Source organism: Ranitomeya imitator, chromosome 1, assembly GCF_032444005.1.
Source record: "Ranitomeya imitator isolate aRanImi1 chromosome 1, aRanImi1.pri, whole genome shotgun sequence".
Classification (NCBI taxonomy): domain Eukaryota; kingdom Metazoa; phylum Chordata; class Amphibia; order Anura; family Dendrobatidae; genus Ranitomeya; species Ranitomeya imitator.
This window is the reverse complement of record NC_091282.1, coordinates 116,849,642-116,910,589: the sequence shown is the minus strand read 5'-3', so window position 1 is coordinate 116,910,589 and position 60,948 is coordinate 116,849,642. Positions and strand designations below refer to the sequence as shown.

At 46.9% G+C, this 60,948-nt stretch overlaps 1 protein-coding gene and 1 non-coding gene across 5 annotated transcripts; both read right to left on the bottom strand.

Moving 5' to 3' along the window:
- Window positions 1-1,072: 1,072 nt before the first annotated feature.
- Window positions 1,073-18,158, bottom strand: SDHAF1 (succinate dehydrogenase complex assembly factor 1). Of its 4 annotated transcripts, none has more exons than XR_011318225.1 (3): window positions 18,102-18,158; window positions 7,582-7,912; window positions 1,073-2,227 (listed from the first exon to the last, which is right to left on the bottom strand). XR_011318225.1 is itself a non-coding variant. In XM_069750023.1 (2 exons), the coding sequence occupies exon 2, from the start codon at window positions 7,898-7,900 to the stop codon at window positions 7,652-7,654; it is 249 nt and encodes an 82-aa protein (XP_069606124.1). In that variant the 5' UTR covers window positions 7,901-7,912; window positions 18,102-18,158; the 3' UTR covers window positions 7,426-7,651. The 4 variants fall into 4 exon arrangements, 1 of the variants encoding a protein (XP_069606124.1); XR_011318227.1 differs by having other exon boundaries at window positions 18,109-18,154; XR_011318226.1 differs by lacking the exon at window positions 18,102-18,158 and adding an exon at window positions 17,935-18,095.
- LOC138660532 (small nucleolar RNA SNORA47) lies at window positions 14,460-14,580 on the bottom strand. The gene has a single exon (XR_011317919.1). It is a non-coding gene; the product is annotated as a small nucleolar RNA SNORA47 (small nucleolar RNA).
- Window positions 18,159-60,948: the final 42,790 nt, after the last annotated feature.

Genomic DNA, 60,948 nt, shown 5'->3' with positions numbered 1-60,948 from the left:
GAAAGGCACACACCTGTCTATATAAGACCTCACAGCTCACGGTGCATGTCAGACCAAACGAGACCCATGAGGCCAAAGGAACTGGCCAAGGAACTCAGAGACAGAATTGTGGCAAGGGACAGATCCGGCCAAGTTTACAATAGAATTTCTGCAGTACTCAAGGTGGAAGAAGTTTCCGACCACCAGAAGTCTTCCTAGACCTGGCCGTCCAGCCAAACTGTGCAATCATGGGAGAAGAGCCTTGGTGTGAGAGGTAAAGAAGAACCCCAAGATCACTGTGGCTGAGCTCCACAAATGCAGTAGGGAGATGGTAGAACGTTCCACAAAGTCAACTATCACTGCAGTCCACCACCAGTCGGGCATTTATGGCAGAGTGGCCCGACGGAAGCCTCTCCTCAGTGCCAGACATATGAAAGCCCACATAGTTTGCTTAAAAAAAAAAACACATGAAAGACTCCCAGACTATGAGAAATAAGATTCGCTGGTCTGATGAGATGACGATAGAACTTTTTGGTGATAATTCTAAGTGGTATGTGTAGAGAAAACCAGGCACTGCTCATCACCTGCCCAATACAATCCCAACAGTGAAACATGGTGGCAGCATCATGCTATGGGGGTGTTTTTCAGCTGCAGGGACAGGACAACCGGTTGCAATTGAAGGAAACATGAATGCGGCCAAGTACAGAGATATCCTGGATGAAAACCTCTTCCAGAGTGCTCTGGACCTCAGACTTGGCCGAAGGTTCACCTTCCAATAAGACAATGACCCTAAGCACACAGCTAAAATAACACAGGGGTGGCTTCAGAACAACTCTGTGACCATTCTTGACTGGCCCAGCCAGAGCCCTGACCTAAATCTGCAAGGAAGAATAGCAGATGATCCCCAAATCCAGGTGTGAAAAACTTGTTGCATCATTCTCGGCTTATGCGAGCTTAGGTAGGAATGTTCTGCTAGCAGCAATCACCAGGGCTTAGTCCTGCTCAGGGAGTTCTTCTGTTTCTTTCTTTTTTGGATGTTCCATGGTCTCCTGTGTCCCCCAATGAAGCGACAGGAAAAGAGTATTTTGGATACTTATAAATAAATAATAATCTTTATTTTTATATAGCGCTAACATATTCCGCAGCGCTTTACAGGTTGCACACATTATCATCGCTGTCCCCATTGGGGCTCACAATCTAAATTCCCTATCAGTATGTCTTTGGAATGTGGGAGGAAACTGGAGAACCCGGAGGAAACCCACGCAAACTTAGAGAGAACATACAAACTCTTTGCAGTTGTCGTCCTTGGTGGGGTTTGAACCCAGGACTCCAGCGCTGCAAGGCTGCAGTGCTATCCAGTGCGCCACCGTGCTGCCCATACTTATAAAATCTTTCTTGAAGCCTTCATTGGGGGGCACAGTTCCCACACTTGTTGTACCCATGTTGGGCTTATTCATGTTTTCTGTTGCTTCTCCTACTGCTTTCTAACAGACAAGTTTTGTGCCAGTTGGTGGTTTTACCCTGCTGAGGAGGAGCCAACTTGTTTTGCCTCGTGAAAGAAGCATACACCCATGGTCTCCTGTGTCCCCCAATGAAGTAAGTAACCAAAATCATCTTATTAGTAAATGACTCAATCATGTCTAACATATTTGGTAAACTGGTCACCCCTTGTAAAGAAAAAATGTCAAGTTCTTTCAAATTACAATTGCTGGTTGAGATCAGTTTGCAGAGAAATACATGCTCTTATCTCCCCCTAGCGGAGGCATGAATTATTCCATACTTCTCACTGCACCAAAGCCTGGGAAGTTTCCTAAAAGAAGTAGTCACACTTCAGGCTTCTGATTTATCAGATATCTTTATACCACAAATTTATCTTACGCCGTTTTTTTCCAGTAGATTGTGCAAATACTTTTCGGTGGCATCATACGACTTAAATACTTTGCGCTTCCTCTCTTGGGATTACACACAAAATCCAATTCAAAGGAAATATAAAATAGTTCTATATTAGGTTTTGTAGACAGATACAAAATATATATATACAGGTATAGTTGATTTATACTTCATTTTTTAGTTCACACGAGGTCCCCATGTTACATCCTACATCCATTTCTGCAGTGTCCATCCACGGCGCAGAGGCTGTATCTCCACAATCCCTCTGGATTCATAGTAAACGTGGCACAGAGTACAGAAACTCAGGATGTGCTTCTGATAACGGACGGTTACAGGCCCAGCATCTCACCGCAGCGTCCTGAGGATAGAGGACATAGACCAGTTACAGTTTCCATATGACTGAATCATTAAAGGGATCCTGTCAGCAGGATTGTGCACAGTAACCTACAGACAGTGTCAGGTCGGCACCGTTATACTGATGAAAATGATACCTTGGTTGATGAAATCAGTCTTGTGGTTGTTGTTTAATCTTTATTTTCAGTTTTATGTTAATGAGATTCTCGTGCCCTAAGGTGGGGTTGGTGTATGTGTGTTCCGATTAAAAAAAAAAAAAAACCCTTCTACAGGAAGATGCCAGCCGTGGCACCTGCTCTACAGCAAAATTGCATGTTTTGTGTGCCAATAATACTTTTTTTTCAGGTTGTTCAGCTAGAGGAAAAAAAAATCAATTTGAAAATGGCGCTCGCTGTGCCTGCGCAGAAGCTGCTATTGGTGTGTGCTGCTGTGATCCGATAGCTGCTACTGCACATGTGCTGGCGGTGCCATGTTACTGTAGAAGAGAAAAGTTCCTCCTCCAAGATGGCGCCGCCCGTGCCTACACAGTACAGCTCTTGGAGATATATATGGAAAGAGGGGTATGATGTTATCTGGGGTCCATGACTCCCATCATTGTGGTGTGAATGCACATGTGCACAGCTCTCTGCAAAACTGTAGACCTGCACAAGGCTGGGAGGGCACGCAGGCACGCAGCTTGGTGAAAAAGCAATAACCATTAGCACAATTATTAGAAAATGGAAGAAACACAAGATGACTGTAAATTTTTCCTCGGTCTGGGGCTCCATGCAAGATCTCGCCTCGTGGGGTAAAGATTCGCTGATTTCTGAGCCAGAAGTGGCAGGCACTTATGTGTTACACATACTCCCGGCCAGAGCCTGTCCAGTGGGCACGGCATAGCTCCATACACTTGTATGGAGCGAGGCTGTACCCTCTAGTGGACCACCCACACTGGACAGCAACGTCTCTAGTCGTGTGTGGCCTCACTTAATACAAGTGTATAGAGCAAGGTTGCGCCCACTAGTCGGGCTCTGGCCAGGAGTATGTATAACTAATATGTACCCTCCAGTCCCGACTCAGAGAACGGCGAATCTCTGCAGCGCACAGTGACAAGCCCATTAAGTTTTATAGAACGTAGTTTGGAAATTTGAACTATTATTGCAATATGCCGGTCATTTCCCATAGTCACAAATGAGATATAACCCGTAGGAAGCAGTACAGGGGACTGCTCCACCTTCTCATGCCTCCAGTCGCAGCATTAACAAATAGCACCTTAAATAAACACTGGTTATATGGTCAGCAAAAAATATTGCTACTACTAATATGTCTTCACTAGATGGTGGCCCGATTCTAACGCATTGGGTATTCTAGAATATGTATTTATGTATATAGCAGCCACATAGTATATAGCACAGGCCACGTAGTATATAGGAGTACTACGTGGCCTGTGGTATATACCATGTGGCTGCTATATACATATTGTAGAATACCCGATGCGTTAATATAGGCCACGCAGTAAATAACAGCCCACATAGTATGTAACACTGGCCAAGTAATATATAACACAGCCCACATAGTATCTAACAGTGGCCACGTAGTATATAGCAGCCATGTAGTATATAACACTAGCCACGTAATATATAACACAGCCCACGCAGTATCTAACAGTGGCCAGGTAGTATATAGCAGCCACGCGGTATCTAACACAGCCCACGTAGTATTTAGCAGTGTGGGCACCATATCCCTGTTTAAAAAAATTATTAAAATAAAAAATAGTTATATACTCGCCCTCCGGCGGGATCCAGCGAACCTTTGGCGATGCGCGTGGTTGCCGCCATCTTACGTTCCCAGGATGCATTGCAAAGCTACCCAGATCACTTAGCGGTCTCGCGAGACCGCTAAGTCTTCTGGGTAATTTCGCAATGCATCTCTGGGACCGGAAGATGACGGCAGGCGCGAGCGCATCGTCGGACTACCGAAGGTGAGAATAGCAGGTTTTTTGTTTTTTTATTATTTTTAACATTAGATCTTTTTACTATTGATGCTGCATGGGCAGCATCAATAGTAAAAACTTGGTCACACAGGGTTAATAGCGGCAGTAATGGAGTGAGTTACCCGCGGCATAACGCGGTCCGTTACCGCTGGCATTAACCCTGTGTGAGCGGTGACCGGAGGGGAGTATGGAGCAGGCGCTGACTGCGGGGAGTATGGAGCGGGCGGCAGGCACTGACTGCAGGGGAGTAGGGAGGGACTAATCGGACTGTGGCCGTCGCTGATTGGTCGCGGCAGCCATGACAGGCAACTGGCATGACCAATCAGCGACTTGGATTTCCATCACAGACAGAGGCCGCGACCAATGAATATCCCGGACAGACAGACGGAAGTGACCCTTAGACAATTATATAGTAGATTACTATTTATGCTGTATTTTAGGCTAAAGCCACGCATCACTCAGACACTTCTAAGTCGTCACCATAACGTTTTGTTACTCAAACTGATCGCTGTAGTGTAAAGCCCTTTAGCCAATAAGCTTCTATCCATTACCGGCGGCACCATTCTGTAGGCAAGCTGCTTTACCAGGAAACCATGCAGCCAGTATGAAAGCCCCGCCACACAGCACACAGAGGCAGTTTTCTTGCATTGTGGCCACCCAGCATGACAATGCTGTTAATGATATTGGATTCTGCAGCATTTTCAGATATAAATAGCAGATCCCAGCTTTGTCATTAGTACAGCAAGTTCAATACTTAATGCATCTCTGCTCATTAACCCTTTTCTCTCATTGTACATACTATTCCGTCCATGTGGGGTGGGCCTTAATTCCCACGGACGGAATAGTACGTCCAGCCTATCGCAGCTGACATCCGGCACTATGTGCCAGGAGCGGTCACGGACCGCTCCCTGCACATTAACCCCCGGGCACACCGCGATCAAACATGATCGCGGTGTGTCGGCGGTGCAGAGAAGCATCGCGCAGGGAGGGGGCTCCCTGCGTGCTTCCCTGAGACCCCCGCAGCAACGCGATGTGATCGCTCCCTGCAGCAAGGCCCGGATCCAAAATGGCCGCGGCACCCGGGTCCTGCAGGGAGGGAGGATGCTTACCAAGTGCCTGCTCAGAGCAGGCGCTTGGTAAGCCTGCAGCGCTGCAAGTCAGATCGCTGATCTGACAGAGTGCTGTGCAAACTGTCAGATCAGCGATTTGTGATGTCCCCCCCCGGGACAAAGTAAAAAAAAAAAAAAAAAGTCAAAAACAAAATTTACACATGTGTAAAAATAAATAAATAAATAATTCCTAAATAAAGAAAAAAAAATTATTATTCCCATAAATACATTTCTTTATCTAAATAAAAAAAACAACAAAAAAAGTACACATATTTAGTATCGCCGCGTCCGTAACGACCCAACCTATAAAACTGTCCCACTAGTTAACCCCTTCAGTAAACACCGTAAGAAAAAAAAAAAAAGAGGCAAAAAACAACGCTTTATTATCATACCGCCAAACAAAAAGTGGAATAACACGTGATCAAAAAGACAGATATAAATAACCATGGTACCGCTGAAAACGGCATCTTGTCCCGCAAAAAACGAGCCGCCATACAGCATCATCAGCAAAAAAATAAAGAAGTTAAAGTCCTCAGAATAAAGCGATGCAAAAATAATTATTTTTTCTATAAAATAGTTTTTATCGTATAAAAGCGCCAAAACATAAAAAATGATATAAATGAGGTATCGCTGTAATCGTACTGACCCGAAGAATAAAACTGCTGTATCCATTTTACCAAACGCGGAACGGTATAAACGCCTCCCCCAAAAGAAATTCATGAATAGCTGTTTTTTTGTCATTCTGCCTCACAAAAATCGGAATAAAAAGCGATCAAAAAATGTCACGTGCCCGAAAATGTTACCAATAAAAACGTCAACTCGTCCCCCAAAAAACAAGACCTCACATGACTCTGTGGACCAAAATATGGAAAAATTATAGCTCTCAAAATGTGGTAACACAAAAAATATTTTTTGCAATAAAAAGCGTCTTTCAGTGTGTGACGGCTGCCAATCATAAAAATCCACTAAAAAACCCGCTATAAAAGTAAATCAAACCCCCCTTCGTCATCCCCTTAGTTAGGGAAAAATTAAAAAAATATATTTATTTCCATTTTCCCATTAGGGTTAGGGCTAGGGTTGGAGCTAGGGTTAAAGCTACAGTTAGGGTTGGGGCTAAAGTTAGGGTTTGGATTACATCTACGGTTGGGAATAGGGTTGGGATTAAAGATGTGTCTGGGTTAGAGGTGTGGTTAGGGTTACCGTTGAAATTAGGGTTCGGGGTGTGTTTGGATTAGGGTTTCAGTTATAATTGGGGGGTTTCCACTGTTTAGGCACATCAGGGGCTCTCCAAACAGGACATGGCGTCCGATCTCAATGCCAGCCAATTCTGCGCTGAAAAAGTAAAACAGTGCTCCTTCCCTTCCGAGCTCTCCCGTGTGCCCAAACAGGGGTTTACCCCAACATATGGGGTATCAGCGTACTCAGGACAAATTGTACAACAACTTTTGGGGTCCATTTTCTCCTGTTACCCTTGGTAAAATAAAACAAATTGGAGCTGAAGTAAATTTTTTGTGAAAAAAAGTAAAATGTTCATTTTTACTTAAACATTCCAAAACTTCCTGTGAAGCACCAGAAGGGTTAATAAACTTCTTGAATGTAGTTTTGAGCACCTTGAGGGTTGCAGTTTTTAGAATGGTGTCACACTTGGGTATTTTCTATCATATAGACCCCTCAAAATGACTTCAAATGAGATGTGGTCCCTAAAAAAAAAAAAATGGTGTTGTAAAAATGAGAAATTGCTGGTCAACTTTTAACCTTTATAACTCCCTAACAAAAAAAATTTTGGTTCCAAAATTGTGCTGATGTAAAGTAGACATGTGGGAAATGTTACTTATTAAGTATTTTGTGTGACATATCTCTGTGATTTAATTACATAAAAATTCAAAGTTGGAAAATGGCAAAATTTTCAAAATTTTCTCCAAATTTCTGTTTTTTCACAAATAAACGCAGGTAATATCAAAGAAATTTTACCACTATCATGAAGTACAATATGTCACGAGAAAACAATGTCAGAATCACTGGGATCCTTTGAAGCGTTCCAGAGTTATAACCTCATAAAGGGACAGTGGTCAGAATTGTAAAAATTGGCCTGGTCATTAACATGCAAACCACCCTTGGGGGTTAAGGGGATAAGATATGTTTATATATAAAATATGCCTTTGTACGGTTTGTTCCTGATCTGGGGTTTGCCAACTTAAGTTAAGAATCCGGTCAGAATTTACATAAAGCTTCCTCTTCAGAAGGTCTCGTCATAGTCTACAGAATCAAAAGACCCACCATAAATCTCCAGTGTTTCCAGGGCTCATCAGCAGGAGACTGGTCTTTCCCCTTATGTCGGGGGCACGTTTTAGGCATCGGTGGAGGTTTTGATGAAGGCTCCGAGCCGTTTTGTGTTGACATCTTTCAGTTGATCCAGCTGTCTCCGGCCACGACGCATGAGATATTCTATGTGCATGACATCGGTCCTGGGGATTTTGGCATTATTCCTGAATTCATGCTGGATTCGGGGCAAGAAACCTGGTTTGTCCTTTCCAGCTCGCAAGAACTGTTTGTATAGACTCAGGACTTGTTTCTGGAGGTTGCTGTGTCTTATCATTGTGTGTCATAGCTGCAGAGACAGAAGACACAGAGCCACTTGTTACATGAATATTGTAGGTCTCATAGTGGTGAAGAATGATTTATAATACAAACCTAATACCACCCCAGCAGCAAATCAGAATGCAGAATGGACACTGGCCGTCACACAAGTGGAGATTAGCGCTAGACTAATGTTAGAAGTCCAGTTTCAGCAAACAAAGTTTATTCAATACACAGTAAAATGTTACACAATTTTCTAACACTTTCTATAGCCGTTTCTCGCTTCTGAGATCTCTGCTATCGGTCAATGAGTGGAAAGGTTGTTTCCCTAGACCAGCGTTTCCCAAACTTCCAGTCCTCACAGGTTGTGTTTCCAGGATTCCCATAGTATTAGAGTTTGGTGGGAGAATTCCTGATGCCTTGATGATACTACTAAGAAAATCCTGAGAACATGACCTGTTGGGGACCATGAAGACTGCAGTTTGGGAAACGCTGCCCTAGGGGATGAAAATCTGTCTTGGTAGTGTGATGGAGAGAATGGTGGTAGTTATTGAAAGTCTCCATGAGCTGCAGACATTTCTTATTTCATGAATGCAAGCAGAGATCTGAGAAGCAAAGTAGATTATAAAATTGTATTAGTTCAATTATAGTAAGAATAAGCTTTGTGCCTGTTGTACTACAATGACAAAAAGACTGACTGGCACTTCCAAGCTAATGTGAACAGGTGCAAACTAAGAGCAGCTACCCCCATATACAATAAACAAAAATATCGTAGTTACTTACCGATAACGGTATTTCTCTGATCCCATGACGGCACTAACGAGAGAAAGGGATCCGCCCTCAGGGACAGGAAACCCACAGGTTAAAAAGGCGGGACCTCTCCTCCACCTCAGTTTGGTTTACAGAGCCTTGCAGGGAATTTCTGCTGTAACTTAATTGGTTATTTTACACAACAAAATATAACTATATACATATTTTCTATTATTATTATTATTTTTTTTTTTTTATGCACACCTCGTGACTTAAATTATTAGTAGTGTGGGCACCCATACGTGAAGGGAGGGAATATACAGGTGCCGTCATGGGATCAGAGAAATACCGTTATCGGTAAGTAACTACGATATTCTCTTACCCCATGACGGCACTAACGAGAGAATTTCAAAGATTGAAAGTTTAGGGTGGGACTACTGCCTCAAGAACTCTCTTACCAAAAGTTAAGTCTGAGGGAGAAGATAGATTAAGCTGATAGTGCTTGAAGAATGTAGAGGGGGAAGACCAAGTGGCTGCTCTACATATTTGATCTATTGATGCTCCACCACGTTCAGCCCAAGAGGTTGCCACCGACCTGGTTGAATGAGCCTTAATTGTGTCCGGAGCTTGTTCTCCGGAAGAGGTATATGACATCTTGATGGCATCTCTTACCCACCTTGCCAACGTGGCTTTCGATGCCTTGTGACCCTTATTTGGTCCCTGAAAGCAGACAAACAGAGCCCTCCCTTTCCTACACTCCCTTGTGGCTGATAGATAGTGTGTTAGACATCTCTTTACGTCTAGTGTGTGTAGAGCCTCCTCTTTTTTGTTTTTTGGATTGGGGCAAAAAGATGGTAACGCTATCTCTTGAGATCTGTGGAATTTTGACGCCACTTTGGGAAGGTAAGAAGGGTCAGTTTTAAGGATTACTCTGTCATCTAATATTTGGGTTAGAGGTGGGTAAGCTGATAAGGCCTGCAGATCACTAATCCTGCGAGCTGAGGTTAGGGCCACCAATAAACAGGTTTTCCAAGATATTATTTTCAGTGAAGCCTGAGATAAAGGTTCGAACGGTGCCTTAGTTAGTGCTGAAAGGACTAAGTTCAGATCCCAGGGAGGAGCGGTGAGATGTATAACTGGTCTGGACCTAGTAGATGCTCTAATAAATCTTTTTACCCAGTGATTCCCCGCCAAATCCTGGTTGTAAAGGGCACCCAATGCTGCAATCTGAACCTTCAGAGTGTTTGTTGCTAGGCCTTTCTCTAAACCTTTTTGAAGAAATTCTAAAATTTCCTGAATTGGCATCTGATTTGATAGGATAACCCCTGACGTGGAGAGGAACTTTTTCCAGACTTTGCCGTAGGCTCTGGTAGTTATAGGTTTTCTACTGGCCAGCAGGGTAGTAATTAGATTTGAAGAAAACCCCCTTTTTGTTAATAGTTTCCTTTCAAAAGCCAGGCCGTCATGTGCAAACTTTTTATTTGTGGGTGATTCACTGGCCCTTGATGCAGAAGGTCTGGGATATCTGGGAGTACCCATGGATCAGCTATGGACATTAGGCGTAGCCATGGGAACCATACTCTTTTCGGCCAGAACGGAGCTATCAGTATCACTTTGGCTCTGTCCTCCCTGATTTTCTTCAAGACTAAGGGAATTAGAGCTATCGGATGAAACACATAAGCTAGATGGAATTTCCATGGAATTAACAACGCGTCTATAGCCACTGGACTCCCCCGAGGATCTATCGAGCAGAAGGCCTCCGTTTTTCGATTTTGATTGTTTGCAAATAGATCTATATCCGGGGCCCCCCAAAGATCCACTATGCGTTTGAATAATTTTGTATTTAACTCCCATTCCCCCTGTTTTAATTGGGTTCTGCTTAGAAAATCTGCAGTTTGATTTTCTGACCCTTTTACGTGAAGGGCTGTCAGGGAGGACAAGTTGGCTTCTGCTTGCGACATGATGAAATTTGTCACTTTCATTAGGGATTGAGACCTCGTCCCTCCCTGATGATTTAAATATGCTACTACCACCTTGTTGTCCGTCAGTACTCTCACGTGGTGGGAACGGAGGGATGTTAAAAAATGATTGATGGCGTACTGAACTGCTAAAAGCTCTTTCATGTTCGAAGTAAGGTCTTTTTCTTCCCCTGACCAAGGACCTTGGGCAATTTGCCTGTTTAGGTGGGCCCCCCACCCCCAAGGACTTGCGTCTGTGGTCAGGATTATCGAGACCGGCCACACCCACGGAACCCCCCTCCTGAGATTGGACGGATTTGTCCACCAGCTTAAGGAAGTTTTTGTTCGAGAGGATATTTTTAATTGCGTCTCTAAATTTCCTCCTGCGTGGGATACTGCTTCTAGTATTTCCCACTGGAGATCTCTCGAGTGGCTCTGAGCCCACTGGACCGCTGGGATACAAAATGTCATTGACCCCAGTATGGACATGGCTTTCCTTAGAGTGATCAGAGGAGAAACACTCAACTGATTCACTAGATGTATCATATTGGATACTTTCTCTTCTGGTAGACGACACTCTTGCTTCGTTGAATCTATTACTATCCCTAAGTACAGCTGCACTTGAGACGGGATAAGCCTGGACTTTTCCAGGTTCAGAAACCATCCTAGATTCGATAGGGCTACCATCACTCTGTCTAGTTGCTGGCTGCAATGAAGAGAGGAACTGCCCATCACTAGTAGGTCGTCCAGATAAGGCACAATCAATATGTTTTGTTCCCTTATATGGGCCATTACTTCCGCCATTAATTTTGTAAATACCCTTGGGGCAATGGCTAGACCAAACGGAAGAGCTCTGTATTGGTAATGTTTTAATCTCCCTTGTATCATCACTGCCACTCTGAGGTACTTTCGGAACTCCGGATGTATTGGCACATGATAATACGCGTCTTTTAAGTCTATTACAGTCATGAAACAAGACGGGATAAGGGATCTGACACATGATTTTATTGTTTCCATTTTGAATTTCTCTATCACCAGGTATTTGTTTAGTTGTTTCAAATTTATTATCACCCTGAAAGTTCCGTCCGGCTTCGTTCGCAGAAAAAGTGGAGAATAAAATCCCCTCGTCTCTTCCTGTCGTGGAACTTCCTGTAAGACTTTCTTTTCCAGAAGACTGAGAACTTCCCTCTGGATACTCAGTTGCTCGATCTCCGATTTTCTTTGTGGTGTAACCACTAACTGACTGTGTGGCATTGTGTGAAAAGCTGGTTTTAGGCCCGTCTTTATGATGTTTAGAGTCCAGGCACTTCCAGAAATTTTTTCCCAGGTTTGAAGAAAGTGAGTCAGTCTCCCTCCTACCTGGGGCGCACCCTCATTGTGGCGTTTTTTTATTATCCGGTTTGTTAAACATAAACCCTCCTTTTTTGAATTTTCGGTCTTCCCACCCCTCCTTTTGGTTTTTTGGGGGGCGTCTTTGTGTGAACCTCCTCCCTCGAAAGGGCCGCCTGTAAGACTGATTTGGGAATCCTGGAAAGGCTTTCTTTTTATCCACCGCTTTTTCGAGGACATCGTCTAGGGTGGGACCGAACAAATATCCACCTTCATACGGTATGGAACACAACTTGGCTTTAGTTTGCAGATCCCCCGGCCAGCACTTCAGCCATAATGCTCTCCTAGCCGCATTTGAGAAAGAAGCTGATCTTGCCGTCAGCCTAACTGAGTCTATTGAGGCATCTGCTAGATACGCAGCGGCACCTCTCATTGCTGACACTGAGTCCAGTATAGACTCTCTCGGGGTTTTATTTTTTAAATTGAGTTTCTAAATGATCTAGCCAGACCATCAGAGCTCTCGCTGTACAAGTGGCAGCTATACCGGGTTTTAGCCCCCCGCTGGCGGCCTCCCAGGACCCCTTTAGAAAGACATCGGCCTTTTTATCCATAGGATCCTTGAGGGTCCCCATGTCCTCAAAAGGCAGAGCGAATTTTTTGGAGGCTTTCGCAATGGCGACGTCTAATTTTGGCGCCTTTCCCCATGATGCGCAGGCTGGGTCGTCAAATGGGTATTTCCTTTTGGGTGTCAACAGTACTTTTTTGTCTGGTCTTTTCCACTCCTTTTTTATAAGGGCTTGAATTTTTTCGTTTAATGGGAACACTCTGTACTTCTTTTGTTCCAGGCCACTAAACATAAGATCTTGTACAGATTTTTTGGAACGAGTGTCTGCCAGACCCATTGTCGCCCTAACCATTTTTACCAGCGCATCCGTTTCATCTATTGGGAAACAGTTGCGACCGCTTTCTGACGATGCGGAGGAGGATGCTGAAGCTGTAGAGCTATCTGAATCCTCACTCGAGCGATCTCCCTCGCTGGAGCTGTAATCTGGAGTTTTTTCTGTACGTTTTCTTTTACGGTTTTTTACACTTTTTAGTGCGTCTGCCACTTGGGTTTTAATTAAGTCTTTTAATTCAGATGTGAAACTCGGCGTCTCCTCATTAATGGTGTTCCTAATACATGACGCACAGAGTTTTTTAACCCATGAATCTGGCAAATCTGCTGAACAAAGCGGGCACACTTTATGTTTACTTTTCCCTTGGCATTTCTTTCCCTAGGAAACAATAAACCCCTATTAGGATATACACTTTCACGGAGGTCACTTACCCTCCTAATGTGAGGAAGATACCGGTTGTGGCTTTGAGGATGCCTCCTCCACTTGAACCACCGTCTCCCTCCTGGATCCACCAGAGCCTCTGCTGCGCTGGGATCCTGAGCTGCTGCGCTGCGTAGGTTTCCGTGACGAATGGCGCTCCTTCGGGTTCTTAGTCACAGGGGCCTGTGAAATTTCTTCCACCGACTGCTCTATTCCACTCATGGTGGTTTTCTGAGCAGCGGTATGCCCCTTCTCTTCCTGCTATATACCAATAGTGCGGCGCAAGGCGACTTCCGGATTACCCAGAGGTCCCCTGCGCCGCCCCGGAAGTGACCCCCGCGCCTGCGCAGTAAGACGCGCCAGCCTCGCGCGCGCTCCATTAGCCGCCGGCTTCACAGAAGGGACGGAGGGATCCCCGCAGCCGCCGCTGCCCATACCAGCGCCTCCTGTTGGTGACCGGCGTCACCTCCTTCTCTGAGCTCCGTTAGACCGGCGGTTTCCCAGGTAACCGCCGCTACCTATTACCGGCTGGTTTGTAGGAAAGGAGAAGAAGCAGACTTGTTCCTCTTCACTGCTTCTTCTCCACACATACCGACAGGGCCCGCCGACCCCGGAATGTGTCCTCAGGGAGAATATCCACCCGGAACCGCGGCAGGGCCCCCCGCTGCCTGAATTCGGTCCGATGGTCCCTGGAATCCCGCGACGAACGGTGAGCTGTGGGTTCCCCGTCAGGGACAGGAAACCGAACTGAGGTGGAGGAGAGGTCCCGCCTTTTTAACCTGTGGGTTTCCTGTCCCTGAGGGCGGATCCCTCTCTCTCGTTAGTGCCGTCATGGGGTAAGAGAAAAGCTGCACTCTGTACAGTGCTAAAGCATGTCAATATGAAAAACATGAATTTAGACACTAGACACGTTAGGACCGAGCAGTTTTGAGACCACCTTGTCGTTGCTTGCTGGGCATGCATGAACTGGCCAAATTATGTGCTAAGCGTGTCATTTTTTCCTAGTATCCAGAAGCAGTATTGCTATTCACATTTCATATTTACATGCTTTAGCACTACAGAGTGCAACTTTTTTTGTGGTACTACAATGACATTACACATCCTAAAAGGTGGGATAAGTAAAAGAATGATCTTGGGGCAGTTTTCTCTAGAAGTCAATAGATCACAGTCTTTAAAAAAAAAAATACTATAATGTTCTATACATAGAATTGCAAGTTGTTATTGCAAAATGCCGGTCATTCCCCACAACCACAGATGAGAAGGGAATGGGCAGAGGCAATGTTACTATAGGAGGATATAACCAGTAGAAGCAGTACAGGGGACTGCTCCACCTTCTCATGCCTCCTCTCAGGGTCTCACGTCACATCCTGTCTCTCAGGATTTACATAATAAAAAAACACAAAAATTGAGCTTTGATTAAAATGGTAGACATGCAGCACATAAACGCATGTTCACTTTTGCCAAAAAGCATAAAAAATACAAGAAACAAAATAATCAAAAAACTCTGCTGTAACTAAATAAGTAAAAAGCAAGTGCATCTAAATAACTCAGGGTTCTTAGTAATACTGTTTTTGATCAAAAATAGCAGAAAATCCATCCCACCGTCGTCAAGGTGCCCTGATCGGTACGGCCCTATTATGTAATATTTACATCATGTTTAGCAAACAGATCCCAACAGATGCGGCAGGAAAGGCTGGGGTGACAGGGCCGCTAGGCAAAGCCTCCGCCGAGGAGACAGGGCCGCTGGGCAAAGCCTCCGCCGGGAAGACAGGGCTGCTGGGCAAAGCCTCCGCCGGGAAGACAGGGCTGCTGGGCAAAGCCTCCGCCGGGAAGACAGGGCTGCTGGGCAAAGCCTCCGCCGGGAAGACAGGGCTGCTGGGCAAAGCCTCCGCCGGGAAGACAGGGCTGCTGGGCAAAGCCTCCGCCGGGAAGACAGGGCTGCTGGGCAAAGCCTCCGCCGGGAAGACAGGGCTGCTGGGCAAAGCCTCCGCCGGGAAGACAGGGCTGCTGGGCAAAGCCTCCGCCGGGAAGACAGGGCTGCTGGGCAAAGCCTCAGCCGGGAAGACAGGGATGCCGAGCAAAGCCTCCTCTGGGAAGACAGGGCCGCTGGGCAAAGCCTCCGCTGCGAAGACAGGGCCGCTGGGCAAAGCCTCCGCTGGGAAGACAGGGCCGCTGGGCAAAGCCTCCGCTGGGAAGACAGGGCCGCTGGGCAAAGCCTCCGCTGGGAAGACAGGGCCGCTGGGCAAAGCCTCCGCCGGGGAGATGGGGCCGCTGGGCAAAGCCTCTGCTAGGAAGACAGGGCCGCTGGGCAAAGCCTCCGCCGGGGAGATGGGGCCGCTGGGCAAAGCCTCCGCCGGGGAGACGGGGCCGCTGGGCATTGGACATTGTTTTTTTTGTTTTTTTACCTCCCCACCTTTATATATTCAAGACTAAGGGCACAATTAGGAAACGTCAACCCATCAGAGAATGACTAATGGACTAGCAGCACACGTTTTAATGGATCAGAAATAAAGAATTTGTTTCTTTTATAAGGGGACGTACCGTTTATCTCTGAAAGAAAACTTGAGTGTGTTTTGAAGCAAAAAATGTTGACAAAACGCTCAAAAGGACAGCCTGGCGTATTTTAAGCCTTCTCATTCAATTGCATTGTAACATTTCGAGCGTCTTAGCTAAAAACGTCTGAAGAATGGACAGCTCATTTCTTTTCAGGGCTCAAACATATGAACGGCAAGTTGTTTTTACAAAGACATGAATACATCCACTCTTTTGGGCATTTTGTCAGCACAAACATGGTGGAGAAGCACAGAGTGTGGACATATTTTATATGACTCATTTATATAGCACCATTAATTCCACAGCACTTTCCAGACATTATCACGCCCTAAGGCTCGGATCACAGTTTTGGAGTGAACCTGCTTTAAAAACAACACCTCAAAATCATTGGCCATCTGCACACAGTCCTTTTGTGGAGTTTTTTGTGTCATAGAGGAAACTAGATCAGAACAGCTAAGTTTTTTTCTCTAAAAATGTTGTGTGCACATAGCCACTTAAATTCAATGTAATATCCACTTTGCTGTTTATGGGTATGTGCACACGTTGCGGAAAATCCGCTGCGGAAATACTGCGGTTTCAGGCTATGTGCACACGTTGCGGATTAGGCTTAGGAATTTCTGGTGCGGATTCTGCCTCTCCTGGCAGAAAACGCACCTGCGGATTTGTCGTGTTTTTTGTGCGGTTCCGCAGCGTTTTTTGTGCGTTTTTGCTGCGGTTTTCTTGCGGATTTGCTGCGGTTTTTACCCTTGCGGTTTTCTATAATGGAATGGGTACAAAACCGCTGCAGATTCACAAAAAAGTAGTGACATGCTCCTTCTTTTAAACCGCAGCGTTTCCGCAACGGATTTTCCGCAAAGTGTGCACAGCATTTTTTTTTCTCATTGATTTACATTGTACTGTAAATCAATTGCGGATCTGCAGCGTTTCTGCACCTCAAAAAACGCTGCGGATCCGAAGAGAATCCATAACGTGTGCACATACCCTAAAAGAAGTAGCATGTCACTTCTTTTTTGTGAATCTGCAGCGTTTTTGTACCCATTCCATTATAGAAAACCGAAAGAAAACTGCAGCAACAAATCCGCAGGTGCGTTTTCTGCCAGGAGAGGTAGAATTCGCACCAGAAATTCCTAAGCCTAATCCGCAACGTGTGCACATAGCCTAAATGAGGTTTTTTTTTTGCCTGCAGCGGTTTAGAAAAGCACCTGGTGGATATAAAAGGAGAAGTCCACGTCCCTTTGATGCAAATCCTCCAGTAATCTGTACCAGACTTCACTTATCATGTAAATAGGCAGCAAAAATCGCATCAGGAATAAAACCGCTTCAAAAATAGTTTCAGGAAAAGAAAATCAAGTTTTTCAAGAAGAAACCGCTTCAGGGATCGCTTCTGGTTTGGGGACGTTTTCCTAAAGCAATTCTGGAGTTTGGGAAGATTTGTTTCCTGGCGTTCTTTGCAGTTTTAATTAGAAAGTGCCGAGGTTGGAGAGGTTTCCTTCAGGATCCGCTTTCTTTTTCCATAACAGGTAATTCTCAAAGACTCTTTATGGAGAAAAAAAACCTCAAAAACCTCCTAATATGGACAGCGAAGTGGATTTAATGAATTTATTATGGAAAGTTTTCCAAGAGTTTGAGGAGGATTGTGAAAAGGATCTGTCTGGTCAAAACAAAAAAAAAAAACCTAAAAAATCTGCGTGAACATCCCTGAAACTTTTCCTCACCTGCCCAACACTTAGTGTGAACGAAACCTTAACCGTTCACCCCAATAACGACATGGTGGCCGGTGCCAGCAGCAGGTCTCCAGGGGTGTACTGTGTAAGACCCCATGTCTGCCCCCCCAAAACACCTACGCCAGCAGCAAGTATCCCGGGGGGGAGGGGAGTGTATAAGACCCCATGTCAGCACCCCCATCACACTGCAGGACATAGAGGCCTCACAGCGACAGGATGCACTACTGTACCCAGCAGAAATGTCAGTATATGGAAATGCATAATGTCACAACCAGCAGCAGTTGTTTCAGTGTGGCCCCAGACTGTAGTGACCAGCTGCACATCCTGGGAGTTGTAGTTCCACATGAGCTGGAGACAAGCAGCAGACATAACTATCCCCTAGGCTTCATCCTGATAAATGTGGAGCCCCCAGCAATGCGTTACCTCAACTCGGCAGGGTTATATAAGAGCAGGCATAGGCACCGAGACATAGATCAAAGGAACTACAAATCCCAGCACATCCAGCCACCGCGCAGGTTACTATGACAACAAAGGCCGCAGGCGCACATGTCGCCGCTCTGTCACCTCCCGTGCACAGCAGGTACACTCACCACCGACCTTCCTCCAGGTCATCCACAAGCGTCACCGGAAGTCAGACCTCTCCACGACTCCCGACCTCTGCTGCCACCTGCTGTACGCACATGATCACTGCAGCCTGTGCGTGATAAGTGCGCAGCACTACATAAGGCCGGGCTCACACTGCTATAGACTAGGGAGAGTGCTATGTGAGGAAACATCGCATAGCACTCGGACAGTGTGGGGATGTGCACACGCTGCGGATTTTGCTGCAGATTCGCAGCAGTTTTCCATGAGTTTACAGTACCATGTAAACCTATGGAAAACAAAATCCCCCGTGCACATGGTGCGGAAAAAAACATGTGAAAACACTGCGTTGTTTATTCCGCAGCATGTCAATTTTGTGCGGATTCCGCAGAGGCTTAGGCTATGTGAACACGTATTTAGGTCCACTGCGGATTTTTCTGCAACGGATTTGATACATCCGCAGTGGAAAACCCGCTGCGGATTTATCGCGGATTTACAGCGGTTTTTCTGCGGTTTTACAACTGTGGCTTTCCATAAGGGCAGTTGTAAAACCGCTGCGGAAAACGCAGAAAGAAGTGACATGCTGCGGAATGTAAACCGCTGCATTTCCGCGCGGTTTTTTCCGCAGCATGTGCAGAAGCGTTTTTGGTTTCCCATAGGTTTACATTGAACTGTAAACGCATGGGAAACTGCTGCGGATCCGCAGCAAAATCCGCATCGTGTGCACATACCCTTACACCTGCTCCTCAATAGGAATCTGCAGGTGTAAAACTGCACGTGGAATCTGCACAAAACCCACGGTAATTCCGCAGTAAATCCGCATCATTGTCAGTCGCCGCCGAGTGCGCGCTTCAGCAGCGTGGAGGGAGCTTCACGCGGCCAGGTAAGAAGTTTTTTTTTTTTGTTGAGAGCGGCCATCCGGGGGGCCTGGGGCGGCAGAAGGCTGGACACTAGGGCGGCAGAAGGCAGGACACTGGGGCGGCAGAAGGCTGGACACTGGGGTGGCAGAAGGCTGGACACTGGGGTGGCAGACAGGGCTGCCACTAGGAATTTCGGGGCCCAATAACGGCAAAATTTTTGGGGCCCCCTTGAGACTCCGCCCAGGCTCCACCCCAGCTCTGCCTCCACCCCTCAAACTGTCCACAGCCCCACCGCTCTCTCTTGGAAAAACTCCACTACTCACCTATCACACATTAAGGGTATGTGCACACGTATCTGTTTGGGCTGTGGATTTTTCCGCAGCGGATTTGATAAATCCACAGTGCAAAACCGCTGTGGTTTTTCCTGCGGATTTATCGCAGTTACCTGCAGTTTTCTATTGGAGCAGGTGTAAAACCGCAGTGGAATCCGCACAAAGAACTGACATGCTGTGGAATGTAAACCGCTGCGTTTCCGCGCGTTTTTTTCCGCAGCATTTGCACTGCGGATTTCGTTTCCCATAGGTTTACATTATACTGTAAGCACATGGGAAACTGCTGCGGACTCGCAGCTGCGGATCCGCAGCAAAATCCGCAGCATGTGCACATACCCTAACAGTTCCCATCACCAGATCACACATGTAAAAACAGCTTTTGATTTGGCCAAAAGATTTTTCTAATCTGCCACCACAACACGGCAGACTCTTTTGGCCGGACCCTACGCTACTGTAACCTATTAAAGGGAACCTGTCACCCCGAAAATCGCGGGTGAGGTAATCCCACCGGCATCAGGGGCTTATCTGCAGCATTCTGTAATGCTGTAGATAAGCCCCCGATGTTACCTGAAAAAGGAGAAAAAGACGTTAGATTATACTCACCCAGGGGCGGTCCCGCTGCTGGTCAGGTCGGATGGGCGTCTCCGGTCCGCTCCGGCGCCTCCTATCTTCTTTCCATGACGTCCTCTTCTGATCTTCAGCCACGGCTCCGGCGCAGGCGTACTTTGCTCTGCCCTGTTGAGGGCAGACAAAGTACTGCAGTGCGCAGGCGCTGGGCCTCTGACCTTTCCGGCGCCTGCGCTCTGCAGTACTATCCTCTGCCCTCAAGAGGGCAGAGCAAAGTACGCCTGCGCCGGAGCCGTGGCTGAAGATCAGAAGAGGACGTCATGGAAAGAAGATAGGAGGCGCCGGAGCGGACCGGAGACGCCCATCCGACCTGACCAGCAGCGGGACCGCCCCTGGGTGAGTATAATCTAACGTCTTTTTCTCCTTTTTCAGGTAACATCGGGGGCTTATCTACAGCATTACAGAATGCTGCAGATAAGCCCCTGATGCCGGTGGGATTACCTCACCCGCGATTTTCGGGGTGACAGGTTCCCTTTAAAAATTTGTTACAATATGCAATACAATTTAGGTATATTTTTATTTATTTTTAAAATGACTAATAATATCACATACAAGGGACAAATACCACCACACCATAACTAGACACCATATTACCACCACAGTGACCGAATAATAGCACATACAAGGAACATATATCACCGCATCATGTCCAAATCACATATTACCACCACATGGTGGTCAATAATACCACATGCAGGGAACAAATGCCACCACACCATGACCAGACCACATATTACCACCACAGTGACCGAATAATAGCACATACAAGGGACAAATACCACCGCACCATGACCAGACCACATATTACCACCACATAGTGACTGTATACTGCAATACTGATCATTAATTTAAAAAAAAAACACAATACTAATATCACCTTATGTGCCATTATACACAGGAGATCTGTACTTAGCATGCAGTGTCCGTGTACAGGTAACACACTGACTCACCAGTGACATCTCTAGATGAAGTCCTTCAGCCTCGCTTTCCATCTTCATCCAGCACAGACCACCATCATGTCTTCCAGCCAGGACTTGTATCTGCAGGAAATAACATAGTTATCTAGAGCTCCTCTTGCAGAACACATTGCTTATTTTTTTCCACAACTTCTACACTACAGCAGATGAAGAAAAAAAGGTGACATAGTATCACTCTACGCAGTAACAGGACCGCCCCCTCCCCCCCCCCCATTTAAAACAGTTTCCTCAAAAAATAAAATAAATCACTGCAGTAATAATATCCCTTAATTAGCCCCTATGGTAATAATATCCCCCATCCTGGCCCGTGTATCTCATTCCTGGCTCCAGCCATATGTTCTCACATTCTGCCCCCATATGATCTCCCCATCTGTCCCATGATCCTGCTGCCCCATCTGTCTCCATCGTATCCATCCTGCCCCATCTGTCTCCATCCTGCCCCATATTCCTGCCCCATCTGTCTCCATCCTGCCCCATATTCCTGCCCCATCTGTCTCCATCCTGCCCTATATTCCTGCCCCATTTGTCTCTATCCTGCCCTATATTCCTGCCCCATTTGTCTCCATCCTGCCCATGTCTCCATCCTGCCCCATGTCTCCATCCTGCCCCATCTGTCTCCATCCTGCCCCATATTCCTGCCCCATCTGTCTCCATCCTGCCCCATCTGTCCCCATCCTGCCCCATATTCCTGCCCCATCTGTCGTCATCCTGCCCATTCTGTCTCCATCCTGCCCCATATTCCTGCACCATCTGTCTGCATCCTGCCCAATCTGTCTCCATCCTGCCCCATATTCCTGCCCCATCTGTCTCCATCCTGCTCAATTTTCCTGCCCCATTGGTCTCCATCCTGCCCCATCTGTCTCCATCCTGCCCCATATTCCTGTCCCATCCTGCCCTATATTGCTGCCCCATTTGTCTCCATCCTACCCTGTGTCTCCATCCTGCCCCATGTCTCCATCCTGCCCCATCTGTCTCCATCCTGCCCTATATTCCTGCCCCATTTGTCTCCATCCTGCCCCTGTGTCACACAATTTACCCCCTGTGTCACACATTCTGCCCCGTGTCTCACATTCCTGCCCCCTGTGCTTTCATTCCTGCCCTGTGTATCACATTCCTGCCCAGTGTCTCACATTACTGCCCCGTGTCTCACATTCCTGCCCCTTGTTTGCATTCCTGCCCCCGTGTCTCCATCACGCCCCTGTGTCTCCCATCCTGCCCTATTGTCTTTATCATGCCCTGGGCTTGCCGCATTCAGTTAAAAAAAAAAAAAAAAAACCTTTCTCCTTACCTGGTCAGGCTCCAGCGCCGATGTCCATCGCAGGCATTTCAGCGCGGAGTCGCCGGTGAATGACGTCTGTGCGTGCTGACGTCGCTGCCAGCCTCCGATTGGCTGGCAGCTTTAACTGTTGTACTTAGCATGCAGTGTCCATGTACAGGTAACACACTGACTCACCAGTGACATTTCTAGATGAAGTCCTTCAGCCTCGCTTTCCATCTTCATCCAGCACAGACCGCCATCACGTCTTCCAGCCAGGACTTGTATCTGCAGGAAATAACACAGTTATCTAGAGCTCCTCTTGCAGAACACATTGCTTAATTTTTTCCACAACTTCTACACTACAGCAGATGAAGAAAAAAAAGCGACATAGTGTCACTCTACGCCGTAACAGGATCGCCCCCCCCCCATTTAAAACAGTATCCTCAAAAAATAAAATAAATAAATCACTGCAGTAATAATATCCCTTAATTAGCCCCTTGCGGACGGGTCCGCAAGCAACAGAGGGCACGGAACCTGCATCTCAGACGCAGGTTCAGTGTGCTGTCTGAAACCTGCCGCTGGGGCCTGGGCCCGATGGGCAGATGAGACGGGGCCTGATGTGGGCCCCCTCTGCCCACCAGGCCCCATACGCCAGTCACGGCCGTAATGCCCTGATGGCGGCCCTGGTGGCAGAAGGCTGGACACTGGGGTGGCAGAAGGCTGCACACTGGGGCGGCAGAAGGCTGGACACTGGGGCGGCAAAATGCCGGACACTGGGGCGGCAGAAGGCAGGACACTGGGGCGGCAGAAGGCAGCACACTGGGGTGGCAGAAGGCTGGACACTGGGGTGGCAGAAGGCTGCACACTGGGGCGGCAGAAGGCTGGACACTGGGGCGGCAGAAGGCTGGACACTGGGGCGGCAAAATGCTGGACACTGGGGCGGCAGAAGGCAAGACACTGGGGCGGCAGAAAGCAGAAAGCAGGTCACTGGGGCGGCAGAAGGCTGGACACTGGGGCGGCAGAAGGCAGGACACTGGGGCGGCAGAAGGCAGGACACTGGGGCGCCAGAAGGCAGGACACTGGGGCGGCAGAAGGCTGGACACTGGGGCGGCAGAAGGAAGGACACTGGGGCGGCAGAAGGCTGGACACTGGGACGGCAGAAGGCTGGACACTGGGGCGGCAGAAGTCTGGACACTGGGGCGGCAAAATGCTGGACACTAGGGAGGCAGAAGGCAGGACACTGGGGCGGCAGAAGGCTGGACACTGGGGCGGCAAAATGCTGGACACTAGGGCGGCAGAAGGCAGGACACTGGGGCGGCAGAAGGCTGGACACTGGGGCGGCAGAAGGCTGGACACTGGGGCGGCAGAAGGCTGGACACTGGGGCGGCAGAAGGCTGGACACTGGGGCGGCAAAATGCTGGACACTGGGGCGGCAGAAGGCTGGACACTGGGGCGGCAGAAGGCAGGACACTGGGGCGGCAGAAGGCTGGACACTGGGGTGGCAGAAGGCTGGACACTGGGGCGGCAGAAGGCTGGACACTGGGGCGGCAGAAGGCTGGACACTGGGGCAGCAAAATGCTGGACACTGGGGCGGCAGAAGGCAGGACACTGGGGCGGCAGAAGGCTTGACACTGGGGTGGCAGAAGGCTGGACACTGGGGCGGCAGAAGGCTGGACACTGGGGCGGCAGAAGGCTGGACACTGGGGCGGCAGAAGGCTGGACACTGGGGCGGCAAAATGCTGGACACTGGGGCGGCAGAAGGCAGGACACTGGGGCGGCAGAAAGCAGGACACTGGGGCGGCAGAAGGCAGGACACTGGGGCGGCAGAAGGCAGGACACTGGGGCGGCAGAAGGCAGGACACTGGGGCGGCAGAAGGCTGGACACTGGGGCGGCAGAAGGCTGGACACTGGGGCGGCAGAAGGCAGGACACTGGGGCGGCAGAAGGCTGGACACTGGGACGGCAGAAGGATGGACACTGGGGCGGCAGAAGTCTGGACACTGGGGCGGCAAAATGCTGGACACTGGGGCGGCAAAATGCTGGACACTGGGGCGGCAGAATGCTGGACACTGGGGCGGCAGAATGCTGGACACTGGGGCGGCAAAATGCTGGACACTGGGGCGGCAGAATGCTGGACAAGGGGACGGCAGAATGCTGGACATTGGGGCAGAATGCTTGACATGGGGGCAGAAGGCTGGACACTGGGGCGGCAGAAGGCTGGATACTGGGGCGGCAGGAGGCTGGATACTGGGGCGGCAGAAGGCTGGACACTGGGGCGGTAGAAGGCTGGACACTGGGGCAGCAAAATGCTGGATGGGGGGCAGAATGCTGGACATGGGGGCAGAATGCTGGACACTGGGGCAGCAGAATGCTGGATACTGGGGCGGCAGAATGCTGGATACTGGGGCGGCAGAATGCTGGACACTGGGGCGGCAGAATGCTGGACACTGGGGCGGCAGCATGCTGGACACTGGGGTGGCAGAATGCTGGACATTGGGGCAGAATGCTGGACACTGTGAGCATGACTGGAGACACGGGGCAGGATTGCAGTCATAGGGGGCAGAATGGAGATACGGGCATGATTGGTGACACGGGGCATGATTGGAGACGGATGAGGCAGGGTTGGAGACAGATCATGCAGGATAATGGGGCAGGATGGATACGATGGAGACAAATGGGGAGATCATATGGGGCAGAATGGATACTCATGAGGGCAGGATGGGAGAACATATGGCTGAAGGCAGGAATGAGACACACGGAGGCCAGGATGGGGGATATTATTATTGCCATAGGGGCTAATTAAGGGATATTATTACTGCAGTGATGTATTTGTTTTATTTTTTGAGTATACTGTTTTAAATGGGGGGAGATCCTGTTACTGTGTAGAGCAGTGGTCCCCCAACCTTTCTGACCTTGAGAGCCACATTCAGCACTGAGAGAGGGTCACGAGCCACATCCAGCTCCCACCCCCTTCAAAGTAGTGTCAACCAAAGCCCCCATTACAGGTACAATGATAACCAAAGCTTTTCCACAGAAATCACTCCAGAGCAGTACACTGAGATCCAGGGGTTTCCACAATACCCCCATTCAGTATCCTCCCAACACATTGCCACATCTAGCTTTGAGCACCTCCTCTAACAGATAACAAACCTCCAGCGTACCATACCTAAAACATCCCTAAACCCCCAAGACTAGTAAATGTGCATCCAGATCTGCAATTCTGTGCAGGGCTACTCACAGAATTCACCATTTTGAGATGTGGTCTTCATACCTGTTTGATAGACCTGGACCTAATGCATCAAGCTGGCAGACAGTCGCGAGCCACAATTCATGGGGCCGCAAGCCACATGTGGCTCCCGAGCTACAGGTTGGGGAGCCCTGGTGTAGAGTGATACTATGTCGCCTTTTTTTCTTCATGTGGTGTAATGTAGAAGTTGGGAAAAATTATGTAATGTGTTCTGCAAGCGGAGCTCGAGATATGTGTGTTATTTCCTGCAGAGACGAGCCCTGGCTGGAAGAAGTGAAAAGCAAAGATGAAGGACTTCACCTAGAGACGTCACTGGTGAGTCAGTATACACTGACAATATACACTGTATACTCTATACAGCGGTCCTGTGTACAAAGTCACCAGTGGTCACTGTATTTCCTTTACATTATACAATATATACAGAGGTCCTGTGTATAATGTCACCAGTGATCACTGTATTACCTTTACATTATACAATATATACAGAGGTCCTGTGTAAAATGTCACCAGTGATCACTTTATTACCTATACATTATATACAGAGCTCCTGTGTATAATGTCACTAGTGATCACTGTATTACCTGTACACAGACACTGCATACTAAGTACAGATCTCCTGTGTATAATGGCACTGGTGATATTAGTATGGTGTTTCTTTTTATTACTGATCAGTATTGTAGTATTCAGTCACTATGTGGTGGTAATATGTGGTCTGGACATGGTGTTGCGGTATTTGTCCCTTGTATGTGCTATTTGGTCACTTTGTGGTGGTAATATGTGGTCTGGTCATGGTGTTGTGGTATTTGTTCCTTGTATATGATATTATTTGATCACTGTGGTGGTAATATGGTGTCTGGTCATGGTGTAGCGGTATTTGTTCCTTGTATGTGATATTATTGGTCATTTTAAAAATTGAAAAATAAATAAAAATATACCTAAATTGTATTTCATATTTTAACAAATATTTAATAGGTTACAGTAGAGTAGGGCCTGGCCAAAAGTGTCTACCGTGTTATTGTGGCGGCTTAAAAAATCTTTTGGCCAAAAGAAAGGCTGCCGGCTATATGTGTGATCTGGTGATGGGAACTGTTAGGGTATGTTCACACATTGTTTTGAACTCTGCGAATTTTTCCGCAGCGGATTTGAGAAATCTGCAGGTAAAAGGCACTGCGTTCTACCTGTGGATTTACCGCGGATTTTATGCGGATTTTGTGCGGATTTTGTGCGGATTCCACCTGCGGTTTTACACCTATGGATTTCTATTATGGAGCAGGTGTAAACCGCAGCGGAATCCGCACAAAGAATTGACATGCTGCGGAATGTAAACCGCAGCGTTTCCACGCGTTTTTTCCGCAGCATGGGCACTGCGGATTGCGTTTTCCATAGGTTTACATTGTACTGTAAAAGCATGGAAAGCTGCTGCGGACTCGCAGCGGCGGATCTGCAGCAAAATCCGCAACGTGAGCACATACCCTTAAAGGGACACTGTCACCTGAATTTGGAGGGAGCAATCTTCAGCCATGGAGGCGGGGGTTTTGGGTGTTTGATTCACCCTTTCCTTACCCGCTGGCTGCATGCTGGCTACAATATTGGATTGAAGTTCATTCTCTGTCCTCCGTAGTACATGCCTGCACAAGGCAATCTTGCCTTGCGCAGGCGTGTACTATGGAGGACAGAGAATGAACTTCAATCCAATATTGTAGCCAGCATGCAGCCAGCGGGGCATGCAGCCAGCGGGTAAGGAAAGGGTGAATCAAACACCCAAAAACCCCGCCTCCATGGCTGAAGTTTGTTCCCTCCAAATTCAGGTGACAGTGTCCCTTTAATGTGTGATAGGTGAGAAGTGGAGTTTTTCCAATAGAAAGCGGTGGGACTGTGGACAGTTCGAGGGGTGGAGGCGGGGCTGGGATGGAGCCTGGGCAGAGTCTCAAGGGGGCCCCAAAAATGTTGCCAGTATGGGGCCCCGAAATTTCTAGTGGCAGCCCTGCTTGCACCCATAGACTTGTATTGGCAAGACTCAGGCGATATACACGTACAATCCCAGTATGCTGCTATTTTACACGCACACTGAATACACCCAAGAAAAAAACAGTGATGCGAGCTGCCCCATAGGTTAACAATGGTCGAGTGCTATGCGATGTTTTCTCGCATAGCACTCGTCCGTATTCTACGCTAGTGTGACCCCGGCCTAATTTTGTCAAATGGCCCTGGTGGTGCAATGCTGACATGAGCACACACATGTAATGGCTGCAATTCATGAACTTGACCGACTGCAGAATCCATTGTCATCCCCCGGCTACAGAATCTGACCAGCCTCATCCTCCAGCTACAAAATCTGACTTGTTTCGTACCCATCTGCAGAATCCATTGTCATCCCTCGGCTACAGGATCCAACCATTCTCATCCCCCTTGTACAGAATCCGACCATTCTCATCCATCGGGTACAGAATCCGACTGGTCTCATCCCCCAGCTACAGAATCCGACCGGTCTCATCCCCCTGGTACAGAATCCAACCGTCCTCATCCCTCGGGTACAGAATCCGACCAGTTCATTCCCTGGCTACAGAATCTGACTGGTCTCATCCCCGGCTACAGAATCCAACTGTTCTCATCCCTTGGGTACAGAATCCGACCGTTCTCATCCCTTGGGTACAGAATCCGACTGTTCTCATACCCTGGCTTCAGAATCCGACCTGTCTCATCCTCCGGCTTCAGAATCTGAACGGTTTCATCCCCCAGCCACAGAATCCGTTCTCATCCTTCGGCTACTGACTTCGATCTCATCCCCTGGCTACAGACTCCGTTGTCATCCCCTGGCTACAGAATCCATTCTCATCGCCTGGCTACAAAAAAAACTGACATGTCCGCACCACCATTGAATACAGTGGGTGTGTGTACAGTCATGGCCAAAAGTTTTGAGAATGACACCAAAATTATATTTTCACATGATCTGCTGCCCTCTGGGTTTTATTAATGTTTGTCTGATGTTTATATCATATACAGAAATATAATTGCAATCAAATTATGAGTACCAATAGGTTATATTGACTGTTAGAATGAGTTAATGCAGCAAGTCAATATTTGCAGTGTTGACCCTTCTTCTTCAAGACCTCTGCAATTCTCCCTGGCATGCTCTCAATCAACTTCTGGACCAAATCCTGACTGATGGCAGTCCATTCTTGCATAATCATTGCTTGCATTTTGCCAGAATTTGTTGGTTTTTGTTTGTCTCTTGATGATTGACCACAAGTTCTCAATGGGATTAAGATCTGGGGAGTTTCCAGGCCATGGACCCAAATTCTCTATGTTTTGTTCCATGATCCATTTAGTTATCACCTTTGCTTTATGGCAAGGTGCTCCATCATGCTGGAAAAGGCATTGTTGGGCGCCAAACTGCTCTTGGACGGTTGGGAGAAGTTGCTCTTGGAGGACATTCTGGTACCATTCTTTATTCATGGCTGTGTTTTTAGGCAAGACTGTGAGTGAGCCGATTCCCTTGGCTGAGAAGCAACCCCACACATGAATGGTTTCAGGATGCTTTACAGTTGGCATGAGACAAGACTGGTGGTATCGCTCACCTCTTCTTCTCCAAATAAGCTGTTTTCCAGATGTCCCAAACAATCGAAAAGGGGATTCATCAGAGAAAATGACTTTGCCCCAGTCCTCAGCAGTCCACTCCCTGTACCTTTTGCAGAATATCATTCGGTCCCTGATGTTTTTTTCTGGAGAGAAGTGGCTTCTTTGCTGCCCTCCTTGAAACCAGGCCTTGCTCAAAGAGTCTCCGCCTCACAGTGCGTGCAGAAGCACTCACACCAGCCTGCTGCCATTCCTGGGCAAGCTCGGCACTGCTGGTAGTCCGATCCCGCAGCTGAAACAGTTTTAAGATACGGTCCTGGCGCTTGCTGGTCTTTCTTGGGCGCCCTGGAGCCTTTTTGACAACAATGGAAGCTCTCTCCTTGAAGTTCTTGATGATGCAATAGATTGTTGACTGAGGTGCAATCTTTGTAGCTGCGATACTCTTCCCTGTTAGGCCATTTTTGTGCAGTGCAATGATGTCTGCACGTGTTTCTTTAGAGATAACCATGGTTAACTGAAGAGAAACAATGATACCAAGCACCAGCCTCCTTTTAAAGTGTCCAGTGATGTCACTCTTACTTAATCATGACTGATTGATCGCCAGCCCTGTCCTCATCAACACCCACACCTGTGTTAATGGATCAATCACTAAAACGCTCCTTTTAAGGCAGGACTGCAATGATGTTGAAATGTGTTTTGGGGGTTTAAGTTAATTTTCTTGGCAAATATTGACTTTGCAAGTACAGTAATTGCTGTTAAGCTGATCACTCTGACATTCAGGAGCATATGCAAATTGCCGTGGCTGAAGATCAGAAGAGGACGTCTTGGAATGAAGATGGGAGGTGCCGCAGCGGACCAGAGACACCCATCCGACCGGACCAGCAGCGGGACCGCCCCTGGGTGAGTATAATTTAACCTCTTTTTCGCCTCTTTCAGGTTACATCGGGGGCTTCTCTACAGCATTACAGAATGCTGTAGATAAGCCCCTGATGCCGGTGGGCTTACCTCACCCGCGATTTTCGGGGTGACAGGTTCCCTTTAAAAAACAGACGTGTGAAGAAGAAGGCCTAAAAGAAATTTTGGTATCAAATGTGACCCCAAGACAGCGAGCGTGCTGCTTCGGAGTTAAGGTTGAACCTCCCAAGGTAATTGCAATATCAGATATCAGGGCTGCCCCTAGGAATTTCAGGGCCCCATACTTGCAAAACATCTGGGCCCCCTTGAGATTCGTCCAGGTTCCAGCCCAGCTCCGCCTCCACCCCTCAAACTTTCCACAGTCCCACCGCCCACCTTTGGAGAAACTCCACTTCTGCACCACGTCCTCACCAATCACACATTAACAGTTCCCATCACCATATCACATGCATAGCCAGGAGCTTTTGTTTTGGCCAAAAGATTTAAAAGATTTTTGAATCTGCCACCACGTCAAGGTAGATTCCTCTGGCCGGGCTCTGCTCTACTGTAACTTACTAAACATTTATTAAAATATCCAATACAATTTAAGATATATTTTTATTTTTCAATTTTTTAAATGACCAATAATATCACATGCAAGGAACAAATACCACCACACCATGCCCTAATCGCATATTACCACCACACGGAGACCAATAATACCACATACAAGAAACAAATACCACCACGCCATGAACAGACCACATATTATCACCACAGTGGCTTTGCAAAAAAAGTTTCTCCTTACCTGGCTGAGATCCAGCGGTGTCCTCCACTCAATGCATCTGAGGCGCGCAGCGTTGTTTCAGCATATGACAGTGATGTCATAGGTTAGCAACATGCGTACTGAAGTCATCTGTCGGTCTGTCATTGGCTTTTGGCTGTTAACTGTTACTGAGCCGGCAGAATCCTGCCACTGGGGCCCACTAATCAGAGGAGAGGGGGCCCGCTGCAGGCCCTCTCTCTTCTCATCAGGCCCCATACGTCAGTAAGGGCAGTAATGCCCTGATGGCGGCCCTGTGTTGTGAATTCTGTGGCAAAGCTCCCTCCTGTGGTCACAAGTGGTACTTCGGCTGATTCTCTCTGTGAGCTTCTGTTGGTGGAGGGAAGTGGTACTGCTGCTTCTGAGTTTCCGCCCTCAGGTGATCTGGTGAGGTCGTTAGGTGCTTCTCTACTTAACTCCACCTAATGCTTTGATCCTGGCTTCCTGTCAATGTTCCAGTGTTGGACTTGCTTTCCCCTGGATCATTCCTGTGGCCTGCTGCTCTGCATAGCTAAGTTCTTCTTTGCTATTTGTTTGCTATTTTTTCTGTCCAGCTTGTCTAATTTTTTGCTGGAAGCTCTGGGACGCAAAGGGTGTACCTCCGTGCCGTTAGTTCGGTACGGAGGGTCTTTTTGCCCCCTTTGCGTGGTTTTCTTTAGGGTTTTGTGTAGACCGCAAAGTTACCTTTTCTGTCCTCGCTCTGTTAAGAAAGTCGGGCCTCACTTTGCTGAATCTATTTCATCTCTACGTTTGTCTTTTCATCTTAACTCACAGTCATTATATGTGGGGGGCTGCCTTTTCCTTTGGGGTATTTCTCTGAGGCAAGGTAGGCTTATTTTCTATCTTCAGGCTAGTCAGTTTCTCAGGCTGTGCCGAGTTGCATAGGCAGAGTTAGGCGCAATCCACGGCTGCCTCTAGTGTTGTTTGGAGAGGATTAGGGATTGCGGTCTGCAGAGTTCCCACGTCTCAGAGCTCGTTCTATGATTTTGGGTTATTGTCAGATCACTGTATGTGCTCTGACTGCTATGTCCATTGTAGTACTGAATTGCCTTTCATAACAGTACAGGAAGCCCAAAGTACTAATGTTTCTCAATAGAGGGAAAAAAGAAGTTCTGAGACCATTTTTTTTTCTTTGCACTGTGTTTTGCCTTTTTTTCCCCTAGACATTTGGGTGGTTCAGTACACAGTTGTAGCGATGGACATTAGAAGTCTGTCTTCATCTGTGGATCAGCTCTCGGCAAGAGTACAAAAGATTCAAGACACTATTGATCAGAAATCTATGTTAGAACCAAGAATTCCTATTCCTGATTTGTTTGTTGGAGATAGAACTAAGTTTCTGAGTTTCAAAAATAATTGTAAATTATTTCTGGCCTTGAAACCTCGCTCCTCTGGTGATCCAGTTCAACAGGTTTTGATTGTTATTTCTTTTTTGCGCGGCGACCCTCAAGACTGGGCATTTTCTCTTGCGCCAGGAGATCCTGCATTGAGTAATATCGATGCGTTTTTCCTGGCGCTCGGATTGCTGTACGATGAACCTAATTCAGTGGATCAGGCAGAGAAAAATTTGCTGGCTATTTGTCAGGGTCAGGATGAGATAGAGGTATATTGTCAGAAATTTAGAAAGTGGTCCGTGCTCACTCAATGGAATGAATCTGCGCTGGCAGCTATGTTCAGAAAGGGTCTCTCTGAAGCCCTTAAGGATGTTATGGTGGGATTTCCTATGCCTGCTGGTTTGAATGAGTCTATGTCTTTGGCCATTCAGATCGGTCGACGCTTGCGTGAGCGTAAATCTGTGCACCATTTGGCGGTATTACCTGAGCCTAAACCTGAGCCTATGCAGTGCGATAGGACTTTGACCAGAGTTGAACGGCAAGAACACAGACGTCTGAATGGGCTGTGTTTCTACTGTGGTGATTCCACTCATGCTATCTCTGATTGTCCTAAGCGCACTAAGCGGTTCGCTAGGTCTGCCACCATTGGTACGGTACAGTCAAAATTTCTTCTGTCTGTTACCTTGATCTGCTCTTTGTCATCGTATTCTGTCATGGCATTTGTGGATTCAGGCGCTGCCCTGAATTTGATGGACTTGGAGTATGCTAAGCGTTGTGGGTTTCTCTTAGAGCCCTTGCAGTGTCCTATTCCATTGAGAGGAATTGATGCCACGCCTTTGGCCAAGAATAAGCCTCAATACTGGACCCAGCTGACCATGTGCATGGCTCCTGCACATCAGGAGGTTATTCGCTTTCTGGTGTTGCATAATCTGCATGATGTGGTCGTGTTGGGGTTGCCATGGCTACAAGCCCATAATCCAGTATTAGATTGGAAATCCATGTCGGTGTCCAGCTGGGGTTGTCAAGGGGGTACATGGTGATGTTCCATTTCTGTCAATTTCGTCATCCACCCCTTCTGAGGTTCCAGAGTTCTTGTCTGATTACCGGGATGTATTTGATGAGCCCAAGTCCGATGCCCTACCTCCGCATAGGGATTGTGATTGTGCTATCAATTTGATTCCTGATAGTAAATTCCCAAAAGGTCGACTGTTTAATTTATCCGTGCCTGAGCACGCCGCTATGCGCAGTTATGTGAAGGAGTCCCTGGAGAAGGGGCATATTCGCCCGTCATCGTCACCATTAGGAGCAGGGTTCTTTTTTGTAGCCAAGAAGGATGGTTCGCTGAGACCTTGTATAGATTACCGCCTTCTAAATAAGATCACGGTTAAATTTCAGTACCCCTTGCCATTGTTATCTGATTTGTTTGCTCGGATTAAGGGGGCTAGTTGGTTCACCAAGATAGATCTTCGTGGTGCGTATAATCTGGTGCGAATCAGGCGAGGAGATGAATGGAAAACTGCATTTAATACGCCCGAGGGTCATTTTGAGTATCTAGTGATGCCATTCGGACTTGCCAATGCTCCATCAGTGTTTCAGTCCTTTATGCATGACATCTTCCGAGAGTACCTGGATAAATTTCTGATTGTGTACTTGGATGACATTTAGATCTTCTCGGATAATTGGGAGTCTCACGTGAAGCAGGTCAGAACAGTTTTTCAGGTCCTGCGTGCTAATTCTTTGTTTGTGAAGGGATCAAAGTGTCTCTTTGGTGTGCAGAAGGTTTCATTTTTGGGGTTCATCTTTTCCCCTTCTACTATCGAGATGGATCCTGTTAAGGTCCAAGCCATCCATGATTGGACTCAGCCGACATCTCTGAAAAGTCTGCAAAAGTTCCTGGGCTTTGCTAATTTTTATCGTCGCTTCATCTGCAATTTTTCTATTATTGCCAAACCATTGACCGATTTGACCAAGAAGGGTGCTGATTTGGTCAATTGGTCTTCTGCTGCTGTGGAAGCTTTTCAAGAGTTGAAGCGTCGTTTTTCTTCTGCCCCTGTGTTGTGTCAACCAGATGTTTCTCTTCCGTTCCAGGTCGAGGTTGATGCTTCTGAGATTGGAGCAGGGGCTGTTTTGTCGCAGAGAGGTTCTGATTGCTCAGTGATGAAACCATGCGCTTTTTTTTCCAGGAAGTTTTCGCCTGCTGAGCGAAATTATGATGTGGGCAACCGAGAGTTGCTGGCCATGAAGTGGGCATTCGAGGAGTGGCGTCATTGGCTTGAAGGAGCTAAGCATCGCGTGGTGGTATTGACTGATCATAAGAACTTGACTTATCTTGAGTCTGCTAAGCGGTTGAATCCTAGACAGGCTCGTTGGTCGCTGTTTTTTGCCCGTTTTGACTTTGTGATTTCGTACCTTCTGGGCTCTAAAAATGTGAAGGCGGATGCTCTGTCTAGGAGTTTTGTGCCCAACTCTCCGGGTTTGTCTGAGCCGGCGGGTATCCTCAAGGAAGGAGTAATTGTGTCTGCCATCTCCCCTGATTTGCGGCGGGTGCTGCAAAAATTTCAGGCTAATAAACCTGATCGTTGTCCAGCGGAGAGACTGTTTGTCCCTGATAAGTGGACCAATAAAGTTATCTCTGAGGTTCATTGTTCGGTGTTGGCTGGTCATCCTGGAATCTTTGGTACCAGAGAGTTAGTGGCTAGATCCTTTTGGTGGCCGTCTCTGTCACGGGATGTGCGTACTTTTGTGCAGTCCTGTGGGATTTGTGCTCGGGCTAAGCCCTGCTGTTCTCGTGCCAGTGGGTTGCTTTTGCCCTTGCCGGTCCCGAAGAGGCCTTGGACACATATCTCTATGGATTTTATTTCTGATCTTCCCGTTTCTCAAAAGATGTCAGTCATTTGGGTGGTCTGTGATCGCTTTTCTAAGATGGTCCATTCGGTACCCTTGTCTAAATTGCCTTCCTCCTCTGATTTGGTGCCATTGTTCTTCCAGCATGTGGTTCGTTTACATGGCATTCCAGAGAATATCGTTTCTGACAGAGGTTCCCAGTTTGTTTCAAGGTTTTGGCGAGCCTTTTGTGGTAGGATGGGCATTGACTTGTCTTTTTCCTCGGCTTTCCATCCTCAGACTAATGGCCAGACCGAACGAACCAATCAGACCTTGGAAACATATCTGAGATGCTTTGTTTCTGCCGATCAGGATGACTGGGTGTCCTTTTTGCCTTTGGCTGAGTTCGCCCTTAATAATCGGGCCAGCTCGGCTACCTTGGTTTCGCCATTTTTCTGCAATTCTGGGTTCCATCCTCGTTTCTCTTCAGGACAGGTTGAGTCTTCGGACTGTCCTGGTGTGGATACTGTGGTGGACAGGTTGCAGCTGATTTGGACTCATGTAGTGGACAATTTGACCTTGTCCCAGGAGAAGGCTCAACGTTTCGCTAATCGCAGACGCCGTGTGGGTCCCCGACTTCGTGTTGGGGATCTGGTTTGGTTATCTTCTCGTCATATTCCTATGAAGGTTTCCTCTCCTAAGTTTAAACCTCATTTTATTGGTCCGTATAGGATTTCTGAGGTTCTTAATCCTGTGTCTTTTCGTCTGACCCTTCCAGATTCTTTTTCCATACATAACGTATTCCATAGGTCATTGTTGCGGAGATACGTGGCACCTATGGTTCCATCTGTTGATCCTCCTGCCCCGGTTTTGGTGGAGGGGGAATTGGAGTATATTGTGGAGAAGATTTGGGATTCTCGTGTTTCTAGACGGAAACTCCAGTATCTGGTTAAATGGAAGGGTTATGCTCAGGAAGATAATTCCTGCGTTTTTGCCTCTGATGTCCATGATCCCGATCTTGTTCGTGCCTTTCATGTGGCTCATCCTGGTCGGCCTGGGGGCTCTGGTGAGGGTTCGGTGACCCCTCCTCAAGGGGGGGTACTGTTGTGAATTCTGTGGCAAAGCTCCCTCCTGTGGTCACAAGTGGTACTTCGGCTGATTCTCTCTGTGAGCTTCTGTTGGTGGAGGGAAGTGGTACTGCTGCTTCTGAGTTTCCGCCCTCAGGTGATCTGGTGAGGTCGTTAGGTGCTTCTCTACTTAACTCCAACTAATGCTTTGATCCTGGCTTCCTGTCAATGTTCCAGTGTTGGGCTTGCTTTCCCCTGGATCATTCCTGTGGCCTGCTGCTCTGCATAGCTAAGTTCTTCTTTGCTATTTGTTTGCTATTTTTTCTGTCCAGCTTGTCTAATTTTTTGCTGGAAGCTCTGGGACGCAAAGGGTGTACCTCCGTGCCGTTAGTTCGGTACGGAGGGTCTTTTTGCCCCCTTTGCGTGGTTTTCTTTAGGGTTTTGTGTAGACCGCAAAGTTACCTTTTCTGTCCTCGCTCTGTTAAGAAAGTCGGGCCTCACTTTGCTGAATCTATTTAATCTCTACGTTTGTCTTTTCATCTTAAATCACAGTCATTATATGTGGGGGGCTGCCTTTTCCTTTGGGGTATTTCTCTGAGGCAAGGTAGGCTTATTTTCTATCTTCAGGCTAGTTAGTTTCTCAGGCTGTGCCGAGTTGCATAGGTAGAGTTAGGCGCAATCCACGGCTGCCTCTAGTGTTGTTTGGAGAGGATTAGGGATTGCGGTCTGCAGAGTTCCCACGTCTCAGAGCTCGTTCTATGATTTTGGGTTATTGTCAGATCACTGTATGTGCTCTGACCGCTATGTCCATTGTGGTACTGAATTGCCTTTCATAACAGCCCTGGTCATCAGCATAGAGGGGATGCTGGAAATCAGATTTGCTGATAGTTTGGGGCAGTTTATGAGAAGAGGAGGGGTCCTAGGACTGAGCCCTGAGGAACCCAATAGAAAGGAGACAAGGAGAGGAGTAAGAGCCGGCAAATGATGCAGTGAAGGAGCGGTCAGAGAGATAGGAGGAGAACCAGGGGAGAACAGTTTTCTTGAGCCTGATAGTGCAGAGCATAGTGAGAAGGAGTTGATGATCCACAGTGTCGAATGCTGCAGAGAGATCCAGGCGGACCAAGAGTGGACCAAGTGTTCCAAAAGATTTTAGAGATAAAGGGAAGAGTGTTGTGTTTTAAATTAAACTGCACATACTGTGTTGATATGTGCACACTGAGTTTTTCTAATTCTTTTGAGAAGAATCTCTCCAAAATTGTCCTCAAAAACTACTCCAAAACTCTATCAAAAACTCTTCAGAAATTTTTTTTTTTCCGAAAAACCCTTTCAGCCTGTGTAATAGAGTGCAGGGTAAAGTATGTCACCACGGAACAGAGAAGGTAACCCTCTTACATTCCCCCCCTCTTTTTCCTCGCCATTCCACAGGCGAGAGTTCCCTAAGTTACTGTTGGCAATCTTCCAGTCCTTGCACGATCTGCTGCCAGAAGAACTCGTCTTGATTGTAGCGAACGGGGGGGGTACACCAGCCGTTGAACGTTCAGAGCGTCTCAAATCAGCAGAGCGGTGATGTCAACTGCTGTAGGAGGAGTGGGAGTCGAGGTCTCCTCTGATACGTTGGTAATCCCAGGCACCAGCTCTGTTTCCGGGTTCCCTGGGAGAAATTGGGAGTCTTCCTCGTCTTCCACATCAACATTGATCACTGGCGCAGCCGGTGAGGGTGCTGGGGCCAATTGAACCGATTCAGGATTTCGAGACAAACATGGACACAACATATTCCTGTGCAGTGTGCGGGTGGGGGTCCCCTCTTCCATTTCGGGCCGAACCTCATAAACGGGACTCCCGTTGCCGACGCACCGCTTCACTCGGTATGGCCTCTTCTCCCACCGGTACCCCAATTTGTTGTGTCGGCGCTTTTCCCTCACTAAGACTCGGTCTCCAGGCTGCAGGGCTGTCCCCCTTTGAGGAGCTACCTGGGGGTGTTCCAATTCTTGTAGATGGTTCTGCACTAGCCATTGAATGGTCTGCAGCCGACGACGGTGTTCTTGAACTCAGGAGTACACCCCCATCCATGGGTAGTCCTCCTCAGTCTCCAGCTCCAGCTCTGCCAGCCCCTTCCCGGGTCGGCTGAAGAACAAAGAGTAGGGAGTGAATCTGGTGGTGCTGTGTTTCTGATTGTTATACGCCCACACCAATTTAAAGACGGACTCAGTCCACCTCGCCTTCTGGTCCTCTTCCAGTGTCCTCAGCATTTGAATCAGAGTGCGGTTAAAACTTTCAGAAGCCCCATTCCCCTGTGGATGGTAAGGGGTGGTCTGTGACTTATCGATCTTGTACAGCTGGTGCAACTCCTCCATCCCTCTTCCGAGGAAGCCAGCCCCCTGATCAGAATGGACGCGCTTAGGACACCCGTACACCTGTATGAAGTGCATGCAGATTGCGTGAGCAGCAGACTCGGCAGTCTGGTCCCGTGTGGGCGTCACTCCGCAAATTTAGTAAAGTGGTCAATCATCACAAAATAATGCTCATAGCCTTGGTGCGCTGGTCCAATTGTCAAGTAATCTATGGCCAGGAGGTCCATGGGGCCAGAAGACCTCACCGTCTCTGTGGGAGCTCGTAGTTCTGGTGGTTTTACCAGCTCACAACTCCTACATTGCTGGCATACTTTCTCCACAATGTTCCTCAGGTGGGGATGATAAAATAGGCGCTGCAACCACTGGAAAAATTTTTCTGGCCCAAAGTGTGCTCCTTTCTCATGCGCTTCCTTAGCCACCTGATCCATCAGGGAAGAATGAATAACTGCCTGCCATACAGGACCGAGTTCTGTTTGCAAGAATACCATCCTACAACTGGAGCCTCTCCCACTGGCGTAACATCTTCAGCACTACAGGTGACATGGACCTCCTCTCGTGACGATTGGGTATTTGTTCAGACACGACCCACCACCTCAACTGAGCTAGTTCCTGATCTTCTTGCTGCACTTGGACCCACTCATCGTGGGGCTGCTCCAACAAGTTCACACAGGCCTCTTCCTGTTCACTTTCCTGCGCTGCTGCCACCGTCCTGGCAGTCTCTCCAAAACCTGGAACTTCCACATCCTCCAGTTCTTTATCCTGGCTGGGTGCTGGTTTGCGATAGTTCACTCGAGAGAGGACATCTGCATGAACAATCTCGGCTCCTCTTTTATACGAAACTCTGTATCGAAACTTAGCCATTCGGGCTACCCAAAGTTGTTCTAGGGCCCCTAACTTGGCAGTCTCGAGATGGGCCAGCGGATTGTTATCGGTGCATACATGAACTTCTGAGCCAGCCAGATATTCCGCGAACTTCTCAGACATTGCCCACACCAGCGCCAACAACTCCAGCTTAAACAAACTGTAGTTTTCTGGATTCCTTTCTGAGTCATGCAGAGACCGACTGGCATATGCGATGACGCGCTCTTTTCCGTCCTGCATCTGCGATAGTACTGCCACGAGGCCCTGCAGGCTCCCATCAATGTGCAAGATGAACGACTGCGTGAAGTCGGCGTAGGCCAGCACAGGGGCCTCCGACAGGGCCTTCTTCAGAGCTAACAATGCCTCTTCCTGACGGTTCCCCCACTGTATGTTCCTGTTTTTGACAAAATAGGGGAAACTCCCCTCAATAACTCCTGGAGTGGATTAGCAAGGATGAGAAAAGTCTTTTACGAAGTGTTTGAAGTATCCTGTGAGTCTTCACAGTTTTTGGAGTTGGCCACTCTTGTACCACAGCGATCTTCTCCTGGGAAGGTCTCACCCCCTCAGCGCAGACAACGTGCCCCAAGTATTCAATCTCAGTCTGGAAGAGGTGACATTTCTGGGGTTTCACTTTCAAGCCGTACTTCTGTAGCCAACTCAGAACTTGCCCCAGTCTCTGCAGATGCTCCTCAAAGGTGGGGGCAAAGACGATGATGTCATCCAAGTAAATCAAAGTGGCTTCAAAGTTCAAGTCTCCCAGACATCTCTCCATGAGTCGCTGAAACGTTCCAGGGGCGTTGGCTAGGCCAAAGGGCATCCGGTCGAACTCATACAGTCCCATTGGAAGGATGAAAGCCAGCTTGGCTCGGTCTCGCTCGGACATGGGCACCTGCCAGTAGCCGCTGGCCAAGTCTAACGTGAAGAAATACCTGGCATTCCCTAGTGCCGACAGGGACTCCTCTATCCTGGGCAGTGGGTATGAGTTCCGCACAGTGCAAGCGTTGAGCTGGCGATAGTCCACACAGAACCACAAGGACCCGTCCTTCTTGCTCACCAAGACTATAGGGGCTGCCCACGGGCTCTGACTGTCACGTATGACTCCCTTCTTCAACATATGTGACAGCATTCCCTTCACCTCCTGGTACATCTGTGGGGGTATTTGGCGGTACTGCTCCTGGATTGGGGCCGCATCCCCGGTGGGTATCTATTGGGTGATCGCCATGGTACATCCAAAGTCGTCTTCGTCTCTGGCGAACACCTTCTGATATTTCCCCAATAAGGCTTCCACCTTAGGTACCTGCTGTGGGGTAAGTTCTGAGAGCTCCGCCCTCATTCTTTCCAATATCTGTCGCCCTTCTTGCAGCAGTCTGGGTTCCAGAGCTGCCTCCGCTTTGACGGTCACCAGCCATGGATCTTCTGGCCTAGCAGTCAGCTGTACCATTTCTAGTGGGACCAGCTCGTCTGGGAGGCCCAGGACCTGGGCGACTTCACTCCTGGCGGGAAAAGTTGCATCTGTCTCTCCCAAATTCATGCAGCGCACAAGTAAGTACCGTCCCGCACAGTAGCCACGGACCTCGCGACCAATATTCCTGACAGCAACTGGTCGACTCTGCTGGGTTAAATCTGGACTTCCACCCCTTCCAGCGAGATACCAGTTCGTATAGGGGAAGGACCGTCTGTCCAGGGGGCAACACTCGCTTGACAGAGGCGGGGACAATGACTTTGCCAAGTTCCCTTCCATGGCTGTATGCTTTCCGGACTTGGACTGTCCATTTCAGTTGTTGAAAAACCCTTTTCTGGGGTGTTTGGTCACTCCATTGTTGTAGGAACTGTTCCGGGAACTCATTGAAAAGAAGGCTCACGAGGTCTTTTAACACATTCATGCCAAGGGTCATGGTATGGTCTTTAGCTACTTCTCCATCCACCAATACTACTCCTCTCCTCCTCACATATTTATCGCAGACCTCTATGTTCATCCATACCACCCCTGCGACCGGGATGGGCAAGTGGTTGGCCGCCATAAGTTTGATCACAGGACCCCATTCGGGCCGTAGCGCCTCCTTAAAGTGATGGCGGAAATATCCCTCAGGCATGGTGGTCACTTGTGAGCCTGTATATAAATCATCCCAAAGAAAACGTGCAATACAAAGACTTATATAGAAATAATTAATTTTATTGATAATACAAAATATAGACAAATAGTAACATACACAATTAAAGCTTATAAAAATAAGAGCACACTATAATGGTATGATAAGATACCTCAAAAAATAGACCCTATATGGTATACAAAATGTGCAAAAAATAATAGATACCCAGATATAAAATATATAATACACTACAAGTACTGAAATAGAAAAAATATATACCAAATTAATAGATACCACTATATATAAAAATATATGATATGTGTATATTGCACTACCCAACTATGATATGTGTGAAAAGTGCCACAAAATTCAAGAATATGAAAAATATATATATATATATAGTGTAAATTATGTAAAAATTGTGTAAAGAGATGTAAAAAAAGTTAAACAGGCGGAAGAAGGCATTTAGCCGAAACGTACGTAGGGACTGAGCACTTATAGGTATGTGGAACCTCTTATAATTATCTAGACCTTATTTATGTCATCTATGGCGCCACTGGTGTTGAAATAGCGGCGGTTATAACAGGGCACTGTCTGCACTTTAGTGGTTTTTCTACCATCGCTGCTCTTTTCTGCTATATGAAGTTTACTAGTCCCAGTGTGGTAGTGTGCAAATACTAATGGCGGTTATAACAGGGCACTGTCTGCACTTTAGTTTTTTTACCATCGCTGTTTTTTTCTGCTATACGAAGTTTACTAGTCCCAGTGTGGTAGTGTGCAATACTAATAGCGGCGGATATAACAGGGCACTGTCTGCACTTTAGTTTTTTTACCATCGCTGTTTTTTTCTGCTATACGAAGTTTACTAGTCCCAGTGTGGTAGTGTGCAATACTAATAGCGGCGGATATAACAGGGCACTGTCTGCACTTTAGTGTTTTTTTACCATCGTTGCTTTTTTCTGTAGTGATATTTCTTAGTATATCCGCCACTCATTGGCAGTTCCTAGTATATATTTTATATTATATGTTTTTGCATCTTACAAGAACGTCTGGTATTACTTTTTTTAGGGACCTAGGTTTTTTTCTATTTCCAATTAGCACTGTTGCACTTTATATTGGCACACCCTATACCTTATGCAGAGATCTGCAGTGTGGCTTTGTGCAATATAAATTCCTAGTGTTACCCTTCTATATACCTGTATTCTATTAGTGGTACTTATTATATTTGTATGTGGTTGCATAAATTTGGACCCAGGTTTAATATTATATTGGCACTGTTTCACTTTATATTTGCACATATATATTATTATTTTTTTATTATATGTTTTCTCCTGTATAACTTTTTTTACATCTCTTTACATCTTTTTACACAATTTTTACATAATTTACACTATATATATATATATATTTATATATATATATATATTTTTTTTTCATATTCTTGAATTTTGTGGCACTTTTCACACATATCATAGTTGGGTAGTGCAATATACACATATCATATATTTTTATATATAGTGGTATCTATTAATTTGGTATATATTTTTTCTATTTCAGTACTTGTAGTGTATTATATATTTTATATCTGGGTATCTATTATTTTTTGCACATTTTGTATACCATATAGGGTCTATTTTTTGAGGTATCTTATCATACCATTATAGTGTGCTCTTATTTTTATCAGCTTTAATTGTGTATGTTACTATTTGTCTATATTTTGTATTATCAATAAAATTAATTATTTCTATATAAGTCTTTGTATTGCACGTTTTCTTTGGGATGATTTATATCTAGTAGTGCATGACATTTATTTTGCATACAAGTGGTTATATATTGGATTAACTTGTGAGCCTGTGTCCACCAGGCACCGCACCGCTCTTCTATTGATTTCTGCCCAGACCAGGGGGCACGTGGAAACAAGGCTGGGGGGACTTTTACTACTACTCTTCTGCTCTCCACGGTCCGAGTGGCGTCCCTCGAGCTCGGAGCCACCTAGTTTTAAAGGAGGGCGCGGGGATGGTCGGCTCCGGCGGGGACACCATCGGACGATGTGGCTGGGCTCTCCACAGGTGTAGCATGTAAGAGGGCTTCTCCTCCTGGTAGCTTCACCCTCCTTTCGGGGGGTAGCTTCTCCGCCTCGCTCTCGCAGTGCCTGTTTCATCATTGCGTCACGCAGTCCCATCACCAGCTGATCCCTGAGCACCACATCAACTGAACCTACACCTACACCGTCTTTCCGTCTAATAGCAGTGTGAAGCTCTTGTACGGCATTTATGAAATGGGTCATGGTCTCCCCCTCTCTTAGTACCCGGTGAAACAGTTGCATGCGAAGTTCCCCTACGTCAGTGGGGTCCCCATCTCCTCCAGTATGTGCTGCACTTTGTCTAGGGTATCTCTCTCCCGGGGAGACCTATGCATGACAGAATCCCATGCCTCCCCCTCCAGGGCCATCAATGCAGTCTCTGCCTCCAGGGCTGGTGTCATGGGGTGCATCCACATCATTCCCCGGATACTCTCCATCCAGCTCCACAGCATCACATTGCTCCCTTGGTAAAGTATTCAACATGGCTCCCAGGGAAATGCTAGACCTAGGAGCTTCACCAACTGCTTGGTCTGCCCTTTCTGCGCTACCGTGTGACATCCTGCTGACTACGCCAAGTGTAATAGAGTGCAGAATAGAGTATGTCACCACGGAACAGAGAAGGTAACCCCCTTACACATGTGTGCCCACAATGAGCTTTTGACGCTGTGCATTTTTGCATCAAAGTTGATGGGATTTACACACGTGGTCAAAATTGTTGGTTCCCCTCGTTTAATGACAGAAAACCCCACAAAGGTCACAGAAATAACTTGAATCTGACAAAAGTAATAATATCTATGAAAATGAACAAATGAAAGTCACATTGCTTTTCCACCATGCTACAGAATTAAAAAAAATAAAATAAAACTCATGAAATAGGCCTGGACAGAAATGATGGTACCCCTGAAAATAAAGTGACAAAAGGAACATGTTAAATCAAGGTGTATCTACTAACTAGCATCACAGGTGTCTACAATCTTGGAATCAGTGAGTGGGCCTGTAGATAGGGCTACAGATACTCACTGTGCTGTTTGGTGACATGGTGTGTATCACACTCACCATGGACCAGAGGAAGTGAAGGAAATAGTTGTCTCAGGAGATTAGGAAGAAAATTATAGGCAAAAATGTTAAAGGTAAAAGTTATAAGACCATCTCCAAACAGCTTGATGTTCCTGTGACTACAGTTGCACATATTTTTCAGAACTTTAAAGTCCATGGGACTGTAGCCAACCTCCCTGGGCGTGGCCGCAGGAGGAAAATTGATGACAAATCTAAGAGACGGATAATACGAATGGTAACAAAAGAGCCCAGAAAAACTTCTAAACAGATTAAGGCCGGCGTCACACTAGCGAGTTTTACGGATGTATGAGACGTGCAGAAAATACGGATTGCACACGGTACAATGATTCTCTATGGCCCAGCTCCTATTATTATTATTATTATTTATTGTTATAGCGCCATTTATTCCATGGCGCTTTACATGTAAGGAGGGGTATACATAATAAAACAAGTACAATAATCTTAAACAATACAAGTCATAACTGGTACAGGAGGAGAGAGGACCCTGCCCGCGAAGGCTCACAATCTACAAGGGATGGGTGAGAATACAGTAGGCGAGGGTAGAGCTGGTCATGCAGCGGTTTGGTCGATCGGTGGTTACTGCAGATTATAGGCTTGTCGGATGAGGTGGGTCTTCAGGCTCTTTTTGGAGGTTTCGATGGTAGGTGAGAGTCTGATATGTTGTGGTAGAGAGTTCCAGAGTAGGGGTGATGCTTATACCCAAGTATAAGCCTTGGGTGGAAAATGCAGCAGCTACTGGTAAATTTCAAAAATAAAAATAGATACCAATAAAAGTAAAATTGATTGAGACATCAGTAGGTTAAGTGTTTTTGAATATCCATATTGAATCAGGAGCCCCATATAATGCTCCATAAAGTTCATGATGAGCCCCATAAGATGCTCCATATTAAAATATGCCAAATATAATGCTGCATAAAAGATTAATGATGGCCCCATAAGATGCTCCACAGAATATTGTGCCCCATATGTTGGTGCTGCGATTAAAAAAAACATGCTCACCTCTCGTCGCTGGGAGCCATGTGCCAGGGTCCTGAGCAGGCGGAGACACCGGCACGCTATGGAGGTCAGGTGCGGGAGTCGCCGCTGGCTCAGGCCCCCAGCACTTACAATATTCACCTGTCCCCGTTCCACCGCCGCGCACCTCTGTGTCTTCCGGCTCTCTGCAGTGAGTGTTCAGGCAGAGGGCACGCACTAACCACGTCATCGCGCCCTCTGACCTGAACATCACAGCCAGAGGACGCGGAAGACAGAGCCCAGCGGTGGAACGGGGACAGGTGAATATCGCACGGCTCACCCTCCCCCGTCATACTCACCCCATCTTGGCACGATCCCTGCTTCTCCGATGGTTTCTGGCGCTGGCAGCTTGTTCCTGTGTTCAGCGGTCACATGGTACTGCTCATTAAAGTAATGAATATGCACTCCACGCCTATAGGAGTTATGCATATTCATTACTTTAATGAGCAGTACCACGTGACCGCTGAACACAGGAAGAGCTGCGGGCGCCGGTGACCTTCCGAGAAGCAGGGAAGTGCAAAGACGTGCCAGGAGCAGGTGAGTATGTGACAGCTGCCGCTCCCCCTCCCTCGCCAACCCCCTGGAACAATGACTCAAGTATAAGGTGAGAGGGGCACTTTTAGCCTAAAAAAATGTGCTGAAAATCTCGGCTTATACTCAAGTATACAGGTCCTTCTCAAAAAATTAGCATATAGTGTTAAATTTCATTATTTACCATAATGTAATGATTACAATTAAACTTTCATATATTATAGATTCATTATCCACCAACTGAAATTTGTCACGTCTTTTATTGTTTTAATACTGATGATTTTGGCATACAACTCCTGATAACCCAAAAAACCTGTCTCAATAAATTAGCATATCAAGAAAAGGTTCTCTAAACGACCTATTACCCTAATCTTCTGAATCAACTAATTAACTCTAAACACATGCAAAAGATACCTGAGGCTTTTATAAACTCCCTGCCTGGTTCATTACTCAAAACCCCCATCATGGGTAAGACTAGCGACCTGACAGATGTCAAGAAGGCCATCATTGACACCCTCAAGCAAGAGGGTAAGACCCAGAAATAAATTTCTCAACAAATAGGCTGTTCCCAGAGTGCTGTATCAAGGCACCTCAATGGTAAGTCTGTTGGAAGGAAACAATGTGGCAGAAAACGCTGTACAACGAGAAGAGGAGACCGGACCCTGAGGAAGATTGTGGAGAAGGACCGATTCCAGACCTTGGGGAACCTGAGGAAGCAGTGGACTGAGTCTGGTGTGGAAACATCCAGAGCCACCGTGCACAGGCGTGTGCAGGAAATGGGCTACAGGTGCCGAAATGGGCTACAGAGAAGCAGCACTGGACTGTTGCTAAGTGGTCCCAAGTACTTTTTTCTGATGAAAGCAAATTTTGCATGTCATTCGGAAATCAAGGTGCCAGAGTCTGGAGGAAGACTGGGGAGAAGGAAATGCCAAAATGCCTGAAGTCCAGTGTCAAGTACCCACAGTCAGTGATGGTGTGGGGTGCCATGTCAGCTGCTGGTGTTGGTCCACTGTGTTTCATCAAGGGCAGGGTCAATGCAGCTAGCTATCAGGAGATTTTGGAGCACTTCATGCTTCCATCGGCTGAAATGCTTTATGGAGATGAAGATTTCATTTTTCAGCACGACCTGGCACCTGCTCACAGTGCCAAAACCACTGGTAAATGGTTTACTGACCATGGTATTACTGTGCTCAATTGGCCTGCCAACTCTCCTGACCTGAACCCCATAGAGAATCTGTGGGATATTGTGAAGAGAAAGTTGAGAGACGCAAGACCCAACACTCTGGATGAGCTTAAGGCCGCTATTGAAGCATCCTGGGCCTCCATAACATCTCAGCAGTGTCACAGGCTGATTGCCTCCATGCCACGCCGCATTGAAGCAGTCATTTCTGCCAAAGGATTCCCGACCAAGTATTGAGTGCATAACTGAACATTATTATTTGATGTTTTTTTTGTTTGTTATTAAAAAACACTTTTATTTGATTGGATGGGTGAAATATGCTAATTTATTGAGACAGGTTTTTTGGGTTATCAGGAGTTGTATGCCAAAATCATCAGTATTAAAACAATAAAAGACGTGACAAATTTCAGTTGGTGGATAATGAATCTATAATATATGAAAGTTTAATTGTAATCATTACATTATAGTAAATAATGAAATTTAACACTATATGCTAATTTTTTGAGAAGGACCTGTATACGGTATGTTTCCAAAATTGTGCTGATGTAAATATACATGTGGGAAATGTTATTTATGAACTACTTTGTGTGATATAACTCTATGATTTAAGGCCATAAAAATGAAAAGTTTGAAAATTGCAAAATTTTCCAATTTTTTGCCAAATTTCTGTTTTGCTTCATAAATAAACACAACTTGCAGTATATCATAGAAATATTACCACTATCATGAAGTACAATATGTCTTAATATTTGCAGAAATGGTGCAGAAAATCTGCAACATCAAAAACTCACTAAATAATGATCGTGGGAACGTAGTCTAAAACCTCATCAGGAATAGAAAATGTCTTGGAGGAGTTTGGCTGCGTTCCCATAATGATCTTTTGATGTTGCAGAATTTCTGTATCCATTACCGTAAATTAGGTCACTTGCAAACTCCAATGACTTTGTCATCAGATTACAGACACCATGTAAAATTATTTATTTTTCTCTCTTATATAGCGCTATCACATTCCACAGCACTTTACAGACATCACTGTCCCCATTGGGGCTCACAACCTACATTCCCTAGTAGAATGTCTTTGGAGTGTGGGAGGAAACCATAGAAACCCACACAAACACGGGGAGAACATGCAAAGTTCTTGCAGATGTTGTCCTTGGTGGGATTTGAACCCAGGACCCCAGCGCTGCAAAGTAACAGTGCTAACCACTGAGCCACCATTCTGCCCATAGCCATACACAATAACAGCATCCAAAAAAACTCTAAAAGCCAACTCATCAAACAATCGTTTCATGAATTTTAACTTAAAACTGCTTTAAATTTAGCTACATTTTGTGGCCAAGTGCATTCAACACATTTGTTATAAATATATAAATAAGTGTAAGTAGCTATGTACATACAGAGTCATCTTGGTGATTTTTTTTTTAGCAGAAAATGAGCATAGCTTCCACATTTTTTAGGGGTTTTGCATTTTTTAGGAGGATTTGAAGAGTTTCTGAGTCGCCCGCCAGGGCCTTGGGGTACTCGGTACCGGGTCCGGTGTTTCACAGGGGGATGTCACGGTGGTGACCCGGTCCGTGGCCCTGGGCGCCCATGTAAAAGGGGAAAGGTCTTTAAAGGGAATAAAGTTAATGTTCGTGACGCCACCTGTGGTATTCGGTCAGTGGGGTTCAGTCCTCTGGGGTGATGTTATGGCAGATAGATGGTATACCTTCCCACAGGTGAAGTGTATCCCCAGGGCTCCTGGTGTGTAGATGAAAGATGGTGAATGGCATAGTTTAGAACGAGGACACAGGTTTGCAGTCTTTTTACCTTGTTTACTGAAGTCTTCAGGCAGCCACAGTCCAGGGCACCAGATCACAGGGCAGGCAGGTTCCGGCCGGCTTGGAGGCAAGTTAGGAGTCCCCTTATCCAGGTGGAAATCAAAGCCTTCTTCTAGCGTGGTGGTGTTGTAGTCCCTTACTGCCTATGGCTTCAGATAAGGTCCTCACAGATGTTCTCTCTCTCTGTCCCCCATATAGGATAGGACACGACCTGTATGACTGGTGACTTGAGTCGGTTTATAGGGACTCTAGCACACCCCGGCCTCTAAGGGTGTCACCGTACCTCCTGGGTACTAAGGCGGACAGGTAACATGGAGTTCAGCTGCCCTGCCGGCCTCTGATGTAAGTCGTGGAGGGCCTTACAATCCTCGGTGTTCCGGCTACCGGTTTCTGCACCTCAGAAGGATGGCTGGTCTCCCACTGGTATCCTCTCCTGTGCTTTGCTCTCCTGCACGTTCACTGCAATGTATTCGGCTTTCTGAATGTCTCTTTCCGGGAACTGCTGCACTGTGGCTACACAGCTCCGTAAACCCTCTTCTGCCTCAGACTGATCCAGTCTGTTTCCTGGCAAGAACTGTTCTGATCTTTCCCTCCAAAATGCTACTGTGACGACCAGGACCCTGGGGCTCCACATTTCTTTCTCAGAATGCGAAAAATAAAGATGCTTTAGGAAAAAGAAAAAACATCAGCATTTCCTGAATCTTCTTTCTCTGGAAAAACTCAGCAAGTTCACCTTTCTGAAAAAAGATGTAGCGTGCACATACCCAGAGGGTATTTTCATGCAAAGTTTTTTTTTGTGGATTTTTCTATCTGAAAATTGTGCATTTAAAAAAGGTTTTTCTTTTTCGATTTTGTAATTACAGTTTTGGCTCTGTTTGATGTGGATTTTAACGCATTTTTCAGATTTTTTATATTATATTATGTGGATCAATATGGCGGGGCTTTTGGCTTATTCCAGCTGCATAAACCTCAAGTAAAAAAAACTCAAGTAAAACCTCATGAAAGTGTGTGGTTTTCCACACTTTTTACTCAGGAAACACTTTTTTAACACGATAAAATAATGTGCGCTATAGACGCCTTTTCACATTCAAATGGAGGGTAAGTCTGTTGCCAGCAGATTTGAAGAGTGTTTTTAATGCACATTTTGGTGCGGAATCCACACCAGATCCCGCACCAACAACCTCTGGGCCTAAGGTATTTTGACATAAAGGCATTTGTCATGTATTTTGAGGCAAATGTGCATCAAAATCTGCATTGAACAGAATTGAAAGACTATTGAAAGTTGTTTTTGATGTGGATCTGATCTAAAATCCAGATCAAGAAAGTCATGGCATTACACAACCAATTCCTGCAAAAGAACCCCTTTTGTAGCATTCACAAACATGCAATCTTAATACACAAGATATGTTGACTTGGTTGGAAATTATTTGGCCACGGCCTTTATTAAAAATTCACATACCAAACTTTAACCATTAACAAAACGCAGCTCAGCAAAAGCTCAAGCCCGTTAACCATTTCCAAAACCTGATGTCCATTCAGTTTCCTGAACGACTTACCCCAGGCTCCTGACAAAGCAAAACTTAAGGGAAGGAAGGCGGGGCAGAACTTCCTTCTGGCAGCGATGGAGAATGACAAACCCCCCTCATCACTGCCTCTTCTTATCCCCCCAGCTCTCCTTTATTTAAAAATAGATTGCCCTATCAATGGCCGTCGCTGGGGGAAAAGCTACAGTATACTTCGCCCAACGATGTTCCACTGACAGGCTAACGGTAAGCCACTAACCATTTCCACCAATCCCTATTACCAAAATATATCGGGAAAGCTTGGCAGGAGAACTTTTCTCAAGCTTAACCGTTTAGTAAGTGGGTTATAATATGGCCTGGTAAAGCCATGTATAACCTTCCTTAGGCAGGGGTCACACTTGCGAGTGCATTGCGAGAATGTCACGATCCATGCTTGGATCTGTGGCAGATCTGGTTTCCTTCAGATTAAAACCTTTTTTCCTTTCAGGTCATCAGGGGTTAATAAAGTTTTTCCGCGGTGGCCACTGGTGTAATTGCATTGCAGCTTGTTCTGATGTTGTGGGTGGTGACCACTCCCACCTTCCTTTAAAAGGTCACCTGGTGCATCAGCTGACTGTTGGTTATACAGGTCCTTTGAATACCAACCTTGCTGGAAGGGGAGCTTGCTGAGTGCTGTTGTTCTACAGCTGAATACTTATTCCTGGTGCCTTACTGTGCGGTGCATTGCAGCAGAGAAAGCTAAGTGTTGTGTTATTGTTTCTTTGTGCCTTTGTTGTTTTTAACTTTCCCAGTGTTGTATTAGTGCAGCGGTGGGACCAGTGCTCTCACATGCCAGTTCCCTACATAGGGATTAGAGCAGGGCAAGTGAGGGACTAGGTATCCTGGTCGGCGACGGGTTGAAAGAACCCATATAGGGACGGTAGCAAGATCAGGGCACAGCCTCAGGTGAGTGCAGGAGGTGCCCGTTCCCCATTCCCAACCGACAGGGCCCACCGTTGTTAAAGTGTCCCCGGTGTACCCTTGTGTGTTTTGCCGTTTTGTGACCAACCACTCGCCAGGTCGTGGCACACCAGGACAGTCACAGTGTGACAGAGGAACTCGCATTAATACCCAGTACTGCTGCCGGCACTCGAGACTGGAGTGTACGTCTTCATGTATTTCTATGCAGGTGAACCCTGCTGGCGGCAGTGCCGGGTATTGAGACTCACATGAGTTTCCCACATTGCACTAGCAAGTGTGACCCCGGCCTAAAGGTCTGGGTTATATCATTGTGAACATACCTTAAGTGTTTGTGCACACCAGTGAAGAATTACTGTGATAGTTGGAATCTGTCAGCAGATTTTGTTATGTAATCTGAGAGAAGGATAATGTAGGGGCAGAGACCCTGATTCCAGGGATCTTTAACTTGATTAGCAGCGTTTTTAATTAGGGGTTTTTACATGAGTTTTTACCACGGTTTTGACACTGCAGTTTTTGTCTCTTCTTGGTGCGTCATGCTTTAAATAAAGCTGTTTTATTTTTGATACTTCCTAGAGTTTGGCTTTGACTAAACTTTATTGATACAGTCATGTGCTGATTTCTTGTGTTTTTGATGCGTTACCACTAGTGATGAGCGAATATACTCGTTGCTTGGGTTTTCCCGAGCATGCGCGGGTGGTCTCCGAGTATTTCTTAGTGTTCAGAGATTTCATTTTCCTTACCGCAGCTAGATGATTTGCGACTACTAGACAGCTTGATTACATGTGGGGATTCCCTAGGAACCAGGCAACCCCCACATATACTTAGGCTGGTTAGTAGCTGTAAATCAAGCAGCTGAATCAACAAAAATGAAATCTCCGAACACTAACAAATTCTCGGAGATCACAAGAGCGTGCTTGGGAAAACCCGAGCAACGAGTATATTTGCTCATCACTAGTTACCTCCCTCGGAAATGTACTAAAAACGCATGGGTGTTTTTAACCTGCAGATTTTACACATCTATCTGTAAGATTCTGCGAAACAGGAAAAATATGCAGTGCCAAAACTCACCATGAACACAGCCTAAGGCCAGTTTCACACATCCGTTTATTTCCTGTACCTGAAAAAACAGAGATACCAGTGTCCATGTATATAATACTTGTGGAACATGTGTGGCAACTGTGTGCCACCCGTGTGATGCATCAGTACCACACGGCCGGACGGCAGGGAAGAAGCACTACAGTAAGCGCTGTTTCCCGGCGGCGAGTGCTGAAGACGGCTCTCATCATTCTCCCCTGCTCTGCCAGTGACTAGCGCAAGCAGGAGAGAATTATGAGAGTTATATTAAAGGGAATCTGTCACCCCAAAAATCGTATATGAGCTATGGCCACCGGCATCAGGGTCTGTCTCTGACCTTTTCCGGCGCCTGCGCACTGCAGTACTTTGCTCTACCCTTGTGCAGTAGCCGAAGCAGGAAGACAAGAAGAGGACGTCATCGTATGAAGATGGGAGTTGCCGGACCCGGACGCCCATCGGACCCGAAACTAACCAGGTCCGCCCCTGGGTGAGTATAATCTAACCTCTTTTTCTCATCTTTCAGGATACATCGGGGGCTTATCTACAGCATTACAGAATGCTGTAGATAAGCCCCTGATGCCGGTGGCCTTAGCTCATATAAGATTTTTGGGGTGACATTCCCTTTAAACTCAGAACAATGACTTTAATATAACGTGGGAACCCCTCTATTCTTGATAACCTGCCTAGCTGAAGCTGACAGCTGAGGGTTGCAGCCCTCAGTTGTGAGTTTTGCCAAGTTGGTTATAGAAAATAGGGGGAAAACCACATCAGGTTTTTCGTGCATTTATTTAGTTATTAGATGGAGGCCCTATGCTATCGCATCGGGAGGGGGGTAATGTCGCGATGGGGGCAGGCTTTACAGCTTTGAGAATCTCTCCCCCCATGTGCTCACCCACCTATCCACTCTCTCTTTCCCCATGTGCTGATTTCTCCCGTCTCTGCTCTCTTCTTTGACCTGTCTACCCCATGTTCTATCCCCCTTGTCTGCTGTCTCTTTCCTTCCTGTGCTGTGCTCTCCCTTCATGTGCTGTGCGCTTTCTCTCTCCCCTATTTGCTGTCTATTCCTCTCATGTCATCTCTTCTTTGACTTGTGTACCCCAGGTGCTCTCCCTCTTGTCTGCTGTCTCACTCTCCACCACTGTGCTGTACCACAGCTCCTGGGCAGGGGAGGAAGCAAAAGACAATACTGACATTACAGCAGGCGATCGCAGAGGATGCATTTTGTGAGGTAAAATATTGTTTAAAAACAGTCTGTGAAATATTTAACCTGACAAAAGAAATACTCTGCGATCCCCTGCTATAATGTGAGTATTTTCTTTTGCTTCCTTCCCTGCCCAGGAGCTGTGGTATGCTCCATACACGGTCAGACACCGACCATTTTTAAAATGTGGGAAAACCCCTTTAATGTGACCGGCTTCCTCTGCCTGTAGACACGTCGCGCATCTGCCGCCGGGATCAGCTAAATGATTCACTACGCCTGCGCAGAATTCGTGCAGGCGCAGTAAATCAGACCGCCGCCATCTTTGTGCAGACAGATAGTGGCGGTCACATTAAAACTGCGCATGAGCTCCTCCTGTACAAAGATGGCAGCAGTCAGTGAATCATCCAGCTGATCCCGGCGGCGGCGTGTTCACGACGGTGTTCCGCTGGTGGTACCGCGCAATAGGCTGCGTATGGTGTATACAGTGGGTGTGTGGTACGTATGACATACAGTGTGTGTGGTACGTATGACATACAGTGTGTGCGTGTGGTGCGTACAGCATATACCGTGTGTGTGTGTGTGTGTGGTGTGTATGGTGTATACAGTGTGTGTGTGTGGTGCGTACGGCTTATACAGTGTGTGTGTGTGTGGTGCAACAGTGTTCCGCTGGTGGTACCACCAGCAGTTTCCATATTGAGATTCCCAACCCTTGGGTGTCAGAATATGGAGGTCGGCGAACTTCCGCCGCTTGGAATTCTGAGATCTGGACAGAACAGGATGTAAAGACATTACAGGGGCAGCACGGTGCCTCAATGGTTAGCACTGCAGCTTTCTAGCGCTGGAGTCCTGGGTTCAAATCCCACCAAGGACAACAACTGCAAGGAGTTTGTATGTTTTCCCCGTGTTTGCATGGGTTTCCTCCTGGTCCTCTGGTTTCCTCCCACATTCCAAAAAAACATACTGATAGGGAATTTAGATTGTGAGCCCCATCGGGGACAGTGATGATAATGTATGTAAAGCGCTGCAGAATATGATAGCGCTATATAAAAATAAAGATTATAATTAATAAAGATTATTATTATTATTATTATTACATTACAAGGTAAATAAGTGCAGCGCCCCAGAGACCTGGTCGTTGCAGTATAGCGCTCTGCCACTAAGGGGAGCAGCGGTACGTCTGATGGCACTAAGGAGTTCTCCTGACCAGGTATCACTAGAACACATTACACTTCACACTCCGGCCACTAGGGGGAGAAAAAGGCTTTATTTATTGGGCCACTCCTCACACTGGTAAAACTAGGGGCTGGGGAGGAAGTTAGTCAGAAGCTGACTGGGTTGGAACCAGGCAACATCCCGTGGCAGGGGGTGTTGCAGGGAGAAGACCCAGGGGGGTCCCTGTCAGGCGTGGGAACCTGGCAGGTGCCTAGCGAACAGAACGTAACGGAACCGCGCCTGCACACCTTGCGGCGGTATCCTAAGAGAGAGACAAGAAGGGAAGAATATTGTGGAACAGTGTAAACGAGATCAGCACAAAGGAGAGCCAGTAAGAGGCGTGCCGAGAGAGGAAGGCAACATCTTACTGAGGCGCGTAGTCGGTGGCCGGATCACCGTAGGAGTAACTGACTTCAGGCCTTACTTCAAATTCCGCTGGACAGTTGATTATAGGTTGGCTGTCTACCTTCTACACCTACGAAGACATAGGGGGCAACATTGGGAGAGGGGCGTCTCTAGGGTCCCGGAAGACCTCCAAGCCTTCCCGTCAAACGGGTGGCGTCCTAGCCAAAATATACCTGGGGGACATTAGAAACTAGCAACATCTGGAACCAAAGAACGAGAGAGAGAGAGAAAGCTGTAGAGAACGAACAGAGGAGAACAGCAGTTGTGAGGACTATTCCGAATGCTCAGCAGGGTAGGACTACAACACACAGGCGCTATTGGTAGGCAACGATTTCCATCTGCGAGGGAAACTCTGGATGTGCCCATCGGACCGGCGGGTCTCTGATAGCCCGGTTGAACGTGCTCTGGACTGAGTATATTGAAGCCTTCAGTAAAAAGGTAAAGAGACTGCAACCTTGTGTCCTCGTTATTGCCTGCACCTCACACCATCACCATCCACCTTACTGGGAAGCCCTGGGGATATACTTCACCTGTGGGAAAGTACACCATCCAGCTGCCATTCCATCACCCCAGCGGACCCCAGAGCAGCGTCGGTCACCCTGACCGAACACCGCAGGTGGCGTCACGAACCCCTGACAGACTGCAATACTACTTTCATTGGACGTTCCTTAGCAGGGTCGCGGACCGGGTCTAGCCACCGTGACCGCCTCAGAACCGAACCAGAGAGGCCCGGTACCGAAACGCGTGGCCCAGTGTCTGGGGGCATTCCAAATATATTAAGATATCGCAGGCGGCGGGTGAGGAATACCTCCACCATCCGCTCCTGCTGTCACTGTTATTAGCGGCAGTAGGTGTAGGTTGATGGGAGTAATAGTTCCAAAAGCCCCCACCTGCTGTCATTGTTCTGACTTGAATATAACTCTCATCATTCTCCTCTGCTCGCGCCGATCAGCCGACAAAGCAGGGGAGAATGATAAGAGTCATCTTCAGCACCCGGCGCCATGGAAACACACTGAGGTGCACAGACCCATTCATTTGAATGGGTCTACGTGTGTCAGTGTCTCCAATACGTATGAAAACTGTCACCACACGTACCAGAGACATGGATGTGTGAGAGAGGCCTAATGCTTCAGCCACTGCAGTTACAGGCAGATGTCAGCCATGTAACACAGCCAGCATCTGCATAGTATGAAGCAGGGTAATCTCCTGAGATGGCTTCATACTGCCCTTAATGACCTATGATGAAAATGTATATAAGGGATAACAAGTACCAAAGAGTCCTAGTGGCATGATCACACAGAACAAATATGCTGCTGATTTATAACCCAGATTTTCTGGGGGGAAAAAATCTTTTCTGTATCACGTACAGTTGCATAGTAGATGAGAGTTTGCCAAATCCTAGGCTATGTTCACACTATTTGGTGAGTTTTTTTACCTCAGTATTAGGCTGCCGTCACACTAGCAGTAGTTGGTCAGTATTTTACCTCAGCATTAGGCTGCCGTCACACTAGCAGTATTTGGTCAGTATTTTACATCAGTATTTGTAGCCAAAACCAGGAGTGGGTGATAAATGCAGAAGTGGTGCATATGGTTCTATTATACTTTTCCTCTAAGGCCGGCGTCACACTAGCGAGTTTTACGGACGTATGAGCGCATAAAATATGTCGGTAAAGCACGCATTACACACGGCCCAATGATTCTCAATGAGTGAGGTCCTATCAGCCGTATATTACGCATCCGTATTATACGGCTTTTTACAGGCGTACAAAATCGCAGCATGCTGCGTTTGTCAGCGTATTGCGCAAAAAATACTGTTGCCCTGGAGCGCTCACCACAGGCTGCAGTGATCTCACAGCGTGCTCGCCGCAGAAGAGAGCTACTCCAAAGTAGGAGAAATGTTGATGCTGGGGTGTTGAACTACCTGGCAAGGGTTCGTGAGGATGATGGTGAGGAGGGCTTTAGGAGGAGCCTGGCCCGGTATTTACGTCCCCTAGAGCGTGAGGTGAGGCTTCGTGTGAGAGGGTGCATTCAGATCCTTATTGATGCATGCACCCCCCCAAATAACCCATACCAGCTTATGGAGACTATAGAAAATTGGCAGCTGTCACCACAAACTCTCCTGCGGCTGCAAAGATGTCAACAGGTGCATGCTCAACGGGGATCTGAACCACCCCCTCCACGTGAGCCTACACCTCAACCCCTACCCATACCCAACCCACCATGGCAACCTCAGTCCCCTATGGCAGGCTATCAGCAACCATCCCAATATGGCTACTTGTCTGTTGTAAATTCTGTTGTCGGGCTCCCTCCTGTGGTCATGAATTGTACTGTCCATGGACTTCCTCTGGTGGCTGTGGGTATTTCTGAGTTTCCTTCCACAGGTGACGAGGCTAAGTCGTTAGTGGGCTGCTCTATTTAACTCCACTTAGATCTTTGCCCCATGCCAGCTGTCTATGTTGTACTATTGGTCTAGTTCGCTCCTGGATCGTTCTGGTTACCTGTTTATTCCAGCAGAAGCTAAGTTCCTCTTTGCTATTTTCTTGTTTGCTATTTTTTCTGTCCAGCTTGCTTTTGTGAATATTGCCTTGCTTGCTGGAAGCTCTGGGACGCAGAGGGGCGCCTCCGCACCGTGAGTCGGTGCGGAAGGTTTTTTTTTCCCCTCCTCACTCTGCGTGGCTTTTTGTAGGTTTTTGTGCTGACCGCAAAGTTACCTTTCCTATCCTCTGTCTGTTCAGTAAGTCGGGCCTCTCTTTGCTAAATCTATTTCATCTCTGTGTTTGTGATTTCATCTTACTCACAGTCAATATATGTGGGGGCTGCCTTTTCCTTTGGGGAATTTCTCTGAGGCAAGGTAGGCTTTATTTTCCTATCTTTAAGGCTAGCTAGTTCTGAGGCTGTGACGAGTTGCATAGGGAGCGTTAGGAGCAATCCACGGCTATTTCTAGTGTGTGATAGGATTAGGGATTGCGGTCAGCAGAGTTTCCACTTCCCAGAGCTTGTCCTGTATTTTTGTAGCTATCAGGTCTTTCCGGGTGCTCTTGACCATCAGGTCCATTCTTGTCCTAACCACCAGGTCATAACAGTACAGCTGGCCCAAAGTATTAATGCATCTCAATAGAGGGATAAGAGAAGTTCTGAGACCATTTTTTTTTCTTTGCAGTGTGTTTTGTCTCTCTTTTCCCCTTTACCTCTGGGTGGTTCAGGACACAGGTGTAAACATGGACATTCAAGGTCTGTCCTCTTGGATGGATAATCTCACTACAAGGGTTCAAAACATTCAAGATTTTGTGGTTCAGAATCCGATGTCAGAGCCTAGGATTCCAATTCCTGATTTGTTTTTTGGTGATAGATCTGAGTTCTTGAATTTCAAAAATAATTGTAAATAGTTTCTTGCCTTGAAACCTCGCTCCTCAGGTGACCCTGTTCAACAAGTAAAGAACATTATTTCTTTGTTACGTGGTGACCCTCAAGACTGGGCATTTTCCCTTGCGCCAGGAGATCCGGCATTGCGTGATGTTGATGCGTTTTTCCTGGTGCTTGGAATGCTTTATGACGAACCTAATTCAGTGGATCAGGCAGAGAAAATCTTGCTGGCTCTGTGTCAGGGTCAGGATGAAGCGGAGATATATTGTCAGAAGTTTAGAAAGTGGTCTGTGCTCACTCAGTGGAATGAATGTGCCCTGGCAGCAATCTTCAGAAAGGGTCTCTCTGAAGCCCTTAAGGATGTCATGGTGGGATTTCCCATGCCTGCTGGTCTGAATGAGTCTATGTCTTTGGCCATTCAGATCGATCGACGCTTGCGTGAGCGTAAAGCTGTGCACCATTTGGCGGTACTATCTGAGCATGAGCCTGAGCCTATGCAATGTGATAGGACTTTGACCAGAGCTGAACGGCAAGAACACAGACGTCGGAATGGGCTATGTTTTTACTGTGGTGATTCCACTCATGCTATCTCCGATTGTCCTAAGCGCACTAAGCGGTTCGCTAGGTCTGCCACCATTGGTACGGTACAGTCTAAATTTCTATTGTCCATTACTCTGATTTGCTCTTTGTTATCCTATTCTGTTATGGCATTTGTGGATTCGGGTGCTGCCCTGAATTTGATGGACTTGGAGTATGCTAGGCGCTGTGGTTTTTTCTTGGAGCCCTTGCAGTATCCTATTCCATTAAGAGGAATTGATGCTACGCCTTTGGCCAAGAATAAGCCTCAGTACTGGACCCAATTGACCATGTGCATGGCTCCTGCACATCAGAAGGATATCCGCTTTTTGGTGTTGCATAATCTGCATGATGTGGTCGTTTTGGGGTTGCCATGGCTACAGGTTCATAATCCAGTATTGGACTGGAAATCTATGTCTGTGTCCAGCTGGGGTTGCCAGGGGGTACATGGTAATGTTCCATTTTTGTCAATTTCGTCTTCCACTCCTTCTGAAGTTCCAGAGTTTTTGTCGGATTATCGGGATGTATTTGATGAGCCCAAAGCCAGTGACCTACCTCCTCATAGGGATTGCGATTGTGCAATTAATTTGATTCCTGGTAGTAAGTTTCCTAAGGGCCGATTGTTCAATTTATCTGTGCCAGAGCACGCCGCTATGCGGAGTTATATAAAGGAATCCTTGGAGAAAGGCCATATTCGCCCGTCGTCATCACCTTTAGGAGCAGGGTTCTTTTTTGTGGCCAAGAAGGATGGTTCTTTGAGACCTTGTATTGATTACCGCCTTCTTAATAAAATTACAGTCAAATTTCAGTATCCTTTGCCGTTGCTGTCTGATTTGTTTGCTCGTATTAAAGGGGCTAGTTGGTTCACCAAGATAGATCTTCGAGGGGCGTATAATCTTGTGCGTATTAAACAGGGCGATGAATGGAAAACAGCATTTAATACGCCCGAGGGCCATTTTGAGTACCTGGTTATGCCATTCGGGCTTTCCAATGCTCCATCAGTATTTCAGTCCTTTATGCATGACATCTTCCGAGAGTACCTGGATAAATTCCTGATTGTGTATTTGGATGATATTTTGGTCTTTTCGGATGATTGGGAGTCTCATGTGAAGCAGGTCAGAATGGTGTTCCAGGTCCTTCGTGCGAATTCCTTGTTTGTGAAGGGGTCAAAGTGTCTCTTTGGAGTTCAGAAGGTTTCATTTTTGGGGTTCATTTTTTCCCCTTCTACTATCGAGATGGACCCTGTTAAAGTCCAGGCCATTTACGATTGGACTCAGCCACCATCTGTAAAGAGCCTGCAAAAGTTCCTGGGCTTTGCTAATTTTTATCGGCGCTTCATCGCTAATTTTTCTAGTGTTGCTAAACCTTTGACTGATTTGACCAAGAAGGGTGCTGATGTGGTCAATTGGTCTTCTGCAGCTGTAGAGGCTTTTCAGGAGTTGCGGCGTCGTTTTTCTTCTGCCCCTGTGTTGTGCCAGCCAGATGTTTCGCACCCGTTTCAGGTTGAGGTTGATGCTTCTGAGATTGGAGCAGGGGCTGTTTTGTCGCAAAGAAGTTCTGATGGCTCGGTGATGAAGCCATGTGCTTTCTTTTCTAGAAAGTTTTCGCCTGCTGAGCGCAATTATGATGTTGGTAATCGAGAGTTGTTGGCCATGAAGTGGGCATTCGAGGAGTGGCGTCATTGGCTTGAAGGAGCCAAGCATCGCGTGGTGGTCTTGAC

Excerpts from the sequence above, each read along its gene's own strand:
- SDHAF1 (XM_069750023.1), bottom strand. The coding sequence starts at position 7,900 with ATGATAAGACACAGCAACCTCCAGAAACAAGTCCTGAGTCTATACAAA.